Source organism: Physcomitrium patens, chromosome 24, assembly GCF_059467195.1.
Source record: "Physcomitrium patens ecotype Gransden chromosome 24, ASM5946719v1, whole genome shotgun sequence".
NCBI lineage: Eukaryota > Viridiplantae > Streptophyta > Bryopsida > Funariales > Funariaceae > Physcomitrium > Physcomitrium patens.
The window spans coordinates 10630571-10700522 of NC_143433.1; the positions used below are offsets into that span (position 1 = coordinate 10630571).

General features: G+C 35.0%; 6 protein-coding genes, 2 long non-coding RNA genes and 2 other non-coding genes across 38 annotated transcripts; 6 read left to right on the forward strand and 4 right to left on the reverse strand.

Moving 5' to 3' along the window:
* Nucleotides 1-1410: 1410 nt before the first annotated feature.
* On the reverse strand, nt 1411-3754 carry LOC149986430 (uncharacterized). 2 transcript variants are annotated; one of them, XR_016500693.1, is made up of 3 exons: nt 3294-3754; nt 2648-2979; nt 1411-2184 (listed from the first exon to the last, which is right to left on the reverse strand). It is a non-coding gene; the product is annotated as an uncharacterized LOC149986430 (long non-coding RNA). The 2 variants fall into 2 exon arrangements; XR_016500692.1 differs by lacking the exon at nt 3294-3754 and adding an exon at nt 3149-3284.
* Nucleotides 3755-7398: 3644 nt separating this feature from the next.
* Nucleotides 7399-10268, forward strand: LOC112276452 (expansin-A15). 4 transcript variants are annotated; one of them, XR_016500578.1, is made up of 6 exons: nt 7607-7789; nt 8046-8182; nt 8319-8637; nt 8735-9361; nt 9660-9713; nt 9831-10268. XR_016500578.1 is itself a non-coding variant. In XM_024507787.3 (4 exons), exons 2-4 carry the CDS (start codon nt 8050-8052, stop codon nt 9036-9038), a joined length of 756 nt encoding a protein of 251 aa, XP_024363555.1. In that variant the 5' UTR covers nt 7399-7789; nt 8046-8049; the 3' UTR covers nt 9039-9554. The 4 variants fall into 4 exon arrangements, 2 of the variants coding, with proteins under 2 accessions (XP_024363555.1, XP_024363554.1); XR_016500577.1 differs by having other exon boundaries at nt 7749-7883; nt 9660-10268; XM_024507787.3 differs by lacking the exons at nt 9660-9713; nt 9831-10268 and having other exon boundaries at nt 7399-7789; nt 8735-9554.
* A 3972-nt stretch (nt 10269-14240) lies between these two features.
* LOC112276759 (ATP-dependent zinc metalloprotease FTSH 2, chloroplastic) lies at nt 14241-17879 on the forward strand. Of its 6 annotated transcripts, none has more exons than XM_024508418.3 (6): nt 14241-14382; nt 15011-15932; nt 16046-16341; nt 16489-16723; nt 16833-16911; nt 17003-17879. In XM_024508418.3, the coding sequence occupies exons 1-6, from the start codon at nt 14254-14256 to the stop codon at nt 17583-17585; spliced, it is 2244 nt and encodes a 747-aa protein (XP_024364186.1). In that variant the 5' UTR covers nt 14241-14253; the 3' UTR covers nt 17586-17879. The 6 variants fall into 6 exon arrangements, with proteins under 6 accessions (XP_024364186.1, XP_024364190.1, XP_024364191.1 ...); XM_024508422.3 differs by having other exon boundaries at nt 14282-14382; nt 15016-15932; XM_024508423.3 differs by having other exon boundaries at nt 14300-14382; nt 15008-15932.
* A 1328-nt stretch (nt 17880-19207) lies between these two features.
* Nucleotides 19208-21460, forward strand: LOC112276762 (uncharacterized protein At4g18257). The gene is made up of 3 exons (XM_024508424.3): nt 19208-19640; nt 20091-20426; nt 20794-21460. The coding sequence occupies exons 1-3, from the start codon at nt 19369-19371 to the stop codon at nt 21011-21013; spliced, it is 828 nt and encodes a 275-aa protein (XP_024364192.1). The 5' UTR covers nt 19208-19368; the 3' UTR covers nt 21014-21460.
* A 1651-nt stretch (nt 21461-23111) lies between these two features.
* Nucleotides 23112-25359, forward strand: LOC112276480 (uncharacterized). 2 transcript variants are annotated; one of them, XR_016500672.1, is made up of 6 exons: nt 23112-23348; nt 23569-23669; nt 24008-24077; nt 24360-24487; nt 24614-24677; nt 24939-25359. XR_016500672.1 is itself a non-coding variant. In XM_024507843.3 (6 exons), exons 1-6 carry the CDS (start codon nt 23247-23249, stop codon nt 25045-25047), a joined length of 480 nt encoding a protein of 159 aa, XP_024363611.1. In that variant the 5' UTR covers nt 23112-23246; the 3' UTR covers nt 25048-25359. The 2 variants fall into 2 exon arrangements, 1 of the variants encoding a protein (XP_024363611.1); XM_024507843.3 differs by having other exon boundaries at nt 24454-24487.
* A 2176-nt stretch (nt 25360-27535) lies between these two features.
* On the forward strand, nt 27536-29468 carry LOC112276497 (uncharacterized). Of its 7 annotated transcripts, none has more exons than XM_073530924.2 (3): nt 27536-27896; nt 28031-28134; nt 28318-29468. In XM_073530924.2, exons 2-3 carry the CDS (start codon nt 28072-28074, stop codon nt 29023-29025), a joined length of 771 nt encoding a protein of 256 aa, XP_073387025.1. In that variant the 5' UTR covers nt 27536-27896; nt 28031-28071; the 3' UTR covers nt 29026-29468. The 7 variants fall into 7 exon arrangements, with proteins under 7 accessions (XP_073387025.1, XP_073387024.1, XP_073387026.1 ...); XM_073530923.2 differs by having other exon boundaries at nt 28035-28134; XM_073530925.2 differs by having other exon boundaries at nt 28051-28134.
* Nucleotides 29469-52159: 22691 nt separating this feature from the next.
* On the forward strand, nt 52160-58495 carry LOC112276674 (putative E3 ubiquitin-protein ligase ARI8). 13 transcript variants are annotated; one of them, XM_024508205.3, is made up of 14 exons: nt 52160-52565; nt 53410-53671; nt 53981-54105; nt 54393-54501; nt 54646-54736; nt 55106-55278; nt 55611-55718; nt 55833-55921; nt 56173-56280; nt 56449-56539; nt 56901-56990; nt 57144-57263; nt 57376-57602; nt 57739-58495. In XM_024508205.3, the coding sequence occupies exons 2-14, from the start codon at nt 53498-53500 to the stop codon at nt 58016-58018; spliced, it is 1785 nt and encodes a 594-aa protein (XP_024363973.1). In that variant the 5' UTR covers nt 52160-52565; nt 53410-53497; the 3' UTR covers nt 58019-58495. The 13 variants fall into 13 exon arrangements, with proteins under 13 accessions (XP_024363973.1, XP_073387152.1, XP_090103387.1 ...); XM_073531051.2 differs by having other exon boundaries at nt 55614-55718; XM_024508206.3 differs by having other exon boundaries at nt 52162-52565; nt 53419-53671.
* Nucleotides 58496-62265: 3770 nt separating this feature from the next.
* TRNAT-AGU (transfer RNA threonine (anticodon AGU)) lies at nt 62266-62339 on the reverse strand. The gene has a single exon. It is a non-coding gene; the product is annotated as a tRNA-Thr (tRNA).
* A 2-nt stretch (nt 62340-62341) lies between these two features.
* TRNAA-AGC (transfer RNA alanine (anticodon AGC)) lies at nt 62342-62414 on the reverse strand. The gene has a single exon. It is a non-coding gene; the product is annotated as a tRNA-Ala (tRNA).
* A 70-nt stretch (nt 62415-62484) lies between these two features.
* On the reverse strand, nt 62485-63341 carry LOC149986431 (uncharacterized). The gene is made up of 2 exons (XR_016500710.1): nt 62827-63341; nt 62485-62591 (listed from the first exon to the last, which is right to left on the reverse strand). It is a non-coding gene; the product is annotated as an uncharacterized LOC149986431 (long non-coding RNA).
* Nucleotides 63342-69952: the final 6611 nt, after the last annotated feature.

The window sequence follows — 69952 nt, forward strand, 5'->3', positions numbered from 1 at the left end:
GTCCCCTTCTGAAGATCAGGCTCAACTGATCTGTAGGGCCAATCAGACCAACAATGGCAACTTCACAGTAATATTTGCGAAGCATGACAGTGACAATGAAATGAAATCCAGTCAAAACACTTTTTTATCAAGTCTGCGTCTGCTGGTCATGAGCGATGATATTAAACCGGTTGCTGAACCAAAACGTCCAGTTTCTGTTGGTATTCAAGGTGATATTATACAGCTGTAGTGAGTAGTATGTCAAGTCAATAACTTCGAGCACCTTTGTTACCATATACCCTCTATTTTACTGTTTAGAGCTAATGCCTCACATAAGTCTATATGCGTTTAGAGGTTGCCAGTTTTGCGTAACTTTACGTTCACAACTCGGGAAAATCTATTCAGCAGTTTTACAACATGTAGTCCTCTACTTGTCATTCGAATAGTAGACGCAGCGTGGTAGCCGGATTTCATGTGTGTGAATAAAGTATGTTCAACAATGGTGAACCTACAAATTCCATTTCATTCATTTTGAAGCCAAGCCTTCTTTTTGCCAAGTCATCGCTGTGTTAACCCAGATGCTCATTCTTCAGTGTTTTGTACACCTTGGCGAATTTGAGAAGGACCCAGTTGCAAATGAAATTGACAGACGATGGCCTAGTTTTCAATCGTGAAGTCGGGAGTGTGAGTGGTGATAAATGAGTGACCTCTGTGACTGTTTTGAGCGCCAGTGACTCATGTTGAACTGTTGATAACTCATGAACAACCATTCTATTACCTTTCAAGCGAGACCCATTACCTTGCGCGTGAAGAAACGAGGAGAGCATGATCCAAAAGACGAGGCACATTGTTAACATGACGGCCATCACCACTCAGTTCGGTTGTCTCTGAAGCTCCATTGCGTGTGTACTCTAAAAACAAAATAGCATTGTTGAAGAGTTTCACTCACATTCGACAACTAGACCTGATTGTATTGCCGAAACATTGAGTTGAAGGAGTCCTAGCAACCATCAAATGAAGCACTACATGCCACTGAAACTCTACTACAATATGAACGCTACTATTATTTCAAGATAGGAATTGTAAACACAGGTTCATGCGGCTGTGACCTTGATGACTAATTGCAGCTGATGGAATTGAGCACCTGAATGTTGCACCCACTTGCTCAACTTCGACTTTGCTTTCACAATTGTAATCGAATCTGAGCAAGTGGTGTTGATTATGGTGTTACCTTGCAAATATTTTTAGATGTAATGTATGTATTTGTGTGTGTATGTTTTTACATTTCATTTGGTTTTGAGGGGGGCAATAAGGGAATCATGAGCTCGTCTGTTCTTTTAACATCTACGGGGGCGAGAACTAATACTCAGCCAGACATTGACATGACACAACAGCGAGATTGCCATGTAATTGAGAGTTATGAGCATCTGAGACCAAATCAAAATACATCAATGTAAATACTATCAGGGGATGTCTGCATTCATTCGAGGATTTTGATGTGTGACGTAGCATCATTTGATGAAAGCTATCTCCCATGGTATCCCTAGTACAAGTAAACTTTTCACTAGCTTCAACCAGATCATTTTCTACGTTCATACACTAGGGGTACACATTCTTCACATGTTTACGACACATCTTGCTGCGGTACAACTGCAACACTTGATCTCTTGTGATATGATTCTTTGCAGACGGCGACTGCGACTGTGGTTTCATGCATTATTTGTGGAAGTGAAATGGTGGAAGGTATTACGCTATTGAAAAAGCTGGATGAAAGGCTAGTACCGATGGTGGAGACTGACGGACAACGCTTCAGTACAAAATAAGTCGTGATAGCTCGAGCACGTAATTTTCCAGTCCTGGTTTTCTTGCGTTTTTGGGTACAGAATTCTCGACAAACTTCTGAAAACAGCCTCTCCAGTTGAAAATCACAAGTTGGAAATTGAACTCTGTCTTGTGAAGAAATTGAATGGGGAAAGCCACATTCTTTGGTACTCCTGTTCTGGCATCGCCCTTTGTATCCAGTAATCTCTATCCTTGAGCATACCAAAGTGACGTATGAGAGATAAGACCCAGATTCATCATACACAGCCATCAACACATGAACCTTACCAGTCTGTCGATCCAACCTCGCCGGGCAGATGGCTGTGTATGATAGTTACATGTAAGCTTCATGTCAGAGTATTGACAGAAACGCACGTCAAGGACCTGCAACATTCCAATGCTTCTATCAGATACCTGGTCTAGCTAGGGTAGGATTGGAAAGACTCAATTCTAGGATCTTCGTTTCTTATGGACATTAAACTTGTGGTGGCTGTGAGATCTACTGCAATTGGGTGGAGAAGGTGGTTCCGTTTCCACGATTACAATACACTCAAATTGCTAAGCACCGACATCACAAATGTCATTCTATGATTGTTTTGGATTCACATGCTGAACGGTAGAGGACGCTGTGGAATCTCAACCACATTAGATTGTGTTAAACTACGGCTTAAGATCGTTAAGCGCGAACTTGTTAAGAGAAATAAACAAACAAACAATTTGAAACAGGTTTTTAGGCAGGTCTAAATTTCAAATCATAAACTCTATCCGAAAAAAAGGCCAATTGAGCCGGGAGCATTTCCAAAAACAGGGACTGATTGCCGAGGAGCGTGAAAGGGCCCCTGCTTACCGGTCCCGTATGTATTGAACTTGACTGTGTCGAACTTCCTGCAAATAATACTTCAAATGTAACATCCTCTAATGTCCATATAAAGCCGGCCCTCCTCGCACTCCAAGACACATTGTTGGAATGAAATCGTATCCCGATAACGAACTGTCAAAACAATAAATCTTGAAAACTCCGCCTTCGATTACTGGAAACTTTTCAATTCCAATTACGCTCCATGTCTCCAATTTCAAGCCAACGAAGGATGGTTGTCTATGAAGCGTGGCCTTCGTTACGTCGACATGACAACAAACAAATTCATTCGCCCCACTCAACTCCATCGCCCACGTAAATACCTAAACCCACGTAAAATCAAATCAACATTCGATCAGCGCATTCACATCCCTCACATCAACATAAATGAAGCAGTAGTTTAGGGTTAGGGTTAGCTGCTCTCGAAGCATGCACAAAGAATTCGCAGAAGTATGAGCAGACCCAGTCCGCATATGGACACAAGAGCATAACCTGCGAGCCTTTCATGCTTTACCAGCTCTGCCAGTGCCGAGGACTATAATGAAGCTGCAATTGCGAGACTAGCAGCAACTCATGAGCTTAACTACAGCAAATGCGATGCACTGCAAAACTAGATTGTGAAGCTAGTTTTTGTTACCTGCTTGGTTTTTCTCCATCTATGGTGACCAGGAATGGTATGGAAACAACCAGTGATTGATTCACAGTGAAATGACCTGGGCCAAGTTTAGGGTTTCACGAACTAGAGGTTAGGTGAATTGTGTTAATGGGTTACAGTTGGGCCTACAAAGTGCACATGACAATTGAATGAGGGAATCATTCTCTCCCTTCATTTCATAAACCTCATGTGTGCATTTTATATGTTAATAGTTCCATGCTCAGTTTGCAAGCATTGTCTCTTGTTATTGTGAGTAATGGTGTTGCAGATTTTGATGCATTCTCTTGGAGTCACAACTTTGTTTGTTGGATTTTGTTTCAAAACTTGATTGTTTACTGTTGATGTTTGATTGGAAAATAGGAAACTGTTTTTGGGGAAACATAATTCCATAATATCTTCAATAAAAATGAACAGTTATGTTTGTCTTAAATGTATGTTCGTAACAGCATGTAATTTCAAGTGCACAATTTTTATTCTTGAGTTGTTCTAGTGTGTAAAAGTGTGGTTAACTCCCTTGGATATAGTTGATAATGCTTTTTAGTTCTTTATTGATAAAATTAAAATGATTATCACTAGTTGATTTTAAGTTAAAATCATTTGGGTTGATTGCCTTCCCGCTTATAAAGGTTTCGATTTTTTAACTTGTAAAGTATTTAAATAGTTAACAGTTCATTGATTATTGTGTGTGTATATATATATATATATATATATATATATTGTGATCAATATAAAGTTGACCTATTTTACTGAGATTTCTTCGGAATTTAGGATGTATGGAGTATAAAAATTAATTTTTTTAATACCAATTCCTAAAAAAATAAATTAAATGTCCTCTTTTGTAATATTAAATTAAAAAATTAGCTAATGAATTTTTTTTAATGGTTTGCAGAAAGTATTACATGATTATTAAACTTAAAATATGAATTAAACAACCAATTTTATTTTATTTATATGTGTGTATATATATATATATATATATATATATATAAAGAGTGTTTTTAATGCCACCACAATTTTTGCAACTCCTAATACAACCTCCATCTGCTACATGTCATTTTTGTGCAATATTTTTCAAATCAATCAATTTTTTTTGAGAGTGTGACTTGGCAAGAATAACAACACACTCTCAAGTCAACTAATGGGAAAAACTAAATGGATGGAAAAACCACTAAACCAAATTAAATCACATACATCCAAAGGAATTTGGCACCTGATGCCACATCACGTGACAATAAGATGGAAGTTGTTGTAACAACGCATAATCTTTTTCTTTTCTTTTTTTTTTTAGAAAAAAATTACTTCAATACTTTTTAATATTTAATATTTTATTTAAAATTCTACACATCTGATAAGAATATTGAAATGGTTTGAAGCATTACAACTTTCTGATTACTTTTTATTAATGAATTTTTGCCATTAAGAGCTTAATTTCTATTTTAATTTGGATAGGCTTCAATTATTTTAGTTTAAATTCAAAATTAATAAATATACATTGCACATTATATATTGATATGTTATTATTACTTATAAGCATAAAATAATACATAAATTAAACATGATTTTCCAGTAGCTGTGAAGAAATCTTTCAATAGCAGTATTATCAAGAAATAAACTAATGTGGAAGGATTTCCTCAAACAATCTGAAATGATCCTATTTTACTACATAACAATTGTTTCGACATAAATGAGATAGAGTGTACCTGCTCGTGTTTCTGTTTCACATCAATTAAAAAACACTGTGCAAGTGACTTCTAATTACATACACATGTTCACCTTCAACAATCAACATTACTAATATTTTGCATAAATTTATATTAAAAAAAACAAACAAACAAACAAACAAACAAACAAAAATAGTGAATGAAAAAAATCTTTATAATTGTTTCCTTTTAATTACATTAATATAAAATTTGAATTCGATATTACAACTATAATAATTCATATTTTTTAAAAGACTCAACAATTAAATCTACACTCAATATCTTTAACTTGAATTTAGAAATTTATTAAGCTGTATACGTACATAAACTAAAAATATTTCAAAATTGGATCCTATTATTTTAAAATTTTCAAAATAATCATCACTTGAGATTTTGGGCAATGCATCATTTTTCTTTAATCAAATTGAACATTTTGAGGGGAATTACCAAACTAATCAATTAATGAATCAAATTGAGAAAGTGGATTGGAAATACTTCATAATTATTGAAACACATGCGAAAATCACATAATCTTTTTCTATCATCATCATTTTTTTCAAATTCACTATTATACGACAAAAGTCAATTGGCATATTTTAAAACAAATTACAATTTTAAAAACATTAGTGATTGCCTGTGTATGATACATTTAGCCTATCAGGCTACACATATCATTAATGTTATAAGATTTACAATATGTTTGGATATATATATATATATATATATATATACACACATAATATTTCTCTCAATAAATTGCGGTTACAATGTGATGTGCTCCTATTCAAATTCTAATGATTTATAAATAAATATCCACAAAACTTACTTCTAAAAACTTAAATATAAGAATTGTATTTATTTGTCTTTATGACATAAGCTATATATATATATATATATATATATATGAAAATCTTCTTCAAGGACAATTTAATTGATACTCATTAATTATTTTCTCAATAAAAAGAAAAAAGGAAAAACATAAAGTACGATATTTGTGTAAATCCCTTTGCCATTGATTATGAAATTGATAAACATTAATTCTAGTCCAAATCATTTCACAGCGAGTAAACTATTATGTACTATCACTCAATCTCAAAAACATCTTTTCAACATCATTTTTACACCTCCATTCATCGTCATGATAATCTCTACTAGTGTTATCAGTATTTAAACTTTAAGTTTAAAATTTGTTTTACTATAATCATTGTATGTATTGTACTAATAATGTGTGCATAAATGTACTTTTAATTAAAAGGTTCAAATTTTCCTTTAAATCTTTATTTCCAAAGGTGAAGGTTTCAAAGATGGAAATGTTTTGTTGTGAGTACTAAAACAAATGTTCCTTTAAATAGAGATTTCACGGGTTCTTGTAAAAATTGCTAAATTTTTAAGATATGTGGCTCTTGTTTTGTTTATTTTGCAAATCCAAATTTAACGTTTTGGTTTACTATAAAAAAAATTAACTGATTCTACCCTAAATCATATCAGCATTGTAACATACTATGTGCTCTTGTATTAAAGTAATGATTTCAAATCTGGTTTTTGACAACACTGTTACTAAAACTTACAAATTTTTCTTAGCTCACAAGCCAATTAAACTATGTATATATATATATATCATTACATTTCAAAATTGATGAGTATAATACCAACAACAATTAATTGATGTCCACAAGCTACTGTTTGCCACCTTTGTAAGGACAAGTAAGTGAACTTTATTATATTATATAATGGAATTTTAAGAGCCAAAAAACATGCAATAAATCAGAATATAATAAATAAAAATATTACACGTGTCACCACAAAAGATTAAATAAAACTTAAAAAACAAACTCAATAATATCTTATTGTTTCCCTAAAAATAAACTAAGAATATGGATCATTTCTTGAATTATTACAATTAAAATGACGATAATAAATATTAAAAGCTCTGACCAGTTCATCAATCACCGTTTAAAGTCAGAACGTCCCTTTTATTTTATATTTATATTTTATATTCTATATATAAAACTTTACCAATAGCTCCAAAACACAACCTACAGCAACACTTACACAACGACAGACAACTTTCCTTTCTTCCTTCCTTTCCTTCGTGAGAGAGAGAGAGCGAGGGAGAGAGCATTTTGCAACACACCATGATTTAAAACTCACGATCTCCCCTCTCAATACAATACATTAATCAATTCAATGTACAAATGTTCATCATCCGCAGCAAAATTCAGCAACCCACAGTGGTACCATACTTACATACCTACAGACATACATACGTTCACAATTAGCATGATCTTTTTTCTTCTCATACATAGCATAATAATAATAATAATAAATACCCATAAACACACACTCAAATAGAAGAAGAAGACATGACGTTAGTTGTGTTGTGTTGTGTTTGTTAGTTAGTTTGTTTGTTGTGGTGGGGATGTGGAATCCGGGCAAAAGAGGGGAAATCAATATGGGCCAGGCTGCCCGTCCGTCCTCGCTGATCTAGGCTTGCTTCTCTGTGCAAAGATGGTGCCCTGCCTGAGTGCCTGCAGCTTGCCATGGATTCTCTCTCATTTTTATAATAAAACCAGAGTTGGACTCAGCCCCATTCCTTTGCTTGCTCTGGCTTCATTCAATCCCCATCCCTGCCTCTGATTTCACTCTCTCTCACAAAACTGCCACTTTTGTTGCTTCAGCCGCGTGTGTGAGGACAGACTGTGTGTGTTTGTTGTGTGGAGGAGGAGAGAGAGAGCTACAGCACCCACATTGTCAACACCGGTGTGAAGGGAGAATTTTGTAAGGGAGAAATTTGTTGTTCTTGCATATGGGGGATGTGTGAATGGGAGTATGGGAGAATGGGAAGGAGAAGGAGAAGGAGGCTTGATGTGAGGTTGGTTTCTGTGTTTTTGTAGTTAGTGAGGTGTTGGAGCTAGGGAAGGTGTCGTGGATATGTGTTGTCGTGTGTTGGATTTTGTGTGTGTGTGTGTGTGTGTTTTTTAGGTGGGTTAGGTTTGGTCTGAGGTATGGAGTTGAATTGCGTTCTTGTGTGCAGACAGATGACGAGGTACGTAGCTCACATTGCGGTGATGGTTATGGCGTTCTTGATGGTTCGGGATGCTTGTTCTCTGAGCGAGTGGAACGAGGCTCGTGCTACGTTCTATGGCGGCAGCGACGCCGGTGGAACGACAGGTACTTGGAAGGGTTGACGGTGCCACACCTCATTCAGCTCGAATGCATAATGACCGAGAGTTGCTTTTGTTTCTGTAAAAATTAGATCACGACCAGGTTATTCAATGCTCATCGATCTTGCCAATTTGGCTTGTAGGAGGTGCATGTGGCTACGGAGATCTGTACAGCACTGGCTATGGCACCAACACGGTTGCCACAAGCTCCGCTATCTTCGACCGAGGCCTTGCTTGCGGCGCTTGTTACCAGGTTAAGTGCGCTGGTAGCGCATCCGAGTGCCAACCTGGCACCCCCGCAATTCAAGTTACCGTGACCAACTTCTGTCCTCCTAATCCTTCCCTGCCTGAAGGCAACGGCGGCTGGTGTAACCTCCCGCTGCACCATTTCGACATGGCCATGCCGGCATTTCAACAAATTGCTTCTTACAGAGTTGGCATTGTGCCTATCTTATACCGAAGGTATGTGATCACTACCACCTCCATTCGCTCATCGACTGTTGCGAGTTTCTTATGCGTGCTACTTTGTTCTGAAATCATTACGAATTTTGTTTCCCAGAGCTTCGTGCGTGAGGACAGGCGGCATCCGCTTCACTATGAGCGGACACAAATTTATGAACCTCGTGCTCGTCACCAACGTGGGTGGTATGGGGGACGTCCAAACTGTGTTCATTCAGGGGTCTAAGACGAAGTTGGTGGCCATGATCCGGAACTTTGGCCAGATATGGCAGAGCTCCGTGAACGTGAGCGGTCAGAGACTCTCCTTCATGGTCATGACCAGCGATGGCGAGAGTGTAGTCTCCAGAAATGTGGCGCCTTCGGATTGGGCATATGGTCAGACATATGAAGGTTCACAGTTCTAGCAAATGCTAATCCGCCGAGGGTATTCTTCTCGCCCATCTCCTGACACGCATTCGCCTCATCAATCTCTCTAACTACACACGATGATGCACCGAAGCTGTCGGCAGATTCTCTGTTGTAGTTCGTGGATTAAGCTGTACAAGTAAGCAAACGATCCAGAAGCTTTACATTTTATGGTGACGACGACGACTACGACGACGACAACGACATGAAGGATACTGTTCTAGGGGCCTCTTTGGCTTATGGGGTGTTGAATTCGAAGCTACCTCTGATCCACGAGGAGGGTGCCGAGGAGGGCAACAACCCCAGGCGGTCGTGTGAATAGGTGTAATTCTATCAGAGCCAGCTCCTGTAGGAAGGATACAAGTTTAGTTTTCAATCAGAGTATCTGGTGCAGAAATTTCGAGTAGGCGTGCCAGTTTTGTACAATACCAGTGTGTATGTGCTTCTCTAGATCTGTGTTCGCTTCCTATTTGCTCATCCAATGAAACAGTTGATTGCGGACCCAACTCTTCAAACTTTTCGTGTACTCTTCAACATCACACGTCTTGAGGTGGGGTCAATTAGTTTGAAGGGCATAGCTCCGTGTACAATGCAATAACCGTTTAAATCCGTGTGTGCAGCAAGCAGTATATGAGACTCCAGGAGTTCACACTGTGACTGCACCCCCCAACCCTGTGAGAATGTTTGATCTATTCAAAGCATTTCTCAATCTGCTGTCAATTGTGCATTGTCCTCATTCTGACATCTCTTACAAGTCCTTTCCCAAGAGATCTTAATCCATGCCACCGCAGAGACTGCATTCGCGGAGGAGGCGTCTATGAAATATCCATCCGAATCTGGATCTCGGCGAGCTGGGAGCACCGGCTTGACTGTCGATGGCTCCATCAATCAAAGACCGGCGTTGCATTAGGACATAGTAGCACTGTAGCACTAGTACCACTAGGATTGAAACCCCGCTGCAGCTTTCTTCAACGCGGTCACCTGGCCGACAAAGGCTATCGTCGGCACCGCAATCAAAGGCCCCACCTACTCCTCGTACATCACACCCACCCACCCACATCTATCTGGTGGCAAAACCCTTTCATTCATTCCTTATATTTTATAAGAAAAACTTCATATTCTGGCAGAGCGAGAGAGAGTGTGATCTTTGGGAAGAATATTGTGTTCAGATATGTTGCTATTATTTTATGGAAGATCCAAACAACCTCCTATATGCTAATTTTTGCACAGTGATAGAAAAGCGAAGTTTTTCCCTACTTTTTTTGTTTGTTTGTTTGTTGAGAGGGATTTTGGAGTTCTTTTAATGTTTTTTTTGGTATGACAAGCATCTTTTGAGAGAAACAGAAAGACTCTTGGAAAGTGTGATGATTCTGAGTGAAATTTCCAAGTTTAGGTGGTTAATGATTTGGCTGTGGTTTCAAAAATCTGTTGCATATTTGAAGACGAGTTGGGTACGCGAGTGAGGCCTTCATTCATGTTGTTGTAAATAATGAATAATAGAACGGAGATTAAAGTATGATTTTAAAAAAAAATACATGAATATGTTAGTTAGGTACCTTACATTAGAATCTACACTAGATGTTGATTGAACCACGTGAATTAAAGATATCAATTGTCTTCCATTATAAATTCTAATAAAAGGATGATGGAGATCATTTAATGTGCCTATGCCATGAATTTCATGGCCACTGTACAAAGCAATAGTCAAAAAAATTGCACGAAAAAAATACCCCAAAATATATTCAAATTTTTCTATAAACCAGGCACTATATACATAATATGCATGTCCTTATGCAAATGCCTATAAATATCACATGTGTTTTTATTTTATTTTTACATTGTAAACTGTTGTACTCTAATTTCCGAGTGATCCTTTTTTATACCCTTTTCACTGTGAGATATGATGATTTTTTTTATTATTATTATTTTATGAATAACATTTTAACATTTGAACACAAGCCATAAAAAGTCTTAACACAAAAGTTTTTGCTTTCAAGTTTTCTAAAATTCAAAATTCCATTGTTCTTGGTGTGAATATATATATATATATATATATATATATGCACCTATATATATTTTAGTAAAAAAATATTTACTAAAAATTACAATTGAGAGCTTCCGAGCTCCACACTTGTGACTAGCAATCTACAGCAACAATAAGTAGATTTTGATCTCTCATTGATCAAAAGTTGAGTTGTTGCTTCATTTTTGCTTCACTTTTAACAAAAACAATAAAACATGCAACCAATCAAAGGTGTTTATTGTTTCTTCTTGTTTATTTTGTTGGTTTATCTCTCTAAACTATTATATATATATATATATATATATATATATATGAGTTGTTCATACGTAAATGTACTCATATGCACACACAAGCCTTTTTATTAATATTTATTTTCTTGCAACAATGAGGGGGATTGTAATAAGGTTATGGGCCCTAATTTCATTTCACTTGAATATAGTGGTATTGAAGCCTAGAAGAGTTTTTCACCAGATTTTCAGTCGTTTATGTATGAATGATAATCTCAAGCTTCTTCATTGTAACCGTATGTTAAGACAAAAAAAAAAAAAAAAAAAAAAAAAAAAACTCATCTATCCTCTTTGTTGGTCTGGCTTGTTGTTGGATTTCCTAGTCAACAACTGAAATCCAGACCAACAAAGAGGATATATGAGTTATTTATTTTTTTGTTTACAAAGTGTTAATTTTTTAATTTTTTAAAATTTAAAATAGATAATTTGATAATCTAATATCATAAAAATAATTTAGAAGATGCTGTAATTTAGAAAGTTAAATATAAGATTAAAATGATGTATTTAAATAATGTTGTAATTATACAGAAAGGCTTGTGTATCACATGAGTAAAAATAATCTATTATATCAAACTTAATATTGAACTTCTTTTCTTTTCAATTTTATTATTATTATTTATTTATTATAAAATTAAAGACTAAATATTCATTGTATGCTCTTAGGTAGTTTTGATGTCCAAATTTTTAGAAAATAAATAAAATCATCATAAACTAACTATAAAACTAAATAAAGAATAAAACTCAAAATTGTGGAGTAAAATCAATTGTATAAATAAAAACAAGAAAATATCATGCCTAAATAAAATTAATTAAAAAATATCTATAGTATAAATTATTTTTTATGGTAATAACTTTTCTAAGAATTAATTTAAATTTAATTAAATAATTTCTCTTTAAACACGTTTAATAAATATTATGGTAAATGTATAATATTTAATTTAAAATAATTTAGGTTTTATTTACAGGTCCTTTGAACTGATAATAATTTCTGAAACAAAAACTTTGATAGCATGTTAATTTTAAATGTATAATATGAATGAATCTAAATCGTGTAATATTTTAAATAGTATTATACATATTTTTAAAAACTAATTTTTATTAAAAATTAGTAATTCTTAGTGGAATTATAAACATTAGAATTATTTTAAATAATATTAGTAATTTATGAATTCCTAAGAATTAGACTAATTGAAATGTGAAGTTAAATATTTATAAAAATATTTTTCCTATGTCATGTTCAAAATATTAAATTAAAATCATATAAAATTTTCTGTTGTGCTATATATATATATATATATATATATATATATATATATATATAATATCAAATTAAATCTCAAAGAAATAAAATTTTAGTATCTTAAAATATTACAAATATTTCTTTAAAAAATATATGAGATGTTAATATGTTTTAATATTGTGGACCATTGAAATGGACAAAAAACTAGAACCAATATAAACTTAATATGACTTGTTCTTTTGATTTAAAATATACATATATATATATATATATATATATATATATATATTGAAATTCACAGAAGATTTCACAATTATATCATAATGTAGAATTCCAACTAATTAAAACTTAAACATATGTGTGAATTTATTAATCACTCAAATAGGTAATTACATATATTTATTAAACAAGGTTTCTTTCATTAATATTCTAGCTAATACATGGTTAAAAATAAAAAAAATAATTAGAGAATTTTGGCACCAAATTTTTTTGAAGAAATAAAAGAAGGAACTGGAATGATTTCGAGGTAAAAGTAACTGCTTAAGGGTCTTCTTCTGTTATATTATGCAAATGTTACTTGTATTATTTGATTACATAAGTCTTTAAATATACTTGCAACATCGACAGAAAGAACTTTAACAAAGAGTTTTAGGTACGAATGTGTTGCAAATTGGTGTGAAGATTGGGATAATTTTATACATAAATTGTTTCAAAGTACATCCAAGTTTTGTCTAGAAGGTCATATCTACTCAATTTTGAGTATGAGAATGATAGAAGATCTGAGGGTTTGCACTCAAGACCCATTGAAATTTGAAAGGAGATGATAGACAGAATTAGAAAGCATTTACAAAAGTGAGAAAAAGAAATAAATAAATAAAATAAAAAGAAAAAAGAAATTCAGAATTGTACATTTTGTTAAGTTGATGGCACAGCTTAAAAAGGCATCCCTGACACATGATTCTTTTAAGGAATTTTAGAGTTAATTAGTGCAAACAATGAAATGTAAGATGACATTTTTGGAGATATAATTATGTAACAGAATGTGTTGTCCATGTATTTCAGAGCTTATAAATTTTACAATGGATGTCTGATATTGAATCATTTTCAGCATGTCCAGTATGTTGTTAGACAAACACAATTCATTTAACAAAAGATTTTTTCTTTTTCTGGGCTATTTTAAGCAATTGTTACATCTACTGAAAGGGGAAGAGTGGACAAAAGAAAAACCCACAATTAAGCCTACTCCCTAGACTTACAGAAAATTGTGTAAGTTATTGATTCCACACTATTTTGCAAACTTTATCCACGTGTGGGCCACGTAGATGAGGCCAATAATAGAAAGACTACTAATAAAACCGAAGATTCCAAGAGTGTAAACCAATTTTTTTTGCAAAGGGGGAATATCATTCATTTAGTGTGGGTAACCTTGGCACGTCTTCAAACCCCCCCCACCCCCCGCCCCCCTTCACAATATCATACCAGTCAGTCCAAAGAACTTTGGAATTCCTTCTAAGTCACTTCAGCTGCACGGGCTGCCCCCTGATTGGTCGAGACCCTCCGTGCCAACTAGGAAATTTGCCAGGGTGGGGAATACTCCTCCATGTCAGCACTTTCCCCTCTTACCAACCAAGTCACGCCAACTGGGCTCGCGTTCGTTTCCCTCCATGCCTCGCTTTTTCAAACGGACGGCCCCGAAAGTTTGCGCAGCCAGTTCGACGTCGCAGCTCGCCGGATTTCCTCCGCGACCGATTTGCAGCCCTTTGCGTGTTGCCAAAACTGTGAACACGACTGCGGTGAGTATATCATGAGATGCTGTTTCTCTTCACCCTTTTGTCTGGAACTCTGGGTTTCCGTGTGTGGAGCTGGCTCTGTTGTTGAACTGGTGAGTCTGTCTCTCTGTGTTGTGTGAATTCTCTCGCAAGTGCGCTGGAATTTTGGTGAATTTATCAGGGGGTGTGATTGGATCAGGAGGATTACTCTCCTTGCACACAGATGTATCGTGCGTGGTTTGAGTGCTGTTTTTAAACAAGTGATTGTGATCCTCCACCGGGAGTGGAACTGAATTGTGCGGAGACCAGGGTTTGCGTATCATCAAACTTAGAAGCAGTCGTAAGTGGTGCTTGGTAGTGGATTGGTGGGATGTTTTGAGGGGATCTACGAGATGCATGTTTCACAGCAGTACGTCGTAATTGTACGATGGGAAATTTTCCCCTGTCCACTCCCAACAATGGTTTGCATGTTTTGGTGATGGGATTTGTTTTAAGTAATCTGCGGCAGCATTTTAATCGCAAGCGTCATCCTTTCCAGTTTGATGTTGCCTGTATTTTGATACGAAGTCGTTTTGTTCTCAAATTGTTGTAATTTGATTATGAGATGATTTGACATCGTTTTTTCAAACTCGGAATTGGCTTACATTAGTAGTGCAGGAGATCCAAGGGAGCAGCTATGGCGATCGCAACTGGGATGTCGAAGCTGCTACCCGCTTCTAGTATTGCCTTCACTAAAGAATTGGCCGGGCTAAGAGTGATCCCCTTCCTCCCTCCTCCTCGTAAAGTTTCCGCAACGACTGTCATAAGAGCGTCCTTGCACGCGGAGGAATCTGAGAACTTGGGCGAGCATGTTGCCCAGAACAGAAGAGCACTGATGATGAAGGGAGCTCTCGGAGCGATAGGAATTCTCTTTCCTATCTGTGGGGCTCAATCCGCAAAAGCAGCGGAGGAGGAGGCTGGAGATACATCCCCCCGTTTGTCTTACTCACGGTTTCTGGAGTATGTTGATCAAGGACTTGTGAAGAAAGTAGATCTCTACGAGAATGGCACCATCGCTCTTGTTGAAGCCGCCTCTCCGGAGCGTAGGAATCGCATTCAGCGAGTTAGAGTTCAGCTCCCGGGAACAAGCCAAGAGCTTCTAGCGAAATTCCGAGCTAAGAACATCGACTTCGCCGCACACAACGCCCAGGAAGATCCAGAAAACTCGGTTTTAAACATCTTGAGCAACTTGGCGTTTCCTCTCATCGTGTTGGGTGCCTTGTTTTTCCTCAACCGTAGGCAAGAAGGAATCGGAGGAAGTGGATCTGGCGGCCACCTCGCATTTGGAAAATCGAAGGACAAGTTTCAAATGGAGCCAAACACAGGTATCACCTTCGCTGATGTAGCTGGTGTGGATGAGGCCAAGCAGGATTTCATGGAAGTTGTGGAGTTTCTCAAGAGGCCGGAGCGGTTCACCTCAGTTGGTGCCAAAATCCCCAAGGGCGTGTTGCTTGTTGGCCCTCCCGGAACTGGAAAGACTCTCTTGGCCAAAGCAATCGCTGGAGAGGCCGGAGTTCCGTTCTTCGCAGTCTCTGGTGAGGGTTGCTAAGTTTTGTCCGACTTTGAGGATACTTTACTCTCTAAATATGTCAATGAGAAATGCATGATTCGTCCGGATAAGTGTCTAATTGATGGATGGCGGTTCCAGGTTCTGAATTCGTCGAAATGTTCGTGGGAGTGGGCGCTTCCCGAGTGCGAGACCTCTTTAAGAAAGCCAAAGCAAACGCCCCTTGCATTGTGTTTGTTGACGAAATAGATGCCGTTGGTCGGCAAAGGGGCACTGGCATTGGTGGCGGTAGTGATGAGCGAGAGCAGACCTTGAACCAGCTTCTCACAGAAATGGATGGATTTGAGGGTAACACAGGTGTTATTGTTGTTGCTGCCACCAACAGAGCTGATATTCTTGATTCAGCTTTGCTGCGACCAGGTCGATTCGATCGCCAGGTCAAGAACATTCTGACTTTTTACATAAACCTCTTGTAGCTTTGCCCTCTGTTACAGATTGATGCTTTCGAATTTTTTCGTGATGCCACTAGAATCGGGAATTGGATCTCCTAATTTGTTGGTAACATTTACGAGTATTCTGTTCAGGTTACAGTGGATGTGCCTGACGTGAAGGGTAGGACTGAGATTCTAAGAGTACACGCAAGTAATAAGAAATTCGAGGAGGACGTCTCTATTGAGCTCGTTGCCATGCGCACTCCAGGCTTCAGTGGTGCTGACCTAGCCAATCTTCTAAATGAAGCAGCAATATTGACGGGAAGAAGGGGAAAGACAGCCATCTCTGCCAGGGAAATCGATGATTCCATAGACAGAATTGTGGCAGGTACATAGAACTCTCCTGCTAGATCGATTTCACCTCGAATCTGCTGTACATCTTGAAGCGGTTCTTTTCTGCTAAAATTCTTTTCTTAAAGTAAGTTCGTCTTCGGCAGGCATGGAGGGAACCGTCATGACCGACAGCAAGTCGAAGAGCCTCGTAGCCTACCATGAGGTTGGCCATGCTGTCTGCGGGTAATTTCTTCACAATACATGCATCTATTGTCCAAATTGATATCCCTGGTTCGGCAGGGTTGCAAACTAATCAGTTATATTTGCGACGCAGAACTTTAACCCCAGGCCACGATGCAGTGCAAAAGGTGACTCTCATCCCGAGGGGTCAAGCTCGCGGTCTCACCTGGTTCATCCCTGGGGAAGATCCTACTCTCGTCTCCAAACAACAAATCTTCGCTCGCATTGTTGGTGCTCTAGGTGGACGCGCTGCCGAGGAAGTCATTTTCGGCGACGCCGAAGTGACAACTGGGGCTTCCAGCGACTTGCAACAAGTGTCCTCCATGGCTAAGCAAATGGTGACCGTCTTTGGCATGTCCAACCTCGGTCCCTGGGCGCTGATGGATCCCTCGGCTCAAGGAGGCGACATGATAATGCGCATTTTGGCGCGCAACCAGATGTCTGAGAAGCTGGCGGAGGATATTGATCGTGCTGTGAAGCAAATTTCTGACGAAGCTTACCAAATTGCGGTAGACCACATTAAGAACAACCGTGCAGCCATAGATAAGATTGTAGAAGTTCTTCTGGAGAAGGAGACACTCGCAGGAAATGAGTTCCGAGCCATCCTGTCCGAGTATACAGAAATCCCGTCCAGCAATTCCAGCGAGAAGAAGCAACCCAAACCTGCAGCTGTGTAACGCATTGGAGGTGTAGATCGACTCAATGGATTATTTTATTGATTCTTATTGAGATTTTGGATTGTTAAGCAGTTCACCTTCTCATTGTTAATATCGTCATCTGGAAAGGACAGTCTTTCTTTAACATTTCAGTATCTCCACTGCTACCAGGGGGCACAGAAGTGCTCTATTTTATATCAGATTCTATGTACATGCTAGAGAAATTTGCACTTTCGTGATGATGTAACCACGAAGAGGGGCTATTGATGACGACTCATCGGACCAAATGGAATTATTGAGTACTTTTAGATTTTACACCATCTGCTCACAGAGTATGATAAACCTGCGTCGTTTTTCCGAGATGTGTGCATATGCAACCGCTTTCCTCGACGTCACTTAATGAGGGCATTATTTCTTTTAATTCTCCTTCCGTCCCAAGTCAATTATGACATTAATGTACAATGCAACCAATATCATCATAGTCTGGTTTCTAACTTCTCACGGATGAGACTTCAATGATCTTTCGTTAGGTTTAAGGAATAAAATGACGTTAGCAGAGACGTTTTTGCAGATGAAAGGGAGTATTCACAGGTCTCATAGCGAATAGTGTACCTCTCCAAGCCTGTACTAACAACTTGCAGGCAATATTCATGGACAACATGTTACAAAGTACCTACAAAAGCAAATATCAACTCATTTTCGAGAATTCTCCTGACTTCATTCATCGTGCGATAGCAATTAGCTAGGACACGTATCTAGCTCTAACCACGTACGCCTCATGAGGCGACGGTAGAGACGGACCGAGCAGAGGGCCCTTATGCTCTAGGTAGTGTAACCGCAATCTCAGGATATGACTACAACTTGTGTAAGTTCATTGCGTACAGCAAATCAGACTGTTTGCAAAAGATATCGTCATAGACGCGGTTAAAGAATACACAGGGCCCAAGCTCGGAAACCTGACACTGGAAGCATCTTAGAGACACAGGGAATATTTCATTACACTACCAACACAGACAAGACTTTCCCATTCTTCTAGTCGTCTACATCATAATTCGAAAAACTGAGACCCTATGCGTGAAACAGACAGTCGCCTCGAGGGTCATGCTATTACCTATATATCATTGCTTCATCTACATTCTCTTCTCCTTTAGCTGATGCACACACAGCGTAACCAAAGGTAAGTCGCAGGAGAAAATTGGAAGACGCTTTAGGTCGTGTGCATATAAGGTATTTTCACCAAGTTTGCCACAATCTGGCACGTTGAGGTGCATCAGCTAGGTCCTCCTGTCGAACTCGCGAAACCAAACAGAAGATTATCAATCGTACTGAAATCAATCGACAAGGTCTATTCATACGGGCACATTACAAACAGGAAATTAACAACTCAGAGTTTGAAGAGAGAACGCTACAAATCGAGTGACAGAATCAGGAACCGACGCTCGTCCGTGACGCTCTGATCCAGCTAGCGAAATATATACTGCGGAAGAGTTAACCTCAAAATTAGGGCTAGGATTTTACTGTTGCGATTTGAAATTGATTCCGATGCTGCCACGTTCTCATGATGAAAAATGAAGATCAACGAATGATAACACTACGAGTATAACATTCATTCATTTCTAAATTAGGGTTTAGTTTCTGGCTTGCGAATACCAGCGTCGAATTGTTGTCGTCAATGTTTTTCGGGAGCCTTGAATTTGGAGCAGAGGTTGTGTGAATCAAGTGAATTGTCTTGTGGAAAGAAGGATTCTGTGTTTTGGCTGAATGTGTCTTGGCTGAAGTTTTTTAGTTTTTAGAGATTTTAATTATGGAAGATGGCAAGGAGAAGAGGGAGCGGGACACGAGTCGAGTGGACTCTCTGGGATGGCTCACAGAGTCCGCTGTTATGCCCAAAAAGCAGCGGGTGATAGAAGGAGTGGGACCTTCGTCGATTGTAGAGCTGCGGGCGCAACTATATCGGACGCAGGAAGATGTGAAGCGAGCCAAGGTGCTTGGAGTTGACCCGGATGTGTTCCGACCTAAAAAGAAGGTTGATGTGTTGTCGAAGAAGAACTCTGGAGTTGAGGATCGGGCTTCCAGGTTTGCTTGTCCTTTCACCCTGTATTCCTGTTTTTTTTTTGCTTGTTTGTTTGATTTCTTCTGTTTTTTGTGTCTTTTTCCTTCTTCTTTTTTTTTCTTTTTTTTTTCTTTTCTTTTCTTTGTGAATTTGTCCGTATCAAAGATAATTGAGTTCCTGTCTGGAGGAATTCTCTACTACGGTTAAGGTTATAAAGAATAGTAGATGCTTTGACACATGTGCAGTACAGACTTTGCTTTCTTTGTATAGAGGTAGAATTCACTATTCTTAGCATTCCGCATTATGCTTTAGCTTGGTAACGAGTATCGAACAATGTATTTATTTTTTCTACTGTTGTGTGCTAGGATTTGTGATTGAGGTGGGGGTCGCATGAACTGGTATCTGAGGGAAGTAGCTGATGCTCGTCTACGATACGTGGATCTCATTATGTTTTGGCATGGCTTACGATGCAGAGATAAGCTTCAGTTGAAAGCGTCTAAAGATGGGGTTGATAGCTACGCTGCTCTAGAGAAAAAAGCTGAGCTTTATGACAAGCTTACAAGGGGCGAACTACCCGATGAGGAAGAGAAGGAGAAGTACAGTGTCGATTTCCTTCGCAAAGGGTCTCTGAGTGATGAAGCTCTGGAAATAGAGAGGGAGCGGCTAGGGGATTCTAAACATGACTCAAGAGAAAGCTTTGAAACTTCAGGAGTTGATGCGGGCACGTCAGAAGCGAAACCGATGTCGGGTGTGGGTTGGGGATTGGGAAAATCAACAGGTTTAAGCCATGAGCAGAAGCAACTCATTAGGTATGAATTGCTTTATCCTTCTTCTTCTGAGGTATCTGTCAATGATTCTGCTTCATATCCCTCGCATGCTTTCGGAGCATCGTGGTAGAGTAAACTTCAGTCTTTATATTGTATGTTTGTACAGGCCATTTATTAGGAACGGCTTAGGATTTTCTATTTTGCTCTGTAAAACCAATCGACTTTTGATTATTTATACCGACGTATACATTCATACGTACATGAAGAATGTGATTACTTGTGAGTTTACTTTCTCAAGTTTCTAAGTGGAAACGGTGCTACAACTATGTTGTTTCAGTCGTTTTCAATCCTAAGCTTTAGGTGTTGGCTTTAACGTTGATTTTTATTGCAAACGTTTATTTACGTGCAGGGAGGTGAACATAGAAACGAAAGAAGCTCGTGAAAAAGCTAATGATTTGAAGCTAAGGCGGCAAAAGGAAGCCGAGAAGAAAAGGGAAAAGTTGCGACTTGCTTTCCTTAAGAAGCAGGTTGAGAAACTCAAATCTTCCGGAGGAGCACAGAAAGGAACTATTGCCTCTGAACCTAGCAAGGAAAATGCAACCAAGCAAGACGGTACATTGTCCCATTGAAAATCTTATTTACTGCCCTCACCTCCTTTGAGTTCTGTGATATTCAATCTGTTCCAGAAGGTCTGAAGAATGATCCGGAATATCTGTAAACTATACCTGCAAAGAAGCGTGGACTGGAGATGGGGCTTATCAACTGCGTTGGACCGATGCAGTGCATGTCTTCTTTGTACGGATGATTCCGAAAACCATCTCAAAGATACTCGCCTACGAGTGGTAATCTTTGTCCTGAATGTGAACTGAAAGATATAGGGATTGCATTGAATGCAGAATATCACGGAAGAGTATTATACTCTAGCTCGCAATAGCTTATAAGATCCATTCAAAGCAGCAGAGGAAATAGAAGATGCCTTCACTTGTGCAGGTTCCTCAAAACTATGTACACTTGTGTAGAATTACGAAACAATTCTTCGTAGGATGAATTCATCCTCCTTTTCAAAAGTAAGAGAATGTGTCACTTCCACGTGCCAACCAGTATTGATTTTTCTCACATAAGCTTTTTTCACACATCTTTTAGGGCTAAAACCAGGTTGGAAAGACTTGCAAAACATACTAGAGTACAGCCCTGTGTCCTCCCCCTGCATGTATGTTGGCAACTTTCACAAAAGTCATCAATCATATCAGAAGACTATCAATTGAATAATGTCTCTTCTCAAAAATGACACCAAATTGAAAAAGATGTTTGAAGACATTGTTACCCAAAGCATGCATTAGCTTCTGGTATTTCAAAATACAAGGAATACATCTCTAAAATTATTACGTAACACTAAAAAAATAAAAATTACATGACAAATACTTAATTGAACCATGTTGAAAGAGTCAAAATGCATGAACATTGTTGATGTCTCTTTGTCTATTTACTTTCTTAATCAAATATCCCTAAACAAACAAATAAAATATTATTTTATACTTTGCATACAAATCACAATCTTGAATTTATGTTATTTGCCATTTTCTTGCTAATTTTTCTCTAAAACAACTAAACCTCACAAGTGTAATTGTTTAAAACCATTTCACTCTACTAATAAAGCATAATTAAATTTCAAGCTAATACAAAGTTTGATGTTAAAAATCTTCTTCAATATGATTTCAACATTTAAAAACCAACTTCAAAATATATCATGAGTCAAACTTTATCCTATCTTTGGAGAAAGGACAATTATATTACTATGCCAATGCTTAATGCTTGGAGACTTGATCATGATGTAAAGGGTCTTTATGCTTAGAAAAGAAGATAGTAATCACAACTTCCAAGTCTTATGATAGGCTTAAATTGAGAAGCTTCTCTTAATTGGCTATATACTAAGTAAAATCAGCTAGAAAGTTGTGGGAGGAAAAGATGACATGGAATATATTTTTTTTCCTATGAGACATGAGAAGTATTGTTTTTTCATAAATTTTACAAACTATGTCAAAAATCACTACAAACATCCATAACACAATTAAAAAAGAAAGAAAGATATAGGTACCTTATTTAAATTTAGAATAAAGAGAAATAATAATAATAGTAATAATAATAAAAGGGGAATGATAAAGCAACCCACTCTATCTTAACCATCATTATACCATTGCAGCTTCCATTCTTGTTCCAAGCCATTTCTCATTCTCAATCATTGTTAAGGATGGAGGCAGGAGGTTTGAAATGTCTGGAATTGGAGCAACAATTGGAAACAGGAGAATGGCTAGGAATGGGGATGGGGTTCAAAGGATATAATGATGGTTTAAATATGTGGGTTGATTTAGTAAAAATTTGGGTGACTTTATCATTTCCCTAATAAAATAATTAGTTAATGTATGATTGGTTAACTAAGATTTTTTTTTTGATTATTACAAATCTCTATCTCATTAATCTGTCGATAGTTCAATTATATTGTTAGTGATATATATATATACACACACAGAGATATATGTGTATATATATATATATATATATATGAAAATTACGGACATATTTAGCTCATCGTATTTCGTAGTTGCCTGGCACTACGAATACTAAAAGATGTTATATAATTAATCGTATACATATCTACGTAAGTTCCTTGATTATATGCAATACATTTGTTCGAGGCTTTTCCACGTTCCCGCCCGTAAGCCCTAATCTCGCACATGCGTCAAGTCATCGCCTGCCCCCGTTCCCATTTCCGACCGAAATTTGTCCGAGATTTGCAGGAATTTCGGGATTTGTGGCCTCCGACTCGGAAGACCCGAAAGTGCCCTTTCTACTGAGTTCAGCATAATGTCAGGGCAGCGCGTGACGAGCAAACCGCACCAAACCCTAAATCTCCTCAATGTTCGACAGGATCAGCTCCTGGAAGAGCTTCGCACAGTTGAAAAGCAGGTAAAAGGAGTTTGTCACGTCGGGCCAAGTTTGTCAAAGGCTGTGTTTGTCCACTGATCACGTAGTGCATCTCTGTTTAATCGTTTTATGACATAGCAATTGAGGATGTTTAAATGTGTTCATGTTCCTTGACGCTAGTTGCGTTACTTTCATTGTGCCTGCTGATGGCCTGGACTTGTGATCGATAATGAGACGACGAAATTCGCCTTGCGATGTGTAGTTGTACGATTTGGAGACCACATATCTGCACGACTCAAGCCAGTGTGGTAACGTGCTGAAAGGTTTCGAGGGTTTTCTTTCGTCGATCAAAGGTTCTGGCAAGTAAGTGAAGTTCTCCAGATTTTGTGCATTGCAGTGTACGGAGTAATGTTACATTACAGTTTGAGAGCTTGGTTGAATCACTGACCGGCAACTTGTCGAGGGTTCAGGGAAGTTGGGAGAGGGTTGCGAGATATGGAATTTTCATTTCGACGTACTCTCTGGTTTTCATTTTGATTGGTTGCGTGTAGTATGAACTCATCACCGTTTCCATCCGTTTTGTAATCGTGAATTGACGTGTTGGTCTCTCATATTCTTTATACTTTTCAAAAGAAGTAGATCAAATGCTGATGGGTCGTATTAGACGTTAAACCGTGGAATTTGAATGTTCTGTTTGTAAGCTTGAAGCGGCCGCGAAAATTTCAACCTGAAGATCGTCTCTTCTCTTTATCATCAGTGACTTCGCCCGTGGTAATTTACTCAAACTCTTCTGTTATTCGATCAGTTGCGTTTTGAAATACAAGCAGAACCGTCGATTACTACGGAAATCATTCATGTGCTAATGAGGTGATGCATAAAACTGTCAGCCTACTTACGGAATTTCCAATTCTGCTAATCCACTTATTTTCCTCCATTTTTGTCAAGGTAATGGTTTGCATCTCACTTTGAGCTTGAAAATAATCTGGCTGCTTTTAACCATGTGGTGCTTTAAGATTTGGACTAGAATTGATGTAGAAGCTTATTTTCCTGCAGCTAGATCCGAGTCATTACACCTCTACGGCACAATGCCAGGGACCTGGTGACGCGTTTTGGCGATTAACCTATTTGTGGATTCCCTCTGGTCCAGGTGGAGGAGCTATCTGGAGGGGGCCGTGATGCAGGTATGCTAAAACAGTGCAATAGAGGCTTTTGTTATGTACTGATTGGTCTCCCAATTATGAAAGATGACCTTGAAAGGTTTATTCGCTATTCGTCGCTTTTGTACTCAATGTCACTTGTGTTTGTAGATGGAAAGATAGACGGCAGTTTGCATGGGCGCACTAAGACAAATGGATTGTTCGTAAACGGACCGTAAGCACTGCCTCTTGAGACTTTGAAATGCTCTCTTGAAAGCACTTCCTGGTTCAAGTTTTGCTTTCTTTTCATGCGACAGGAATTTAGATTGTTCACAGTGAATCATTTAATCTCTTGTGGAACCATTCCTTTCAGTTCTGTGTCTTGTCATTCTTTTGCAGAGAATACTGTGATTCTAATGTAGTTCACGCCATAGCTCACTTGGAACTATCGTCTTGAGTTTCACGGCTTAACAATGATTATGCCATTATTCTGCAGTGGAAAGCAGAAGCGTGGTCGAACTGGACCAAGAGAAGGCAAGAGGATCAAGCAAGTTACTGATCATGGACAAGACGAAGAGGATGACATTGACGGCTTCCTTAAATAGGAGAGCTTAAAATATTCGGTGACGGGTAAAGAAAGTGGGTTCATTTTTCTACCACCAGCTTACTTCATACTACTCTAGAAACCATATTCAACAATCAAAACATTTTCTTTGAGAGGGGGGATTCTCTCGGATTCGGGTTTGGGAGGGGACTGTATATCCTAACTAGCTGAAGATAGTGGATACAGTTGTTTTAGACCAAAGCTTCTGATCATCCATTACAACATTCGCACATAATTTTTCTTGTTCACTCAAGTGAGCAAATGTCTGCTGTACATAACTCCTTCAAATGGTGAAATCTGCATTTAGCGTGAACTGCACTTAGTTTTTCCTGGTTTGTTACAGCACTTTTCATTGTCTTTAGAATAAAAAGATGACAAATCCTTTTTTCTTTTTTTTTCTTTTTTTTTTCCTCAACGACCGTTCAAAGTCTGGTTCCAATTTGGGCTGTAGCAATTTTCTAGAATGTGATCTGATTCAAGGATTCCCGTAACATAGGGTTCTCAGAATCTCCAGTCTACGAGAGTAGCCTCTAATCACCACAAGCTTGGGCAAACACGACCAAAAGCAATCTAAAGTGACTAGACAGGCGTTGTTATAGAAAGTCTGACGTGGAACTTCACCTAGAATGAGATCTTCATCCAACGAGAACGAATTTAGTTGCAGAAGTGATCTGAGGAAATATGGGGATTGATTGTGCATGGCATGGTTGACCAAATCTTTTCATAATTCGTAACTGCCCCAATCTACAAACTTGTATGCACCTAGACTATGATATTAGTCAACTTTGTAGCATTTGCCCTGTGACCTTTCAATGAGTCTTAGTCAATCCAAGTGCTTTGCTCATGCTTTACACGTTGAAGTAGTAGTTCTTGTTTGTATGTCATGACAAATATCAATAAACAAATAAATATCCAGATTTACAAGGTTCCAATTGTCATCCACTTTGAAGATTCTTTTTGAGGGTTCTTATATAACTTTTTAGTATAACAAAATGTAATACTGTTATCTAGTCAATGGGTGTTTTGCTCAATTACTATTTGATCTTTCAGCCATATGGATAGGACAAGTTGCAATTATAGAAGAATATTAAAAAAAATGATGAGATTCAAAAGTATCACTATAACAGGACTATTTTGTGAATTTTTCGTCTCATTATTTAATAATGTTTTGTCATCTTGTGTCTTTTGATTGGTATAAATCTAGGTAATTGGGTTGAAATCGAAATATGTAATGAATTATATTTATTTAAAATATTTAAAAGTAAATGATAAAATAAATAGGTCTTATATATATATATATATATATATATATGTATTTCTATGCTTTGAATAAAAATATTCATAATAACCAGATATTAATATTGAACAAAGATGAATGAATATTGACAATTAATAAATTATAATATATATATATATATATATATATATATAGTATTGCTAATGCCATCATAGTTCTTGCTACTACCACCACAATCTTCTATCCACTTAACATATTTGTTTAGTTTTGTTATTCCAATTAAAATTGTTGTTAATATATATATTGGGTTAAGTTGAAACATACATTTAATTTTAATAAGAATATCTTTAAAAATTAGTTGTAGTGGCAATGACAATAACTATGGTGATATGTGGTGGATGACAAACTATGGTGGCAATAGCAAAAAAAAGTGGTGGCATTAGAAACACCGTATTTATATATATATATATATATATATATATATATGGTTATCAAAAATATACTTTAAAAAGTGAAGTTTAGGAGGAATAAAAATTGTAAAATCATGTATATTAGGGTCCTAAATAAATTTTTAAATAAAATAAAATTTCCTGCCTTATTTAGTAACCCAAAAAATATTTAAAATATTTGGCTACTTAAATAGTCTAAATTCCAGGAATAATAATTGCCATACAAATGATATACTTTCTTAAAACACTTAGCCAAATTGAATTAAAAAATAAAAAATAAAAATAAAGTTGTGAAAGTAAGTCATCAACAGGTTCAAATCAAGGTTCACATGAGAAACATGAAATGGGGCCTCAACTACTTCCACAATTTGCAACTAATGACTTGTTCTCCAATCTCTACAAGGAGAAGCACGTTTTGCCTCCACATCCCACCCATCACACCTATTTCATATTTCTTAGGCAGCAAGTGGACACAGGGCGGCGCCCCCACTGTAGATAAAAACCCACTCAGCGGTTTTCATCAGTGAATCCAATTTGGGGGTATGTAGTGATATCCACCAAAATGGTCATGATTTTTCATAACTGTTTGAGAATAAATGAAACGGTTAACTGGTTGATAAGAAAAACAGGGAACTGGCCACAGTTTGTCTGCTCATCAGCTGTGTGGCCAGAAAAAAGAACGGCAAAGTTGCAAAGCGGTGTGTTTGAGCCGTTGTACCTGCCGAAGTGAAGGGGTTTGGATTGTTAGAACGGTTCAATAGCACCTGTCCACACTACACAACGCCTCTTCACCACCCATCTAAACATGTTCATCACTTTACGTAAAACATTCATGCGGTTCTATGAGATTCAACTCCATAGAACCCACAGAAAGTCTATCACTCTCTCTTGCAAAACTCCACAAAGAGAGTTTCTCCCGGACAATCTGGTAACAAAAATTTGCTCTGTAGTTGAATCTCCATGGAAACATCGTGGTCGAAACTCACGAATGTTATGGCCACACACAGCACTTGCAGGTTTCACATAGACGAACGAGCTAGATTAGGAGTGTGTGAGGCTGATTTTTGAAGAGGAAACTTGCAGGCAAGAGCATATTGTGCAATATGAATACTCCTCCTGATCATGTTTCAGCTGACCGAAATTAAATTTAATGTCAAGTCGATGGTAAAACAATCTCAAATCTTAGCTATGGTGTTTTCAGTCTAGACTTATACACGATGCTGTGTTGCTTAGTTGTTGGATGAAGACCATTGACATCTAACTTTGTGTCAATTTCTGCACGTTATATTTACAACAAGCAAGTGAGGAATTGATACAGTAGTGCCCACATCAGAAGCAAATGGTGCACGTATCAGGAGGCCCAGAGCGGCCAGTCAGTCCGGCTTGCAACTCCAAATCGGGTGTAAGTCGTAATTTAGCCAGAATTTAATCTGTTTGGAAGTTTCGCAAAATAAGCTTTAACACGGACATTCTTGCATGGATGTGGAGTAATGACTTCATGATGATCCCATGACCGCTAGAGACGCTGCTCGCAAAGAATTCTGCGACGGGCTTACAATATTGTCCATTTGGTTAGATTCTACAGGAGGGAAGAAAGTGCATCTGTAAGGTATGCACCTGCGGCTTCCACAAATGCCCCCAGAAGCACACATCCGTCTTCACCAAATTCGGCGACAAGACAATTTCAGAATATTGCGCCAAGTACCCACAATGGCCAGTCCCGCAGAAATTCATCCGCAAGGTGCCCCCATCCGAGCACGCCAACCTCAGAATGGCCTCGGAGACGACCTACAGCGACGACTTCGTCAAGCACCCATTCGGCCCCGCGGCCTCACGCCGCCCTACCCAACTAACCACCCAAACTGGTGTACTGCAAAAGGAAACGACCTACAATACCTCCTACTGGGATAAATCGAAGCAAATGCAACCCAGAGTGAAAATGCAACCGGAGAAGCACGGATCCGGGGCCAAATTCTCCGGCCAGTCGCTCTACTCAGTAGAATTCACCAACCCCGGCCGACAACCCCCTAGTAAAGTGGTCCGTCACGGCGACAGCCTTGGCTCACACGGTGCCAAATTCGACTCCGACTCCACATATCACGATGATTACAGGCAATGGAAAATCCCAGCCAAGCACCTTCATAGGAGGCCGGACAACCCACAGCCTACAGGTAAGATCGAAGGCCCGACAACGTATCAAGCCGACTACCAGAACCGCAAAATCCCCAACCAATGCCCTGTTTCTGTCGGCAGCAAGCCCTCGATCGTTTGCGGCGATCACATGTGCTACTGAGTCCACTCCATCGCTGTGCGTGGATCACTAACCCAGACTCTATTCCGCGAATTCCCCGCCTGTGATCGATCGATCGATCAATGGAATAAGGCCAAAGTGCTGCAGAACACATGACTTGCCTTAAAACAGACAACTTTAGAATATCTACCAACTTTCATAATCTTCAGATTACGTTGATTTATTTACGTAGATTCCTCGTTTTTATTGAAGATACGCTGACCGGGCGTGATGTATTGATATTCGATAGGTAGTCAAATAAATATGCTAAAACCAAAGAATTTTGATAAAGCCATAATATTAACAAGATTTTAAAAATATATAGATTAATGAGACGAAAGACAATTTCATATTTACTAGTACCTATATCAATTATAGGCTTAGGAGTCTTTTGTTAATTATTTTTAAAAGAGTATTTTTAAGAAAAATATATTTTTTTTACATAAGTTTTTTTAATGTATTAATTTTATTTTTTTAAAATAAAAAATACATTCTTTATTTATAGATTTATATAAAATATTAAATTAATGCTATCTATTTCATACCTAGCTAGGATTAGTGGGAATGGGGGAACTAGGAAATGGAAACAGGAGGTGGATGTACAATGATGGTTGAGACATGTAGATCAATTTAACAAAATTTTGAGTCATTTTAACATTATCACATATATATATATATATATATATATATATATGTATAGTTAAAAAACTACAACTTGAAGCTAGTATATATTTTTTTAGGAATTATTTTTAAATCAGTTGTAATAAATTGGTTTACAATTTATAAGAATCAAGATAAATTGTAGTTTTTTACAATTTCCACATGTGGGTCTAAACAATGGCTTTGACACAATTGAAAGTGATATATTATAGTATTTAGAGGGCATTCCATTACTTATATCATTGTCCATTTATTAAAATCTTCAAATCAAGTAGTATTTATTATATTACTATCTTTAAGTAAAATTACAAGGAAAAATTAGGATTTTATTGAAAGATTAGGTGTTGATTGTATGACAATTATTTCCTAAAAAATCAATTGGACAAATTAAAAGTATCCACAAGGTCTAGCTCTATCACATCTTAGATTTTACGGATCTAATTTACACAATCCAACAAATAAAGAGTTTTACTATAATTTTTAAATAAATGAGTATTGTGGCATGGATCTATAGAAGCTAGGACTACAATGTTGCTAGGGCATTGAAGAACTATGCCCCACAATGTGATAAGCCTTAATAAAAAAAAGAATCTAAATCTAAACATAGTAACTTCAACTTCCATGAGGTTGTTTGCAATTTGAATGACCATAGGATGTGACCATCAAAAGCACCACATGATTGCGTTTGTGGACTCTATAGCATCATTGTGATTTATTGATTAAAAGATAATGAAAGAATTGGATTTTCTAGTGGTAGGAAAGTTAACTCTAGTAAATATGGATATTTTGTTGCGGACATAGATATTTATTTTAATAATTATCAAAATAATATGAATAAGTGGAAGTATATAAAAATAGATAAGCTTGATAATATCTTGTAGAGAAGTTTTTTAGAAGCTTTATATATACAACTTTGACTTTATATATGTTTGTAATTGATTAATAGATTAGAAACTTGGCCAACAAATTAGCCACTTGTCACATATGTTGGTAATTTATTATACAAACTAACCATTTGGCACACATGTAAGAAACTTACCTTGCAAGTTAAGACATGTGTCTTGCAAAATAGACATGTATTAGAAGTTATATGGAACGTTGCTATATAGCTTTTAGTTAGATAATATATATATATATATATATATATGGAAGTAAAAATGAAGAATTTTTTTATTCTTGTCAATTCTTTTCTTACTTCTAGTCTAGTTTAAAGAAACTTTAATTTTCTTGTCTTTTTAGCAATATCCATTCCAATTTCTTTTGAATATACATATTTACTTATTTCTATTTTATCATCTTTCTTTGAAAAAAGTCTTACTTATTTATTTATCTTTCATCAAGTTCTTATCCTTGACAAATTAACAAGAATACACATATTATATGAAAGATATATATATTTTGATTAAGAATAGATTATCTCTTTTCTAATAAAAAATAAATAATATTAAAAATTATAGATTATTCACTTCTAAATTCATATCATTTTTAGTATTTTTTTAATTTTTTAGTCCTCTCTTCTATTTGTCTTAAGAGATATTAGACATCTTCTTGTCTATTATGTTATTATGACTAAGCTTATTGAAATATGAATACAATAGTACAAATATAAGAATAATTAAAAAAATTAATACTTATAATGCATCAACTCAATTTACTGCCATAAAGAACAATAAGATTGGAGGAAAGTGAAGATATAAAGATAGTTGGAGTTGCTTCAATATCAACACTAAATCATCTAAGTTTTCCTATGGAAAAAAATCATTTAAGTATTAGAAAACTAAGAATTATCATATTTGAGAAATTCCATGGTCCAAGAACAAAATTTTAAGGATTCATCAATCAAATACAATTGGTGATTGAACTTCAATCTCAAAGCTATCCAAATTTAAAAACAAAAGTTAAGTTTATTACAACACCACTTTTAAATTTTGCTCTAACTTGATTTTTATCTTTTTTTAAATAATGTGATCTAATATAGGATAAGTTGGAGGTTTTTTTGGTTGAATTTTGATACATATATGAAAAACATGATGCAATTTGTATTGCAACCAATAAGATTTGTATCTTGCGATAAAACAATCAATTAATAATATTATATACTTTACAATTTTGAAAACTTGTAATTGATATCAAGTAAAATGATGTTGTATTTATTAGCTAATTTTTCTATAAATTATAATAAAAAATAAAATAATTAATTCTCAACTTACTTGATCCTTAAACATCAAATCAAGCAATTGACTTTGTTCAAAAGTATAACAATTGATTATTTGAATTTCAATTTGAGAGGCGCATAAGCCAGTCTTAATATTTTTATAATTCAATGGTAATATCAACATCTTTTTAATATATATGTATATGTATATATATATATATTTGAAAGTAGAAGATATGCAAATTGACATGATATATTTCAAACTTCTTACTGAATAAAAAAAGACTTATCATTGAAAAAAATGATAATATTTATATTGTGGAGAATCTAAATACACTACTCAACATTGTCCAGAAAAACAACACAACTATAAAATGAAAAGTATGGCTATTAAAGAAGATAATTTATCAAAAAATAATTTTTTTTACCTATAATAGGAATTATGTAGCTAGAATTTTATATAACACCTAATAAAAGTTATTTTTTTCTTTCAAAAGTATCTTTTTGTTTTACAATTGATATTAATTTAAGTCTTAAATATCACAAAACCTCTACCTTATTAGATTCAAGAGCCTCAATTTATTTCTCAGATGAAGAATTTGTAAAAAGATATAGCATTCCTTCAAACAACTAATAAAGAAAATTAAACATGTTCATGTAGGAGTAATAGGTGGTCGTCTATTGTCTTCTAGAGATATTATCTATAAAATCTTTTCTATAGAAGTAGCAACTAGTAGTTATAATAATTTTGTGATATTCAATATTATTGAATTTCTCTATAATGTAATCATTTTAGGTTTATTATAGCTAAAAAGTATAATCTTAGAATAGATTGGACTTTTTATAGTCTTAACTTTTTCTATAATATAATTAAGAATGATGTTAATCGAATAGAAAGTCAAATGTCTAGTACAACCAAACAAAAACTTTGAAAATACAAGAACTTTCTTACATGCTATAAAAAAATAAAAAAAATCTTATTATTTTATTTATGCTACATCCATTTTTAATAGTAATAAGACTTCAAGTAACATTGTAAGCCAATATTAAAATCATTAAGATTTCTTAGAGAAGAAAAATATAAATATTCTTTTAAAGCATTGTTCCTATGATTGCTCAATTGATCTTTAAGAAAAAATTCAATTACCATTTGAATCAATCTACAATTTATTATAAAATGAGTTGGTTGAACTCATAGAATATATTGATAAGAATCTGGCAAACACTTTCATACATCATCCAAAATCTCCAAGAAGAGCTTCTATCTTGTTTGTGAAGAAAAAAGATGGATCATTTCAGATATGTTTAGATTATTGAGGATTTAAAAAGATCACTATCAAGAATAGGTATTTAATATCTTTGATTTTTAGACTTTTTTATCAATTTAATTAAAATAAATCTATATTAAAATAGTTCTACAAAGAATATGAAATTTGATACATATCAAAGAAGGAGGTGGATAGAAGATTACATTTTGAACTTTGTATAGATATTTTAAATACAATGTCATGCCATTTGGATTCACAAATGCACATTTTTTTTTTAATATCTAATAGATGGCGTTTTTTAAGAGTTTTTAGATGATTTTATTATTTATTATTTGGAAATCTTAATTTATTCTAAAAACATAAAAAAACATAAATTTCATGTTCATCTTGTATTACAAAAATTAAAAGATGCAAGACTCTATGCAACAATAAAAAGTATATATTTTATACTATTGAAGTCAAATTTTTATAATGTATCATTTCAAATGATGGACTTATGATGAATCTTAAGAAAGTTCAAATTATTATCAATTGAAAGATCCTAAAAACGATAAGAAATATCTAATATTTTTTAAAATTTATCAATTATTATTTGATCTTTATTAAGAATTTTTTTCAAGTTGTAACTTCACTTATACATTTGATTTGTAAAGACAAACTTAAGTGGAATTAAAAAATAGAAGCAAAATTTGAAGCTTTAAAGATAACTTTTATTTTTGCACCAATCTTGTATTGCATTTACTTTTCTAAGCTATTTTTTATGGAAATAAATGCATCATAATTTGCTTTGAATGCCATATTATCACAAATGGAAGTAGATGATAAACTTCATCTAATAGCTTTTCATTCAAGAAAATTTTCATCAACCTAGATCAACTACAAGATCCATAATAAAAAGCTTGATATTGTAGATTCATTTAAAAAATGGCACTATTATCTAAAGATTTTTCAAATCCAATCATTGTGTATACAAATCTTAAGAACCTCAAATATTTTACATCATGACATGTTTTAAATTATTGTCAAGTCTGTTGGAACATGTTTTTATCAAGATTCAAATTCAAAATCATTTATTAACCAAAAAATGATAAGGTTTATTAGATGATCTTTTTAGACAATCTTATCTTATATCAAAAGAAGAAGATGTAGCTTTTAATCAACAACAAATTTTTTTTTTTGAAATAAAGCAATTTTATTTTTGAGCAATGAAATCAATACTACTTATTGATTCAATTTTTTTTAGGAAGTTCTATCAAGTATGTCTTTTGATTCTCTTGTTCATAATATTAAAAATATTTATTTAAAATCTTAAGATACTTCAAATTTTCAATTCAAAAATACTCTATTTTATTTTTAAGGATACTTAAATATTTCAATATGACAAAAATACTATACAAGAGATTAAAAAAAAAAATTAAATGAAAGAGTTTCATCTAGAAAGTTAACTAGAACTTGATTAAATTTGATGAATACAAGATCAATACCAAGAGAGGTGAATTACAACTATAAGAGATGTGTTGTCAAGACTAATAATCTCTTTAATTTCAAGTTCAATATATATTAGGTATTAAGAAGCTTCTCAAGAAATTTCCATGTTGCTTGAAGATAAATCAATCCTAAAAAGCTTCTAGGACAACTTTGTTAATCTTCCTAAAACTTTTTAAAAGGTACTAAAATATTTTAAAAACTTTTAAAAAATATTTAAAAAACATTTTAGAATCTTTTAAAATCTAATAAAATATTTTTAAAATATTTTAAAAATCTTCTTGTTAAACGTCCGTAACATCACTTTTTCTTCTAGTTTTAGATTTCACAAGGAGTATTAGTTTTACATCTACTTTTTTTGTTAAATATAACATCTTTGTAATAACTTCATAAAGAAGTCATCTTAAAATAGGTTTATATTTTTGAGGATAGTATTGATAAAATTCTTGTACTTTTTGTAGTGCATTAATTATATTTTTTGCTAGTTCGCACATATGTTCATTGATATTGTAGTCGCTCCAATGAATAAAATACTCCAATCTACCTCTTCTTTGTCAAAAATCAAAGATATTTTCTACCTCATATTCCACATGATTATCTATTTTGATGCAAGGCAATGATGGTTGTATTCTTCTTGAAATAATTGATTCTAATTAAGCTTCTAAGAGAGAAACATGAAAGACTAGATGTACCTTTATAGATATAAGTAGTCTCAACTAATAAGCCATTGGATGGATTTGCTTTTGAATACAAAATAGCTCAAGTCTTTCATAGTCCAACTTATTGTAAGGTGGATTAATCTTAATATTTTTTTGAAGAAGCCATATTTTATCTCCAATTTGAAAAATAAAGGATTCATTTCTAAATTTTTTCAAAGATGCTTAATAAGAATCTTGAATTACTTGTAAATAGATAAGAAGTTATATGTCAATGGCTCTTTAATATGCAACAATATTTCGAACTATTTGGGGCAAATACCATTGAAGGAATTATGTATGCAGCCAATTATTTGAAGGATGCAGCAACTATTTGGGGCAAATTCCATTGAAGGAATTATGTATGCAGCCAACTATTTGAAGGATGCAGCAACCATTTGGTGGCAACATGAAGTTCAAAGCTATGGAGCTCTAAGTGGATTTTGTGATTTGAAGGAGTTTGACATTAAGTTTAAGAATCAATTTTAGCCCATTAATACAAAGAAGATAGTATGTGTTCACTTAGCAAATCTTACACAATCTAGGTCGATGCAAGATTATGTCTTCCAATTCAAGTCTCTATGTTTCTAAATTAACAATGTTTTAGAGGCGGAGATGATGGATTGATTCCTATGACATTTGAAACTTGAGGTTCAGTAAGAAGTGGAATTAAGGGATCCACAAACATTCAAAGAGGCAATTTGGATCACAGAGAGGGTCACTGTTATAGATTTTAGGAAATGTGGAGCACAATTTATAGCACAAAGTCGTATATTCTTATCTAATATTATGGCACAATAATCAAAATCAATGGAGATTGATATCCTACAAAGATCATTGATACTACAAAGACGACAAATATTAGTACAAAAAGATTTGTATTTCTATTATTGAGAGTCAGGCCATCAAATCGAAGGTTGTCTAAAATGTCAAAATTCAAGCATCAGCAAAATAAAGGAGGTTTATAGTCTCAAAACTCATCAAGTTGATAATGAAACAAAGTAGAAAAATGAAGCTCCCTAATAAAAGTACTGAAGACTAATATTAGAAATAGCTACTATTTCTTAGAGACAAATGGCATGGCCTTGGATAATAATAAAAAAAGTTGGCTAGTGCATCTTATGGGACTACTAAAAAGACAATCATATCAAGTGCTTATAGATTGTAGTTCTATAAAAAAATTTATCTCAATTGAAATTACTGACTGACTTGGAATTAAAATTGAGGTAATCAAGGGAGGAAGTATATACCTTGTAGATGACCAGAGAATGATTAGTGAGACATGTGAAGAAAAAACCTTGAGGTTAACTAAGCCCTACATCTTAAGAGAGAGATTCAAGGTGATAAAGTTAAGATATGATGTTATCCTTAGTATGCCATGGAAAATAAGCAAGTTAATTAGATAGTAAGGACAATCTTCTTAAAGATGGTAGATGCAAGGTGATTCTTTGTACCTCTATATGAAGTAAAGATGAAAGATAATCTGCAATGAAAGATCTTATTTATAGGAACGACTTTTATGAAGAGACAAATACAACATAAGCAATCGGTATATATGGTGGTTCGAAATCTTGCATCAATAGTAGTAAAGACAGCCAAAAGAATAGAACAAGAAAATCATTTCATATGAAATTATTGAAATATCTTTTCAACTGACCTATCTATAACGTTCTTCTTGATGAAGGTGTTTCTTTTCAAATAGAACTATTGCTTGGATCCAAACCAACAAGTTGACTAATTTATCACTTAACACTAAAAGAATTTGAAGAGCTATGAAAGATATTGGATGAACTCTTGAAATAAGGTCTCATTTCAAAAAACACATCACTATAGGAAGCACCTATATTCTTTGCATCGAAGAAGGATGGTGGACTTTTCCTTTGCATCGAGTATCAATGCCTCAAAAAGCAGATTGTTAAGAATGCATATCCACTTCCATATGCAGATGACCTTCTTGACCAACTTTGAGGTGCAACCATCTTTAGTAAATTGGATCTTTGGAGCAGCTATTGGCAGATATCTATTACAAGAGAGGATGTAAAAAATACAGCAATTTGTATACGCTATAGATATTTTGAATGACTAGTTTTACTTTTGGCCTTAGTAATGCTCCAACCTCTTGTATGGATCACATGTATAAATTGTTTTAAGACCTTTTAGATAAGTATGTAGTTGTCTTCATTGATGATATCTTCATATATAATAAATTTCTTGAAGAGCCTAAGTAACACCTACGAGAAGTGTTGCATCGACTATAAGATAATTACTTCTATTGCAAGCAATCAAAATGTGAACTTTGGAAGTCAAAAGTCATGTTTTTAGGGCATATGGTGTCTTCTAAAAGCATGCGTATGGACCAAGATAAGAAGAAAGCAGTAGAGGATAGGCCAATCTCCAAGGATGCTTTTGAAGTCTGCTTATTTTTAGGCCTTGCTAAATATTATTGCCATTTTGTTTGACAATTTGCAAACATTACTGTCTCATTGATAAACTTATTGGAGAAGGGTGCCACATTTAAATGAAAATTGGAGCAGCAAAGCGCCTTTGATAGATTGAAAGAGACACTCATTACTACTCTAATATTATAATTGTATGATCCCAATCTTCTTTATACACTTGACATTGATGCTTTTGACTTTGTTATTAGAATAGTCCTTCAACAAGATTTTGATAAGGACCTTCAACTTGTAGCGTATGAATCACGCAAGCTCAGAAGGATAAAGCATAATTATTTTATACATGATTGAGAACAATTAGCAATTGTGCATGCCACAAAGGTGTAACAACATTATTTGTTGGAGAAACCAATGGTTGTTTAGACTGACCATCGATCCTTACTAAACGATTTATATTTAGAAATATAAAATCATAATATTATTATTAGTAAGAATAGTTACATTTTTTTGATATCTTGCTCAAGTATAAGCAAAGGAGACAACACATTACATCAAATAACTTATTGCAAAGACCAAACTTGATAGATAAATCAAGAGATAAGATTTGTCACCATAGATTACTTCGTGTCATTGTTTCAAATCGGAATCCATGCTTCACGAGAAGTTTTTGGCAAGTCTTATTCAAGATACTAGGTACACAACTTGCTATACCTAGAGCCTTCTATTTCCAAATAGATGGACAAACAGACCATGTAAATTGGATCTTGGAAGATATATTATGAGCATTTGTGACAGTTTATTATAATAATTGGAATGAATACTTGATGTCCTTGGAATTTGATTAAAATCATAATAATCAAGCAAATATTGGTTATTTATCATTTTTCCTTAATATTGATCAACATCCAATTACACTAGCAAATTTCCATCATTCTATTTATATCAACAACCTGACAATAGAAAAATTTATACAATGACTTACAACGGCCTAACAAAATACATAATACCACTTTCTTATTGTACAAAATCAACAAAAGTAATATGTACATAACCATCGGCAACACAAGACCTTCTAGGAGGATGATCAAGTGTTATTCTCCAATGCCAACTTACCACATGCTACATCAAACCAAATCCGTAAACTAACACCTTGGTGGCTTGGACATTTCTTCATTTCTGCTATGATTTTTGATGTCGCATACCACCTTGAGCTTTTGCCACATATTAGAGTCTATCTAGTCTTAAATGTTTTGCAACTGAAGGAATTTCATATCAAGCTAAAGCACTTTTTGGATTGATGTCAATCACCACCACTACTAGTTGTAGTTGATGATTAATTAGAATATGAAGTAGACAACATTCTGGAGTATTATTACCTTCGCCACGGCACTGGATATTCACAACTTCAATACAAAGTTCTTTAGAAAGGTTATCACATCTATGATGCAATGTGAAAACCTACACAAAATCTTATCTATTACTAAGAGACAATTTGGAGATACCATTAGGAATAAAATAAGGACGTTCCACATTAGTAGAGGGGGATTAATTGTAACAGGATATAGATAAGATATTTGTATTATTGACATATAAAAATAGATAGTTAGAACCATTTTTGAGAAGTTATGGAAGTTTTTATAATTGGAGTTAGATTAGTATACCTGATAGGATCCATGGTAGAATATTCTAGAAAGAATTTAGGACAGTTATCTAGGTGGAATCTACCATAGAATCTTCTACAAAAGACTTAGGATGGTTATCTAAGTAGGGCCTATCATAGAACCTTCTAGAAGGAATTTAGGGCGGTTATCTAAGTAGAGTCCATTATCTAGGAACAATCTAGAAAGTCCCAAGTGCTAGAACAAAGTATAAATAAGACTGGCCATGGCCTTTTGGGAAATTTGGTCAAATATGGCTTTGGATCCTTTCTCTTAATACAATTGGATTTTATAACTTTATATTTTGTTTTATTCTAATTCTAGTTACTCAATTTTTTCTTTTGTATTCCATTCTATTTAGTTCTATTCAATTTTGTTCTGGTCTGTTTTCTTTTGGTCTAGCTTGTCTTATCTTGTGATGAAGTTTTATGTTACTGTGGATTAGAAGGATATTAGATACTTGAGATATATTGGTCTTATTTCAATCTAATTTGGATTTGAGAGATTCAACTATATTAACATCTTCTCTTCCAGCTATCTTCAAAGAAAAAAGAAGAATTTTTAAATAATATTAGCTTAGAAGAGGATACTCCACAATCTCTAAAGTACTTAGATGTCTTCAAAAAGAGAAGTAATCAATTCTCTATTTAGAAAGACCAAGTTCTAATATTCATAAATATTAGAAGGTGGTCTCAAAAAATTATCACAAATACATTATATAAGAAATCAAATAAGAAATTGAATAGAAGACTTTCAATAAAAAACTAATTGAAACTTGATTAAATTTGATGAATAAAAGAACTTTACCAAAAAATGAGAGTTAGAATTCTAAGAGATGTGTTGTCAAGATTGAGGATCTTCTTAGTTTTGATTCCTATATATATATTAAGTATTAGGAAGCTTTTCAAAAAGTTTCTATATTATTTGAAGATGAAACAACTTTAGAAAGTTTCTTAAGAAGTTACTATATTGTTTAAAGATGAAGCAATCCTAGAAACCTTCTTAAACAACTTTCTTAATTCTCTTAAATATTTTTTAGAACTTGCTAAAATATTTTAAGAATCTTTTAAAATATTTAAGAGTATTCTAAAATCTAATAGAATATTTTAAAAATATTTTTAAAATCTTCTTAATAGATGTCTATAACATTCAAATAATCAAGCATGATAATGAACTCTTCAAGCTCGTCATGTCATGAATATACGCATGTAAGCCAATAATTGCATGTATTAATAAGTAGAAGTAAGTAAAAGTAGGTAAAAATAAATTAATTCTATAATATTTGCTATAAAAACTTTTTAGAAGCTTCATAGATGGTGCTTTGACTTTATAGGTGTCTTTAATTGACTTTTTGGATTAGAAACGTGGTCAACAAATTGACCATGTACTACACATGTTGTTAGATTGAAGACAAAGCTAACTATATGGCCCACACATAGAAAAACTTGCCTTATAAGTCAACGCATGTGTCCTACAAAGTCAACACATATTGGAGGTACTATAGAACATCACCACATAGCCCCTAGTTAGATAGTATATATAGAGATAAGAGTGAAGCCTTCTTCACTCTTATCAACTCCTTTCTTGCTTCTACTCTAGTTTCAAGAGTCTCTAGTTTTTTTGACTTTTGGAAATAGCCATTTCAGTTTCTTTCTTAATATACATATTGAGTTATTTCTATTTTGTCATCTTTCTTTGAGAGAAGTCTTACTTGTTTATTTATCTTTATCAAGTTCTTGTCCTTGATAAATTGACAAGAGTACACTTACAATATCAGAGCTTTGTATAATCTTGATTAAAAGTGGATTACCCCTTTCTCTTGATAAGACATAAGTGTATTAGAAGTTACGGATTACTCTCCTCTAAACTGATATTGTCTTTAGTATTTTCTTTGTTCTCAAGTCTTCTCTTCTATTTTTTTTGAGCGATATCAGACATTTTTTTTTTTTTTTTAAGTGTTATCATGGTAGAACTTGCTGAAATGAAGAATGAAATGGCACAAATGCAAGAGCAATTGAGGAAGTTAATGCTTATGATGCAACAACTCAATTTACCACCACAAGGAGCAACAAGATTGGCAGGAAGTGAAGATATAGAAATGATTGGAGCTGCTTCAATATTTACACCAAATCATGTCCCTTCTCCTATAGTGGAACGTCCTTCCAATGTTAGAGAACCTACATTTGCCCTACTTGAGAAGTTTGATGGCACCAGATCAAAGTTTAGAAGATTTATCAATTAAGTACAACTTGTGATTGAACTTCAATCCCAAAGCTATCCAACTCCAGGATCGCAAGTTAGATTCATTGGTACACTTCTTTCAGGTTCAGTATTATTATGGTTTTCATCTTTTTTGAATGATGAGATCCAATATTGGATAATCTAGAGGCTTTTTTGGCAGAGTTTTGATCCATGTATGGAGAACATGATGCAATTTGTATTGCAACCAATAAGATCCATACTTTGTAACAAGACAATTGATTAGTAACGTTGTATGCTTGATAATTTTGATAACTTGCAACAGATATTAAGTGGGATGATGCTACACTTATTAGCCAATTTTTCTACGGATTACAATATGAGGTAAAAAAATTAATACTCAACTTACCTGATACTCAAACATTGAGTCAAGCAATTGACTTTGTTGTGAAGTGTGACAATTATCTTTTTGAATTTCGATCTGAGAACCGTATAAGTGAACCTCAACGTTACTATAATTCAATGGCAACACCAACATCTCTTCAACACATACATTCAAAAGTAGAAGATATACAAATTGATGCAGTATGCTTCAAAGCTCTTACTCAGCAAGAAAAGACTCATCATCATCAATAAAGATTATGCTTATATTATGGAGAACCTAAGCACACTACTGAACATTGTCCAAAGAAGCGACGCAACCATAAAATAAGGAGTACGACGATCAAAGAAGATAGCATGTCGAAAAAAAAATTGTCCAGCTATAATAGGGATCGTGCGGCTGGAACCTTGTATAATACCTAATGAAGGTCCTATTCTCTCCTCAAAATCCTCTTCATGTTTTATGATAAATATTATTCTAAGACCTAAACATCACAAAGCCTCTGCCTTACTAGATTTAAGAGCCTCAGCATATTTCTTAGATGAAAAATTTGCTAAAAGACATAGCATACTTTTAGTGAAGAAAACTAAACCTGTTCATGTAGAAGTCATAGATGGTCATCCGTTGTCTTCAGGAGATGTTATTCATCAAATCTTTCTTATAGAAATAGTAACTAATGGTCATAGTAGCTTTCTAATATTTAATATCATTAGATCTCCTTCTAATCCAATCATTTTAGGTTTATCATGGCTAAAAAAATATAATCCTAAAATAGATTGGACTTCTCGTAGTCTTGACTTTTGTGAAAGTATAACTAAGAACATAGTTAATCAAGTAAAAAGTCATAAGTCTAATATAATGAAACTTATATTTGTAGGTACAAGAGCTTTCTTGCATGCTGTAAAAGAAGGATCACCTTGTGTCATTTATGCTACACCTATTTCTATTGGTAGAAAGACTTCAAGTAGCATTCCAAGCCAATATCAAAATTTTTAAGATGTAATTAAAAAGAAAAATATGAATACTCTTCCGAAACATCGTTCCTATGATTGCTCAATTGACCTTCAAGAAGGAGCACAACTACCATTTGGACCAATCTAAAATTTATCACAAAATGAGTTGGCTCAACTCAAGGAGTATATTGAAGAGAATCATGCCAAGAACTTCATACGTTATTCCAAATCTCCAGCAGAAGCTCTAATTTTATTTGTAAAGAAAAAAGATAAATCATTGCAGATGTGTATCAATTATTGAGGATTCAACAAAATCATCATCAAGAACAAGTACCTGCTACCTTTGATATCTGGACTTCTTGATCAGTTGAATTAAGCTAAGATCTATATAAAAATAGATCTACAAAGAGCATACAATCTAGTATGCATCAAAGAAGGAGATGAATCGAAGACTACATTTCGAACAAGGTATGGACTTTTTGAATACGTCATGTCTTTTGGACTTATAAATGCACCAGCAGCATTCCAATATCTAATGAATGATATCTTTCGAGAGTTTTTAGATGATTTTGTTGTCTGTTATCTAGATGATATCTTAATCTATTTTAAGAACTTAGAAGAACATGAACTTCATGTTTGTCGTGTGTTACAAAAATTAAGAGATGCATGACTCTATGCCAAGATAAAAAAAAAGTGTGTATTTTACACTATTCAAGTCGACTTCTTAGGATACATTATTCCAAATGATGGACTTATGATGGATCCTAAAAAAGTTCAAACTATTATGGATTGGAAGATCCCAAAAATAATAAAAGATGTGCAATGCTTTTTGGAATTTGCCAATTACTATCGGATCTTCATCAAAGACTTCTCTCAAGTTGCAGCTCCACTTACACGTTTGACTACTAAAGACAAATTTCAATGGAATCAAGAAGTAGAAGTAGCATTTGAAGCTTTGAAGATAGCCTTTGTTTCTGCACCAATCTTGTATCACGTTGATTTTTCTAAGCCATTTTTTATGGAAATAGATGCATCAAACTTTGCTTTAAGTGGCGTATTGTCACAAATGGGAACAGATGATAAACTTCATCCTATAGCTTTTTATTCCAAAAAAATTTCAGTAGCTAAGATCAACTAGAAGATCCACAACAAAGAACTTCTTCCAATTGTGGATTGTTTCAAGAATAGCGCCATTATCTAGAAGGTATTTCTAGTCTAGTCATAGTATATACAGATCACAAGAACCTTGAATATTTTATATTAGCATGTGTTTTGAATCGTCACTAAGCCTATTGAAGTATGTCTTTGTGAAGATTTGAATTTAAGATCACTTATTGATCAAAAAAATAACAAGATTTGTTAGATGCACTTTATAGATGATCTTACCTTACACTAAAAGAAAGAGATGTTGCTTTCGATTAACAATGAATAATTCTCTTGAAGCTAGAGCATCTTCATCTTTGAACAATGAAATCAATACTAACTGTTGATTCAACTTTTATTAAGCATGTTCAGTTAAGTATGTCTTCATGATCGTGATATTAAGAGAAATTCTTCAAAGTCTCATGATACTTCTAAGTTTGAATTCAAGAAAAATCTACTATATTTTGAGGGATGCCTATATGTTTCAGAAGGTGAAGCTTGATTACGTATTCTTCAAGCTCGTCATGACTTTTCAGCATCAAGACATTTTGGGTACAATAAAACTTCAAAACTAATATCCAAGGACTTTTGGTGGTCACAAATGTGGAAAGCACTCAAAGATTTTGTATAAACTTGTGATGTTTGCTTAAGATCAAAAACTCCTCGTCATTGATCTTATGGACTTCTTCAATCATTATCCATTCCAAAACAACCATGGTCTTTTGTTTCTATAGATTTCATCACGGATCTTTCGATCTCAAGTTCTTATCACTCTATATTCATGATAGTAGATCATTTTACCAAGATGGCACATTTTGTACTATATACAAAATCCATCACAGGTGAAGAAACAACTAAGTTCTTTCTTGACAATGTCTATGGCTATCATGGATTACCTAAGGATATTATATCAGATAGAAAAACTGAATTTGTATCAAGATTTTGGCAAATTCTTTTCAAGATTCTAAAAGTGAATATAAAACTATCTTTGGCATTCCATTCTCAAATTGATGGACAAATCGAGCATGTTAATCAAGTTTTGGAACAATATTTAAGATGTACCATCAACTACCAATAAGATAATTGAACAACTCTTTTGCCATTGACAGAGTTTGCTTATAATAACATGGCATATTCTTCTACAAAATAAACATCTTTCTTTGCCAATTATGGTTATCATCTATGACTTGATACTTTTGACTTTTCAAAAGTTGATAATCTTGCAGCAAAAGATTTGGCAATTCATTTGTCAAAGCTACATGCAACGATGAAGGTGCAGTTAAAAGAAGCTTAAGAATAACAAAAGGTCAATGCGGATGTCTATCGAAAGGAACAACTACCATTCCACATAGGTGACAAGGTATGGTTACTTTGTCGCAATATCAAGACCACTTATCTTTGTGACAAGTTAGACTATTGAAGGCTTGGACCATTTTCTATTTCTAAACAAATCAATCTAGTTGCATATTATTTACACCTATCGGACTCAATGAAAATCCATCTAGTATTCTGCGTATTTCTTCTTGAACTATACAAGATAGTGGACGTACCAAAAAGAAAACAAGCTTCACCTCCTCCTATAGAAGTGGATAATAATGAAGAGTTTGAAGTGGACAGTAATAAAGAGTTTCAAGTGGAAGAAGTCTTAGATTCAAGGCAACGCTGAAATAAATTGAGATATCTTGTCTATTGGCACGGATATGATATTAGTGAATGCACATGGGAGCCAGTAAAGAATCTTACAAATGTAATAAAGGCGGTGGAAGATTTTCATCAACAATATCCATCAAAATCAAGATGAAAACCTTTTTTATAAAAGAAACAAGATCTACACAAGATAACATTTTACTTTCAATTCTTGTTTATAGCTTCTTTGTAGTTGTGATGCTGAGGAGATAGAAAATCAACAACCAGTGGATTCGACTCAAAAGCCTTCGTTTGTTGACCTGCCGGACGAGAGATTACGATTGTCTCAACCTTCAAGATGACGCAATCGAGATGAAGATCTTCAAGAATGACATGTTCTTCCTCAAATAGATGGCAAGATATAACACATTTAGTATCATGACCTTGGAAAGGACTTCCAATGTTTGGTGATTTATCTAGAGATTGGAACAACTCCTAATAATGTTTCAAATATTTTATTCAAAAGAAGTTATGAAGGCGTCAACAACGATTAAATAACTGGGTGGTCTTCTTGCCTTGGTATGAGACAGTATTGATGGTTGAGAAGCCCTATCAATCATCTTTAAAGAGAACAAAGATCAGAGTATGTGGCAAATATAATTCGTTACATCACAGATTTCCTTAACATATGATGATTGCTCCTCGTAGAACTCGTCCCTAGAAAGGGGGGTAATGTCATGGACATACACATATAAGCCAATAATTACATGTATAAATAGATAGAAGTAAGTAAAAGTAGGTATAAATAAATTAATTCTATAATATTTACTATGGAAATTTTCTAAAAGCTTCATAGATGGTGCTTTGACTTTATAGGTATCTTTAATTGACTTTTTGGATTAGAAACGTGGTCAACAAATTGGCCATATACCACACATGTTGTTAGCTTGAAGACCAAGTTAACTATATGGCCCACACATAGAAAAACTTGCCTTATAAGTCAACGCATGTGTCCTACAAAGTCAACACATATTGGAGGTCCTACAAAATATCACCATATAGCCCCTAGTTAGATAGTATATATAGAGACAAGAGTGAAGCCCTCTCCTCTCTTGTCAACTTCTTTCTTGCTTCTAGTCTAGTTTCAAGGGTCTCTAAATTTCTTGTCTTTTGGCAATAGCCATTTCAGTTTCTTTCTTAATATATATATTGAGTTATGTCTATTTTTTCATCTTTCTTTAAGAGAAGTCTCACTTGTTTATTTTTTTTTATCAAGTGCTTATCCTTGATACGTCATGATTTTCCAATAGCATGATATTTTGGATATAACAAGACTTTAAAATTAATTTGAAGAGATTTTTGGTAGCTTCAAATGTGGAAGGCAATCAAAGGCTTTGTGTAATCATATAATATTTGTTTAACATCAAAAACTCTTTGTTATTGACTTTATAGACTTTTACAACCACTACCTACATGTAAATAATCATTGTCTTTTGTTCCTATAGATTTTATCATAGATCTTCTAATTTCAAGTTCATATAATTTTATATTTGTGATAGTAGATCATTTTATTAAGGTAATATATTTTGTACTATGCATAAAATCTATCAATAGTGATGATACAACTGAATTATTTTTTGACAATACCTATTATTATCATGAATTACTAAGAAATATTACATCCAATAGAAGAACCTAATTTGTATCAAGATTGTACTTCTCTAATGAAACCTTTGCTCTTGACATCTTTTAAAGAACTAATTATTGCATATAATGTCTTGAGTAATAAATTACTACAATAAATTTGCTCTCAACTTTGTCAATAATAAATCTTTGACATTGTCTTTCAATTCATATAAAATTAATTGATAAGGGCTTTGTCATTCTAATCCACATTGCAAGTAAGGATTTGGAATTTTACAACATATATAGTAGCTAAAAGTGATCCTTATCATAAAGACAGGAGTTTGATTTCTATTACCTTTTTCAATCACTTTTTCCAAATGTGGTAGTAAAAACTTTTAAAAATGAATTTAGATTATAAAATATTTGTGAATTCTTTTCTATCAAAAAGATAAACTAAAAGAGAGCACTTCCAAATAAAAGTGTACATATGAATCCAACTTGATTGAATCTATTAGGATATTAAAAAAGATGTAATCTTAGAAAGAGCTTCACTTGTTGTAAAAATCCTCAAAATTTTGTTCTTAATTTTTTAAACTTTTTTGGTATAATTATTCTTATTTCTTTCATATTTATAAAAAAAAATCTTTTTGTCTTCAATTATGAACTTGATCTACTTGCTTTACTCAATTGTACAACTTCTTAGTATAAAATCTTAACCTTATTATTGACTTCTTCTATAGATATAAAAATACGTGAGATTTCAATCTTAAGAGTATTAATAAGCTTATAAAGAACTACAATAGTTGTAAATTTATTTTCACTTTTGACATGAATAACATCCATAATTTTTTTTTCTATAGATGATTCAAATAAACTCATAAATCAAATTAGAGGAGGATAATATATAACCTCTAATATCAAATAAAAAATTCTATAAAGAAGGGTAGTTCATTCTTTTTAATGAAAACAATCAATGTATAGAAAAGTAGAAGTTAGTTTAAAAGTGGATAGTCTATAACTTTTAAAATAAAATAGTAGAAGCAGGATAATTCACTCACTTTTAAACTAAAATTAAATAAACAATTTACCACTCTTGTCAAACTATCAAGGACATAAATTTCAAAGAACTAAAATTCTTGAGTCATTCAAATAAACTAAAAAATTACTCAAAGCTGGTATTGTATTAAACTAGAATGGTTAATTCTAAAGATACAAAGAGTAAAAAGTTTTGAAATAAGACAAAGGACTAGAAAAGCATTGACAATAATAAAGAAGGTTTTATTCTTCCCTCCATATATACTATCTAACTAAAAGCTACATAGTGATGTTCTATAAGACCTCTAATATGTGTCTAATTTGCAAGATACATGATTTAACTTACAAGATAAGTTTTTTATATGTGTGCTATATCATTAGCTTGTACCATAAGCTATTACACACATACTACATATGGCTAACTTATTTGCCAAGTTTCTAACATGTCAATTAATTATAAACATGTATAAAGTCAAATATGCATCTATAAAACTTCTAAAAACTTTTATTATAAGATAATATTAAATCTATATACATTTATCTTCTACCTATTATTTCTTATTTAAGTAAATATGTACGTCTATGATAGTAGCTAAAGAAATACAACTCTCAAATCGATTGGAAGCAATGCCTCATACATTAGGCATAGGATCATAACAGAGGTATTTGCAGTGTAAGTCTTATTTCTTGTCTTCATCCTCCAATATATTGATCAATTACCTCGGTGACTCATGACATCATCAAAATGTGATAGATTTTGAAATTATTTTGTATTTTATTTTTTACCATTATTAGAAGTCAATCTCAAGTAATTTTGGCAATACATTCATGAATTCTATTGGGTGATATTGTAGAAGCAAGGATGGAGGTTGAAAAAAGGGCGAGGATTGAAACAAGGAACAATAGCTAAGAATAGGAGGAATTGGAAAACGAGGAGAATACAAGAATGCAGAGGAGGATGGAATTGTAATAATAGTTGAGAAATGTGATTTGATTTAATAAAAGCTTAAATTATATATATATATATATATATATATATATATATAAAATAAAAGGCTTAGTATAGTTTTTAAAGTGTTAATATTATCTAGAATTTATATATGTTTTTACTATATATTCATTTTTTTCATCTTAATATGATTCATAAGTTTTTAAAAATAATCTAAAATAAAAATTTATACAATTCTTACAATGTCATTACTGATGACTCACTTTAATTTATTAATTTTATATGTTTCACATCAAAATAGTCTAATTTTTGTAATTATATTAATATTAAGCATCAAATAGGTAATTATGTTAACATTAAATTACAATCTTTTTTTATTTTTTATTTTTTTTGAAACAAGACTTGCTCCTGAAGCTTCTCATGGGAAGGTTCTAGAAAGTAATAAAAATGTTCTACAAGAACCTAGGAGGTGGAAAGTTCGGGAGTTGTCTCATTGATAAAGAACTAAGAACCTTATGTTTTATGTCATGTGCAATATATATATATATATATATATATATATAGAAGAAGTAAAATATGTATATATATATATATATATATTACATGATAGGCAATGGAAACAAGTGTTATAGTTTTTCTTACTGTTTGATTCAAAAACCCAATTTCTTATCCAAATCTCGATTTCCATACCCAGCAACTCCATCGAAAAATTCACGGAAGTATAGTTCTCTCTGGGAAAGGAACCTATTCTCATCCATCTACCATCCACCACATACATAACACACATTCATCCACCCGTCCACTCATTCATCGATCAATATTATTCATCCACATATCCATACATCCAATCTTGAGGGAAGGTACGTGGAGGAAGTAAACCGCGGAGAGGAACGAAAACAGGGTTGACGGAGGTTCTACACCAACGAAGCGGCGAGATCAGAACCAGGTAGTGACGTGGCTCTGCTGGTTGGTAGGAAGCTCCTTAGTGAGGTCGCAAATTTGGGGGAGGGGTACCAGGGACGGCAGCGGTGGAGGGTGGAGGACTGTCTGTACAAAGCGTGTGTGTGCCTGCCTTTCCTTTTACTTTTTCCTTTCATTGCTTTCCTTTTCTTTTCCTTTTTCCTTTCATTGCTTTCCTTTCCTTTCTCTTTCCCCTTCTCTTCCCTTTCCTTTGCTTGCTTGCTTCCCATCTCTGGCCCTTCTTTCCTTCCTTCCTTTCCTTCCTTCCTTCCTGCCTTCCCTCCTTTCCTGCCTTCCTTTCCTTCCTTCCTTCCTGCCTTCCCTCCTTTCCTTCCTTCCTTTCCTTCCTTCCTTCCTGCCTTCCCTCCTTTCCTGCCTTCCTTTCCTTCCTTCCTTCCTGCCTTCCCTCCTTTCCTTCCTTCCTTTCCTTCCTTCCTTTCCTTCCTTCCCTTCCTTCCTTCCTTCCCTTCCTTCCTTTCCTTCCTTCCTTTCCTTCCTTCCTTCCCTTCCTTCCTTCCCTTCCTTCCTTTCCTTCCTTCCTTCCTGCCTTCCTTCCTTCCCTTCCTTCCTTTCCTTCCTTCCTTTCCTTCCTTCCTTCCCTTCCTTCCTTCCCTTCCTTCCTTTCCTTCCTTCCTTTCCTTCCTTCCTTTCCTTCCCTTCCTTCCTTTCCTTCCTTCCTTTCCTTCCTTCCCTTCCTTCCTTCCTTCCCTTCCTTCCTTCCTTCCTTCCTTCCTTCCTTCCCTTCCTTTCCTTCCTTCCTTCCCTTCCTTCCTTCCCTTCCCTCCTTTCCTTCCTTCCTTTCCTTCCTTCCTTCCCTTCCCTCCTTTCCTTCCTTCCTTTCCTTCCTTCCTTCCCTTCCTTCCTTCCTTTCCTTCCTTCCTTTCCTTCCTTCCCTTCCTTCCTTCCTTCCCTTCCTTCCTTTCCTTCCTTCCTTTCCTTCCCTCCTTTCCTTCCTTCCTTTCCTTCCTTCCTTCCTTTCCTTCCTTCCCTTCCTTCCTTCCTTCCCTTCCTTCCTTTCCTTCCTTCCTTTCCTTCCTTCCTTCCCTTCCTTCCTTCCCTTCCTTCCTTCCCTTCCTTCCTTTCCTTCCTTCCCTTCCTTCCTTCCTTCCCTTCCTTCCTTTCCTTCCTTCCTTTCCTTCCTTCCTTCCCTTCCTTCCTTCCCTTCCTTCCTTTCCTTCCTTCCTTTCCTTCCCTTCCTTCCTTCCCTTCCTTCCTTTCCTTCCTTCCTTTCCTTCCTTCCTTTCCTTCCCTTCCTTCCTTCCCTTCCTTCCTTTCCTTCCTTCCTTTCCTTCCTTCCTTCCCTTCCTTCCTTCCTTCCCTTCCTTCCTTTCCTTCCTTCCTTTCCTTCCTTCCTTCCCTTCCTTCCTTCCTTCCCTTCCTTCCTTTCCTTCCTTCCTTTCCTTCCTTCCCTTCCTTCCTTCCTTCCCTTCCTTCCTTTCCTTCCCTTCCTTCCTTCCCTTCCTTCCTTTCCTTCCTTCCTTTCCTTCCTTCCTTTCCTTCCTTCCTTTCCTTCCCTTCCTTCCTTCCCTTCCTTCCTTTCCTTCCTTCCTGCCTTCCCTCCTTTCCTTCCTTCCTTTCCTTCCTTCCTTCCCTTCCTTCCTTCCTTCCCTTCCTTCCTTTCCTTCCTTCCTTTCCTTCCTTCCCTTCCTTCCTTCCTTCCTTTCCTTCCTTCCTTTCCTTCCTTCCTTCCTTCCCTTCCTTCCTTCCCTTCCTTCCTTTCCTTCCTTCCTTTCCTTCCTTCCTTTCCTTCCCTTCCTTCCTTCCCTTCCTTCCTTTCCTTTCTTCCTTTCCTTCCTTCCTTCCCTTCCTTTCCTTCCATCCTTCCTTTCCTTCCTTCCTTCCTTTCCTTCCATCCTTCCTTTCCTTCCATCGCTGCCCCACTTGCAACACGCTCCATTCTCTCATGCTTTTCCTCTCTCGCGCTCTCTCTCTTTTCCCCTTCTTCATATGCTGCTGCTGCTCCTGAGTTGTGTTAAGCACAAGCTTCCTTCCTTCATTCTTCATTCTTCATCACCGCCCCTGGCTGGCCACACGCAGCAGGGCTTGGTCAACACCCCAATTACTCACTCTTCCTCGGGGCTATTTTCACAAAGCTTGTGCAGGCAGTACTGCTGCTGACTTAGACAGGTAGAGAGAAGAAGATTGATGGATGGGTTTCTCGTGTGGGGTTTGGCTGGGTATGATGTGCTGATCAGTCTCTGAAGGGTTCGCGAGACAGTCAGGAGAAGCGGAGATTGTGGGTTCGGTTTGTGGGTTCGGTTTGAGGGTAGAGTTGGGCGTGTCGTGGAGGAGGAGGAGGTCTGTGATGCAATCTGGTGATGGTTGCGTGAAGGTGGAAGAGTAGGAGGAGGAGGTACGGGATGATGATGGGATTCTGATGATTGTGTTGGCTTCGTTACCAAGGTTTGGCACATGGTGGAGATTTAGTGGTTATTTTTCAAAAATTAAGAGAATTAGTCTAACTCTAAAGACAAATTGTTTTGTGTGATTCCGATTAGTTAGAAACAAAATTCGTAGATGTAGATGTTCTTGCTTGCTGCCTTGTCAGTGGTGTAATTAGTGGGGTTGAGGTTCGTGAGGTTCGTGAGATATGTTGAGTTCAGAGATTGGGTTAATTCACATGTGAGCTTGTGGGGAATTCAACATCGATGAGCGAAGGGCAGTGCTTTCTTTGTGCAATCTTGTATTGCAGCTTAGGGCATGCTAATCGAAGCATGTTTCGGTCCTTAGGGTTTTTGTAAAAATCGGAGAGTGGCATAGTTCTAGCGAATCTTTTGATCAATTGGTAGCTTTCTGCTCAGTTGTGCATGAGAAATCCGTTAGGATTATTGTCGGTGGTATGTCAATTTTTCAGTATGGAGCCAGTTTTGAAGTGGCAATTGAGGGTCTGAAGGCGTAGTTCTCCAATCCACTATGTTTTGGATGTTCTGCTCCTTGCTGTAGCATTTATCTGCCGGCTGGAGTATAAACAGGCTAATCATCTAAATCTCTTAATTATTGTTGTTGTTGCTGCTGTTATTTTTTTTTTTCCCTCCCTCTCTCTCTCTCTCTCTCTCTCTCTCCCGTATTGGTCTTAGACGAAGGCTGTCGTTTTTTAAATTTTCGTTTTATCTCCTCTTGTGCCCCTGGGTAGTTGGATTAAACTTTTTTTCATAGGGTCCAAATTTGAGTTTAGTTCTTGTGCTGTACTCACTTAGGTGCTCCAGGCAACAATCTTGATCTGTCTCTCTTCCATTCTCGTACTGTGGGAGATACTTTATCTGTCGAGTCATTGAGTGGAGAAACATGGAGTCTGAGGACGAAATGCAAGATGCCTGGGCTGGAACATCCGATGACGAATTTCAAAATGAAGAAGAAGAAGACGAGGATTCAGACGCTTTAGCTAGTGACGATGAAGATGACGAATCAGATTACGGCTTTGGCTTTAATGATTTCCAGCTTAGTACCCGGCGACCCCAGGTATTCTTCAAATTCCAATGGCAGATCTTGTAATGAAGGCTTTGCAGTGCTGATAGCGTTGTTTCTGGTTGTAAAAAAATGGAAGATGAAAAGTTGGAGTGATTCTTTCTGCTTTTGCGGTCTTCCTGAACATTGGCGGATGCTTGTGTTAATTGTGTTCTGGAGTCGATTTCTTATAGGCGCTTAATTGGGGTTCTTTCTTGTTCTAAGCTTCTTTGAAAGTAGTCAGGTCTTATCTAATGCATGCCAGTATAAATCCCGACACGTTGAAATGGACCTAAAGTTGTCGGTTCTGACGTCGTGTTGCAGACTATTTTCACCGTTCTTAGTGAACAAGATATACGACAGCGACAAGATGAAGCTGTAGCAACTATCACTAACTTCTTGTCTATATCACCTGCGGATGCCGGGGTGCTGCTTCGGCATTTTAAGTGGTAACACTCTCTCTTTTCTTGTTTTTGTTGTGTGGCTGGTTGGAACAACCATGACATGGATATGTGAGCGACCTAATTTTACTGTCTTCATAATCAGCACTCACCTTGGGTTACTCCTCCGTGATCTGCTCTTGTGCAGCATCGGCAATGAGCACATGCATGTCAGATGAAAGTTCGAACATAATGTATGTTTGCATTGTAGTTGTAGTAAAACGGTACCTCTCTTTGCTTCGTAATTGTCAGAGAGTAACAAGTCTTGTTGCTATATTATACTTGTTAATGAATAGGAGTGTGAGCAAAGTTAACGATGAGTGGTTCGCCGATGAGGAGCGAGTTCGTGCTAACGTTGGTTTGCTGGAGAAGCCGGCGACTAGCAAAAGGAAGAATGTAAAGGAGGTATTGCTGGATACTGGCTGTATTATTCCTTTGCGGCGTTTGGCTGTATTATTGGCTGTATTATTCCTTTGTATTATTTTCCTATCTCCCAGTTATTGCTTAATGTTTTCGAAAGGTTTGGTTTTAATGTGATGTTTTTGGCAGATGACGTGCCAGATATGTTTTGAAGTTCATCCCTTTGAGAAGATGAAGGAGCCTAGATGTGGTCATTATTTTTGTGAGATCTGTTGGACAGGTCAGGTATTGGTGCACCATTATGTAATAGTATGCACTCTTAGAATATTTGTGCCAAATGCTGGAGGGTTTCGTAAATTTTTGCATGATTGTTTTTCGTTTGTATTGTTTGTGTCTCTAGCTTTAATTACCTTGAATTTTGTAGCGAGAAATAGCGGCATACAGTTTAATAACTCATATTAGTGTCATCGTATTTTTTCTTTAGTTGGAGAGCTTTATATCTAGTAATGGCTTAAACAACTTGCAGTGTTAAATGCTAAGTAATATCGAACTGTTAATGGATAGAATCCTAGGAGCTTGATGGTTTCGGCTGCTTTAAGCACTTTTATCTGACATAGGATAGTGTTCTTCTCATCTGGATTGGGTTCAGGTTACATTCACACTGCCATTAATGACGGTCCCGGGTGTTTAACTTTGCGATGTGCGGATCCATCGTGTGGGGCAGCCATTGGTGAAGACATGGTGTTGGGCTTAGTTTCTAAAGAGGATCAACAAAAGTACATGCGATATCTTTTGAGATCTTATGTTGAGGACAATCGAAAGGTTAATATTTTAGTCCATCTTTTGTCTCGTTTGCTGCGTGCAGGTCTGTGATACGATTCAGTGGTAGTATATGTATTATGGCATAGAGGTTATACGGTTGTGATTTTTGCGAAGTAGTTGATACACAGATTACATTTACCTGGGACAAGCTTTTGACACATGAACTATTCCTTGATTTAATGACATCATCGCTTTTGCGCTGCGTCATTTTAATCTTGCGTCTTGCATGAAGGGCATTTTTATCTTCACTATATATTGTGCTGTATATTTTTGTTCATCTCTTATTAAATTGATTTCTGATTAGAGATCTGACATCGAGGTGTGTGAATTAGCAGGTGAAGTGGTGCCCTGCACCTGGCTGTGAATATGCAGTGGAATACCAAGCTGGCGTTGGTTCTTACGACCTCGTCTGCAAGTGTGGGTTTAGTTTCTGCTGGAACGTACGTATTTTTGACAATTTCTTTTGTTCTTTTTAAAGTCTTCTTTGAACCGTCGAAATATAACCTACATTTTACAGGAAAATACGTGACTCATCCTCGTTTTTTTTTTTTCAGTGTCGGGAAGAGGCACATCGGCCTGTGGATTGTGAGACAGTCAACAAGTGGATACTGAAGAATTGCGCCGAGTCGGAGAATATGAATTGGTACGTATTGGAAATATCCAGCTTTATGCACTTTGTTCTTTGTAATGTTTTCCGAAACAAGTTAAACTGCATAGAAATTGACAACTAGTGATAATGAACATGGAAACTTCAGTTTTGAGGTCGTCGAGGAATTTCTGAGCTGTTCGGATGGAACAACTTTTCAGTAGTTGACTAAGGAAGGCAGTCCGATGAAGTTCTCATTTTATCATTTGTTTCAATCATCTGAAGTCATTTTCATTTTCATTGTGCAGGATTCTGGCAAACAGCAAACCCTGCCCTAAATGTAAGAGACCGATTGAAAAAAACCAAGGCTGCATGCATATTACTTGCACACCACCTTGCAAATTTGAGTTTTGCTGGTAAGTTGTAAATATTATTCTTACTTTAGTTAAATTAAAGTTACTTAATTGGATTTAGTACTATTAATATGTGAAAGTCACCATGCTTATAAGGTCATCAACTCAGCTGCTGCAATTCATGTTGCCTCATTCTCAAGTGTAGCTTTTGAACCTTGACTTCTTTGGCAGGCTGTGTCTTGGAGCATGGACTGATCACGGTGAACGAACTGGAGGTTTCTATGCATGTAACCGTTATGAAACTGCCAAGCAAGAAGGCGTGGTAAGTGGACACTTCCTTATAATATACCTGAACTTCATCTCTTCAGGTTCATATGGGCTTTTGTTGTAGAGCTTCGATGAGTTGGTTTTATGTAATACTGGAGTATAGAGATATTAATAGTCACGTAAGCTAGGCGATAAATCGCAGAATTATTTATTAACCTGAGAGTGACAACAATTTAGATTTTCTCGTTACATTAAGACACATAGGGCAATTGCAACTTAAATTGGAGCGAACTTATCAGGAATTAACACTTCAAGTTCAAGCAAAGAGATTGTTGCTTTTGGCTCTATCGTCCCCGTTATATATCAGAGGTTGACGCTTATATAAATAAGTTGATAGTTTTAGTTTGTTTCTGCAGTACGATGAAGCAGAGCGGAGGAGGGAAATGGCTAAGAACTCTCTTGAACGCTACACACATTACTATGAACGTTGGGCTACAAATGAGTCTGTAAGTGCTGGATTGCGTTTGTGCATTTTTTCTTTTGTCATTCGGTAATGAATCTGCATGAACTGTTTAGGATTTTGACATCATCCTAACTTGAGGAGATGTGGTCTGCATTTGTTTATTCTTGACTATCGAGAGTTTGGTGGTGTTGTGCAGTCTAGGTCAAAGGCTCTTGCAGATCTTCAACTAATGCAGTCTGTGAAGGTTGACAAGTTGAGTGACATACAATGTCAACCTGTCTCGCAACTGAAATTTGTGACAGATGCATGGCTGCAGGTATGATAGTTTGTCTTGTTTTGACGTGATTGACAAAGCTTTTGGGAACTATCGAATTGTGTCACTGCTTCATATAAGTAGTCAATCTAAATGTTCATGCTTTCTTGTGCAGATTGTTGAGTGCCGACGTGTATTGAAATGGACATATGCTTATGGGTATTACTTGCCCGAGAACGAGCAAACAAAAAGGCAATTCTTTGAGTATTCACAAGGTGAGGCAGAAGCTGGCTTGGAGCGCCTCCATCAATGTGCAGAGAAGGAGTTGCAGACCTTCCTTGAGGGAGACAGTCCCAATAGCTCATTCAATGATTTCCGCACCAAACTTGCCGGCTTGACCAGGTGCTTATTACTAATATTGATTAGTCTTCTTCAACGACAAGAAGAATAGTGTACTTACGCTATTGTATATTGCTCTTGTTTATGGAAGACGTATTCATTGCTGGCTTATCATTGGTTTTTGTTTATCTTGGTTCAGTGTAACGAGGACTTACTTCGAGAACCTGGTTCGTGCGCTGGAGAGTAATCTTTCGGATGTTGACATTTCGAAAGGAGCCGTCAAGTCCAGCAACAGCTCAAAGGCTTCCGGCAGCTCCAAAGCGAGAGGTGGAAGACCCAAATCTGGAAGTACTAGAAGCGGGGGATCCAGTCGAAGTGGAGAGGAGATGGCTCACTGGTCTTGTGAGCATTGCACATATGTTAATACCACAGCCACTTCGTCCAATGTGTGCATCATTTGCGGCTATCCTCGTTCTTAATATGATGAACCTCCTTAGAGCTTCAACATCTCTTCATTTGATTTCCATCTTGACTCGCCTTTTGAGCTCTGTCACCTTTTATCATCTTCTGGGGTGATTCCACTTTGCTGTAATTGGAGTGCACAGCCGGACAGTCGGACCTTGTGGCTAGTCATATAATTTGATCAATAGGGATATTGGTGCAGCTAGTTTAATCCCTGCATTAGACTTCTGAGTGTGTCGAACACCGGAGTCTACTGCTCGGATTTTTTGTTATATAATACATTTAGCCAACAAGGTGATAGGGAAGGGTGTTGCTAATGTCTAGGCCTGTGTCTTAGCGGTGCACAATGTGCCAAATCCCTTCCTGCTGTATACGATATATGCAAAGACGGACACGTATCGTCTTGCATCTGTTTGCATCGTCATTGTGGTAAAGAAATGAGCTGGCCAATTGTTTCCTCATGGAGACAACGGTCCAAGAGTTTTACATCACTATATGTATTGTACCTGAGAATTGGATGTGTTTATTAGAGCTGTTGGTAGATTATTGAAGATCTGCAGCTTTATTTGCGCTATTTCTTGAAGCTGGTCATACTACGGATCCACCGAAGTTTCCTCCTCTTGACCAAAATATTTGAATGGATTTGTATAGTGTTTGCTTACAATTGATTGAATTGGACTATGTCAATGGTAGTGGTTGTACTTAACTATTGCTGGCGTCTTGCAGTTTGATACTAACTCTTAGTGAAGTGAAGGTGGCCCACAACAACCACGTTGAGGGTGGTTGCAATAGAAATGAGAAGCGGATATAAAAAGCCTACAAATGTTCATAAAAAGCCACAATTTACCCTCAACTTTTAGTATATTGTTTAGTAAAATCACAAAAATTTATGATATCTTTAAAATTGGAATGTTTTTCTGTTTTATTTCTTAGGACTCCTGAGGCTTTTCTTGGCAAATCACGCTGTTTAGGTATTTAATTAGTGATAGAGAATTGATTCTCTTTGGTGCTTTTTATTATTCATTACTAATTGTTTTTCAATGCATTTTAATGTTCATGTTATTTATCTATTTATTTCTTCAATATTAATTTCAAATATGAACCTTCTTTTGATGAAAATAAAGTTTCTTATAATTCTTATTAATAATGTTAAAATCTATAGCTATTACAACGTCATGCATGTCTCCCAATTTTGTGTTTAGCATATATGATAAGTTTACAAGCTATGACATCATATCATGAAACTTATTCTAATAATAATTTTGAAGCTTATTTAAGAATAATAACTAATTCTTGGTTACATTTAAAATTTATTTCATAACATTTTAACTTCATAGAATCTATTTAGTTTGAACGAAACTTATATCGAATACTTGTGTCCATTATAAAAATTATAAACAATATCAAAATAAGTATTTTGCAACAAAACAATATGCAAGGTTGGACGTACACATAAAATATGACCCCCAAACAATCAGTTAGAGAGTCACATGTAGGCACAAACAAAATCCTTGATGTACATAATTTAATTTTTTAGAAAAGAAAGCATGTTAGAGATTATGGTGCATATGATACATGATTATGTTAAGACATGTGAAATAAGGTCTAATTATTTGCCTTTCGTTTGTTTTGCTGATGTAAACTTAAGATATTTCATTATTATTATGTGACAAAATGCCTTCACCAAATCTTACTATTATCAACTTACAAGACGAGTGGACAAACCAAAACAAATTTAGACACACCCAAATCCTTGAATTACACAAAGGTTCATCCACAAGGCGGCCTAAATGGTGACAAGGTTGAGAGATATTTGTTCTTACTATTTATCTGGAAACTTTTTATCAGATATATATCTGATAAGGAAAAGGATGACGTTTTCAATTCCACGTGGACGCCAGGTCGACCTCTGAGCTTAGCTGACGTGTTCATTCGTTTTTGTGTTTTAATTTTAGACGGACAGCTTTGTCTGCCCGTGGGTCATGCTGGGTGAGAGGTCATCGCTCTCCGTTTGCCATCGCGCTTCTACTTCTCCGAGGCTGCACAGTTTCGACGAGCTCTGTTGTCCTGCAATCCTTAATGGTCGCTTCGGCTAATTGACTCTCGGGAGAGAGATCCACTTACTTGCCCATCATCCTTGCTCTTCACAAAAGTAGCTGACTCCTTCAACTTTTGAGAAGGCTAACTTGAGACACCCACCTGAAACCGCACCTGTGAAGTTGAGAAGCAGACATCTCAGCAGGGCGGGGGAAGAAAAGGGTTTGATTCGGTGATGAGCCTCAGCCGTTCATGCTTGACTGATACTGACTATCTAAGTTACAATTGGGTCATGAGAATTCAACGTAAAATTCAGAACAATCGAACTTGGGTGCCTCCTATGACAGTCGTGACGTAAAGAATGTCCAGAGGATGACCGTTGTGGCGTTCCGGAGTCCCACAACCAACTCAGAATCACGTACCTGCGCAAAGTGCGACACCCCAGCCGCAATTGTAGTTCCACAAAGTGCAAAAAGGTGGGAAGTGGCGACATTCAAAAGTGTGTGATGGGAAAGAGTGGTTCACGAATGGATTACATCGGCATGGAATTCGTGATATTCTTCCATCATGGTGGCAAGTGGTAGTTCCTCTTTAGTTGAAACCTGGGCCGCAAGGATACTCCTAATGCATGAAAGAGAGAGTTTAACTTGAGCTGGCCACCAAGGCATGGTAGTCAATGTTTTTGGAGTCACGTTTCCAAGCAACATTGTCAAGATGATTTTGAAGGAACCTCAGACTCAGAAAAGGAGCCTCGGACATGCAAGAAGTGATGCATTTTACTGCGTGCAACACATCATGAGCTACCCTGATGATGAACTCCAAGAGCGGCATGAGCAGGCAGTTAGCGTAGAGATTGCAGGGGCTTCAAATCCCTTCAATGCTGAGGACCCTGAACATTACACAAGAACATTTGGAAACTACCTCATCGCTATATCCTCAAAAACACCTTGCCATGCATTATTCAGCAGCAATCAATCGTCGCCTGCTCAAGAGAAGCAGCGAGGTCAACACTGTTCTCGTGAGACACAATCCTCCAATATCACAGATGACTTGCTTTGCACATGCTGGTGACAAGCCACGGAATCTCACACGCAGCAAGAGAAGATCCTGGTGACAGCGAGCAAGTCGAGCATCAGCGAATACATTACTTGCGAAGGCAGAGGCCCAAGCCACATTTGGACCCTACATCAAACTGCTCGAAGTGGCAGTTGGCATAAGAATCTGAATTTTTAACATGGTTCCACAACCCCACGATTTACTCTCTTTCCACGAAGGAAGGTGTTAGCAATTATGATGAGCCTTTTTTGAAGGGGTTTAGAAGTGGTGAACGTACTAATGGGATCAGAGGGAGTGTGGAAGCTGTCTGACTTTGGAAGCACTTCAACTCACCTGAAGAAATGGGCATTGAAGAAGATTGCATTAGAAAGTTCACAACACCCTCGTCTCGGGCACCTGAGGTGAGCATGAAAATGGCACCTCTTCGCTTGTGATAAGCTTCAAACAGTAAGTTGACAAAGATAAATTACTCACTTTAGGCTCTCACTAGGTATGTGCTGTTAGATGTGGGACCTTTATCAGGAAGAATTGATCATCGAGAAGGTTGAAATTTCGGTGAATGTTTCAATCCTGTAAATTGGGCTTTAGTGACCGTATATCGGCTGCATCATTTACTCGGATCATTTACTTCATTGACTACTTAGCCAGACATTCTTCGTTTCTATCTGTGTCTAGTTTTTTTCCTTTTTTTACTTTCAAGGGAATTTCAACCTCATTGCCTATGAATGGTCCACAATTTGGAAGAGAAATTTGAAACCAACTATCAAATCTATCATTCCTAATTGTCCGTCAACATTTATAGGTAAATTTAAGAGATATATCGACCTCGTTAGTCTGTGTCGCATTTGCCTTCATATTGATATAGTGAGACCAGAGTATATAACTTTGTAAGTATTGAAGAGTTGAGTTTTAAAGATTTCCTCTCCGTTGGGAGAACTTGTGTAGGCGGTTCCATGGAGGCATCAAAGATCCCCAACTCGATTCCATCGATGGTCTCCCATACAACAGTCAAAGAAGTTGATAAGCGCCCAACGGAAGCTGTGGGCATGAAGGTGATGGAGTGTGGGTGAGAGCGGGAAAGAGAAAGAGGGGGAGAAAGGCAGCGGCAAAAACAGAAGAGAAAGAGGGAAAGGTAAAGTTACCACATTACTGAGTAAATAAAATGTGCCATTGCTTCCACTGAGAGTTGAACTCAGGACCTCCCGCTTACTAAACGGGTGCTCTAGCCAACTGAGCTATAGAAGCTATGGAGAAGTGGGGTATCGATCCCCATACCTCTCGCATGCTAAGCGAGCGCTCTACCATCTGAGCTACATCCCCATACACCCTCATCGGATGCTCAGCGGTACACGAATGCCCCCCATATCGCTGTTCACAGCGCACCTAACACCCCCCCACGACACCTCCGCCACTCACCCCCCTCAATCCTCCCTCCCCCCCTCTCGTCTCAACCTAACTCACCACCTCCTCCAAACGCCTTCTTAATTCCACCAATCCCTTCACCCTCCATGCCACAATAGCTGTTAGCTACGGATAATATTCAACTTGAATTGGACATAGCTCAAACACCACTATAACAGGGAAAGAGAACACACACAGAACAAACAAACAAACAAACAAAAAACAGCTTTAGGTTACTGGAATATTTGGAAACGAGCCATACATCTCCTGCATTCTTCTAAAAAGCCCTAAAAAATAAACACCAAAACCAAAACTGGCGTAGGTATTTTACCGACAAAGAGTAAAGAAAATTGCAGGGAATCCGTCTTCCAAGCATGAATTGCTGTCACCACAACGGAGAACATCGCCGAAAGCAGCAGCCATGGCAGTATCAAAGGCAGATACTGGTAGTACATCTTCCATACCGGCACTCTTGTCTCCTCAAATCGGAGCGGAATCCGAGGCGCAGATGGATTTGTGTAGACCATCACTGCTGAGTGCGTTCCGCTTCTAAGAAACACGTAACTGAAACATCAAAAAGTAGCACCCGAAAGGAGCCTTGTAACACCCTAAACCCTAGCCCTAAAACCTGGTAGACACTCATGCCTTCCAATTTAACCCGTCAAATTGGTCTCTGAAAAACTTCGCACAGTCCACAACAACCGTCCTCCGACTAAAAACTATCGAAGGGGCCCACACTCGTCTGCAACAGACAAAGCCAATTGAGTCACGAGGAATTGCAACAATTGGCGCAGGCCATTCCCGAATAGAACCATCGGCCTTCCTGGCCATTCAAAACAACGTCCACCTTCGAACTTGAAACTAGCTTTCTCGAAATGCCCGGTACCTGGCCAGGCGCCCGGCTATAATACCCGGAATCGATGGTCGAGGAATACGGGTATGCTTACGGGTATAAATCCCATGGGGAACGTGCACGGGAGAGCATGAGAACCAGCGGGAACAGAACACTGTGTCGGAATTCGTCCATTCTAGGGGTTCTGATAGGCAATCTATTATGTAGTAGAATATGGTGTGTAATGCGGTCATCCTTTAATATTTATATTTATATTTTTATCTTTTTTAAAATTTGGGGCAATGTGGGTCGGTGGTTAGAACCTTTAGGATCCTAGAAAAACTTTGAAGCATAGATATTATTATATTTTTGTAATTACAATAGTTGCCTCTAATATGTCTTGGATGAGATCATGGACTGGATTTTTGAACCAAATGCAAACTCATTGAATCTTTGTAGCATTATATACATTTTTTGGCGTAGATTATTGTTGACAGTTCAATTCATTTTCCATGCCTAGATTTGAAGTTTGTGTGACTATCTGCTGCATTGATCTCTGACAATGTCATAAACTTTTCAAACGTTTCCTTTTCATTTTACAAACGGATTGGTACCTTCAATTCTTCTTCTTCTTTTTCCCTAATTGAAGAATAGATTTATTTTTGACATTAGATCATCCATAAGTCGTGTGAGCATGGTGTGATCCATGCTAAAAATATTCGTTTTGAAAGATTTCAAAGAAGAAAGCTAAAAAAAGAAAACAATAAACTAAAATTTTAAATAATAAGCAATACTAAAGCCTATTATTGGTGCTAAAAAAACAGTCTACTATCTTGGATTTGATACCATATATATATATATATATATATATGTGTGTGTGTAATTTTATTATCAAAGAATAGAATTCATAAATCAAAGTAAATAACAATAAAAAGAATGCTTTAAAAATAAAAATAAGGAAGTATGTCTATATCTATATATATATATATATATATATCTAGGTTTAAAAAAATTCTCACAAAATTGTTAAAAGCTTCATTTGTTGTTCATATCAAATTTTGAAGTTTATGCAACTATTAGAAAAATTAATCTCCAGTATTGTCACAATTCTTTATAAAAATACATTATCATAAGTTTAAGAAATTATACGAGTAATAGGATAACCAAATAATAGAAATATAGTAATGTGACTACACAAATATAAGTCTATTATTTTTTTCTTTTTAATCATATTATATATGTGTTGCAAGTTTTAGTTAAATAGGTATACTTTTAGTATATTTTCATCTATTGTGTGTAAAGATTCAAATGCTTACAAGTGAGGAGAAAGTTATTTTTTAAGTCTTTGGAGGTATTAATATTTTTTTTAATAAATGATTAGAATTTATACAAAAACATATACATTAATAATCACTTCATTCTGAATAATAATGGTATAACAACTTGGTCTCAATTATCTACTTTTTTGATGGAAAATCCAAAACTACTTTGATTGCCCACTTCTTGTTCTAAGACATCCATGTAGCCATAATGGATGAATATTCTAAGTAAAAAAATAAAGATTTTATTTTTTCTTATTTTAATTAAAAATTATATTTATGGTCAAATTTCAATTCTAAAAATTCGAAAAATTACAAAAAAATTCTTTTGCTTAGATTTTAGAAACAAGTCTAATAGAAAATCCAATCTATTTTATGATAGACTACACTATCATGTACATATGTTTATTATAACTAAAATTTTAAGGAATTAAAAAAAATCATAATATAATGTCTCTACAATGCATCTTTAAAGATAAAAATTTATAAATAATTAATAAAAAATAAAATATTTTATTGGAGATTTAATTTTAAAAAAGTAGTTAGTAGTTTACTTCAAAATTTCTAAGATTTTTATAATATTTACTAAATTTTGCAACCATACATTATAATAAAACTTTATTGGTTTTTGAAGAATTTATTATATTAGTATTCAAAGTAAAAACCATGATTAAAATAATAATAATAAATAAATAAAATTACTTTATATCATAAACTATATCATTTTAGAAAATTAAAATCTATTTTGTATTAATAGATAAAAGATCAAATTTTTATTATATATCTAATGACTATCGATCAGATAAAAAAATATTTATTAAATATTTTAGCTCACTTTTTTTCGAAAAATATGTTTTAAAATGGATAATTCTATTTTATATTTTAACATTATTTTTTCAATTATTAATTAATATTTTGAAATTTATACAATAAGAATTGATATATTGATAGATAATTTTATATGTAATGAAGTGCTCCAATATTAACTGTAACTAATTTTTAATTAATTATTTTGTCATAAGTTGATAGAAAATCTATAATTTTGTGTCAATTTTTTTATTTAGATACAAAAATTTATAATATCTACTTATTTAAAAAATAACAGTAAATTTTTTAATTTTTAATTTTTTTAAATACTTAAAGAACTTTTATTTATCTTATTAAAGTTTAATTCTTCAATTAATTTTTAGAATAGAACATTTCTATATAATAATTTATATAGAATAGAATATCTTTTTATTTTATCAAGCAATAAGCATATGTCTAATTGTAATTATGTTTTTTTATTAAAAATTTAAAAAGTGATAAAAATAAGATCATATAAAAATAAAATATAATTTTAAATAATTTTTAAAATTACAAACTCCATTTGCTCAATTCATTACTATTTCCAACTCATTGCCATACCAAACATCCTTTATTCATACTTAACATTTCAATCTTATATCCATCTTCACGTTTGATTACCTTGTAGCAAACATAAGAATATTTTTCTTTTCTTTTCTTTTCTTTTTTATTTGTTGTATTTTCTCACACCATCTACAACTAAATGTATTCCAACCGAATCAATCAATCATTGTATACAACAAATGCAACATAATGTCATTGAAGCTCATACACACAAGGACGGTGTTAGGTTCCATTGTAACCTTGCTACTTTGAGTTATGTGGATTGGCTTTATTTGTTGTATGATTAAGTTTGGAGTTGAATATTGGTGATTGTTGCAATAGCCATATAAGTTTTGTAGTAGTTTGGTTGTTCTTATGTTTGCAATTATGTTTGAGTCATGACAAGAAAATCTAAAACTAATATTTAAGTGTGTATATATATATATATATATATATATATCTTTTTTTTTATAGGTTTCAACTTATGCAAAATTAAGTGTTTGGAATATGATATTTTTGTGTTAATTTTCATATTATTTGAGTAGAGTTTCACACAAGATTGTTAATGTTTATTATTCCTCCACGTATTCATTTTTGTAAATGTCAAAATTTGAGATTGGATGTCTGACTTTGCAATGGCTTTGATAAATGAATCTTCACTGCAATTGCAGTACAAATACCTTCTATGAAAGTTAAATGAACCATTGTGTATCCCTCAATTTCATTGATTGATGGTATTTGTCTTGTACAGTTTCAATGTCTTGCTGTAGAATGGAGGTAGCTATTTATGCATTATGTTTGCATCTACTACACAAAGCTATTGTTAGTAGAGTGATGTAGTTTCAAGGATGATTGTTTTTCTCTTTTCATTTCTTTGTTTTTGTTTTTGTTTTTGTTTTTTTTTTTTTTTTTTTTTTTCAATTAAGGGTTGTTGTTGTGAATATCAAACAAAAGGATATGCTGATTGCATATGGTATGTTTATTGTATATTTTGCAATTTTTAAGCATTTTTTGGTGATTTTTCAGTACTTGGTCAAAGTCTTGCTTTGTGTGTGTCAACCACCCTTGTTTTCTGAGGCAGATTGTATTTTAGGATACCTTGTAGAGGCCTTAATAAATATTACTTCCTTAACATTCTTGTTGTGTGCTTCCTTTTTCTTTCTTTTTTTTTAAAAATTTGTGTGTATATTTTATATCTACCTTATTTTGTTCTTTTCATTGATAGGAAAGAGTGTAAGTGAGCATCCCAAAATTTGGTGGATGTGTGTGTTGAGATCACAATATTATATTGTAGATAAATGATACTTTATGTCAGTAGTCAATTATATTTCGGATTCTTAAGCATATTAATTCTGTTTGTATTTTTTGAATTTGTTTTTTTACTTCTTTTTCATTCAATTGCATATCAGTTTTTTCAAAATAAAAGTCATCCTTTCGTTTCTTTGCTTATTGATTTGTTTTAGCAACATTTTGGTGGAAGACAGATTGCAATCATACTGAATATCTATAAATAAATAAATTATGAAAGATCTACATTCAAATATTTGTGGATTTCAAACACACATTACCAAAGTTATTTAAGCTAGTTATTTTGAAACATGCCTATATTTATATATAGGATCAAGTTAAAAAAAGCAAGAAAACAAACTTTTTATATCCTCGTTCTAAAATTACATTCTTAGATTAGTTGTTTTTTTAGATTTTTTTTGTAGTCTTCATATTTATTTCTGTAAATGTTGAGTTGATTACATGATGGTTTTATTGTTGGAATTTTATTGCATGGAATTTCTGTGGAGTCCTCCACCTTATAACTCAAATGGATCCTCCACTATGTATTCAATAAATATTTTGAGTGTATTCCATTTTTAAGCTTTTGATAGATGGTTGAATTTGTATAAGTTCCAGAAATCTTTAGTTTTGATATCATGTTGGAATAAAATCATTCAGTCTTGTTACTGTATATCATGAAAGTTTATGTAATTGACTTTGTTGATGTTATCTTTTCTTTCTCTCAATATGTATTTATACAGTAAAATATCTCATATGTAACTTGAACTACAAAGATTGAGAAAAAAAATTTAACTGCAAAAATTAAACTGAGCTAGAATAAAATAACGATTGTAAAGTAAAATGAAATCTAACTGGGTTCGTTCAAAAGGTAGAAAGCCTCATGGAACCTGGTTCACATGCATCCTTGTGGATTTTGAAGACACTTTTATAACAAAGCATGCCTGTGGATCGTTTGTGAAAGGACTTGAATGAACATATTTCTTGCAAATCATAAGGCTTGCAGAGCAAATCATGTGTAAAATTTTGCATTCCCATCAAATTAACTTGAATCATGTCCAATTAGGAGGCTGTTTGCTACCAAAAGTTGTGCATGAAAATGATGCTCTCACGCTCTCAAAGAGTATTACTGTGCAACCACCAGATTTTAATAGTGATAGAATTTTGGATTTTATTGTGGATACTAAAGGAACAAAAGTAAAGATAGGCAAGGAGACAACACTGCACATCTGATACACATCTGATACACCCGAGACTTAGTGGGGTACTTCAAATTTTCAAACTTTTGTAAACAAGACACCTGATTTTGGAGATACAGATTCACATTTACAGTGCTGGTCACATGTTCCATCAGTACCCATCAACAAGTGCCTGAGATGGAATTTCATGCCAAACAAGAATTAAAACACAAGGTTGAACTTAGAAGTTTTTAAAAAAAGAAATACATATAAAAAGATGGTTCTATACTTAGAATGAACAAGTCAAAACAAAGTAAATTAAAATTGTCAATGAAGCACAAGTCTGAGTCCCAGTTTTGGAGGATAAAATCCCTTGTACTCAGTCCAGAATGGTCCTTTCCCAATCCTTTGTAAGGAGGGAATGAAACTCATGCTACAGGCATGATTTTTTCAAACTGCTTGACACACCAACAAGTGGACCGGACAGGTGGTACCTGTTCCATGCTCAAATGACTCCCATGAACATTTGTTTTGGACTTCAAAATGTAACCAAACCAAGTAAATGGCCTTTGAAGATGAAAATAATACATACAGTAATTATAATATATTACTATCTTTGAATCAATATCTAATCTTTTTGAGTACCACAAGGATGTATTGAGTTTTTTATAATTTGAGATTTATTTCCTTAACAATTTGACAAGAGTGTTAATTCATTGTTCTTGTTTTGTTTTAGGAGTGAATGAATTACCTTACTTCTTTGTTGTGTTTTAAAGGTTTCAAATCACTTACTTTTAAAACTAACACTTTTTCTTTTAACATTGATTCTTTTCTTAAAGAGAGTGGATTATTCTTCTTTGTGAAAATTATCATTTGATATTAGAGGTTGCAAATTACCATCTTTTAATTTAACTTATAAATTTGTTATAATTTTTTAATATAGATATAGAAGATAAAATTATTGATGCTATACTTGATAGGAATAATAATAGATTTATAGCTATTATAGATCTTAATAAGTTTGTCAATAATTTTGAAGTATAAATCTCATATATTATCAATATCAACTATGGAGATATTATTCCTAAAATTATAAAAGAAATTAATAATTAAGTTCAAAGTCTATGCCAAGAAGTTATGCAATTGAAAGAAACAAGTAGATCTCTCTCATAATTAAATTCAAAAATTCTTGCCACTCCAAGTATGAATAAGGCAAGGATAAGTATACAAAGAAGTTTAATAGAATAAGATTTATTTTTAGATGGATATAATCAATAAGCAATTAGATTGATTTATTCAAAAATAAGAAATGTTCTAAGTCTATGATAAGCCAACTTATCATAAGAATGACTAGTCTTGATGTTATAATTAAATAACTATACTTTATTGTATACATAAAATTTAAGTTTTTCCTTGCAATAGGAAATTATGTTTATTTTTTGTTGTTCTTGA

Bases quoted from the DNA above. Each gene is read 5' to 3' on its own strand.
- LOC112276452 (XM_024507786.3), top strand. From the start codon at position 7,825: ATGTGTGAATGGGAGTATGGGAGAATGGGAAGGAGAAGGAGAAGGAGG. The intron at 8,183-8,318 runs GTACTTGGAAGG...TTTGGCTTGTAG, and splicing joins CGACGCCGGTGGAACGACAG to GAGGTGCATGTGGCTACGGA. The intron at 8,638-8,734 runs GTATGTGATCAC...TTTGTTTCCCAG, and splicing joins GTGCCTATCTTATACCGAAG to AGCTTCGTGCGTGAGGACAG.
- LOC112276759 (XM_024508418.3), top strand. From the start codon at position 14,254: ATGCCTCGCTTTTTCAAACGGACGGCCCCGAAAGTTTGCGCAGCCAGT. The intron at 14,383-15,010 runs GTGAGTATATCA...TTACATTAGTAG, and splicing joins AAACTGTGAACACGACTGCG to TGCAGGAGATCCAAGGGAGC. The intron at 16,912-17,002 runs GTAATTTCTTCA...TTTGCGACGCAG, and splicing joins GTTGGCCATGCTGTCTGCGG to AACTTTAACCCCAGGCCACG.
- LOC112276762 (XM_024508424.3), top strand. From the start codon at position 19,369: ATGGAAGATGGCAAGGAGAAGAGGGAGCGGGACACGAGTCGAGTGGAC. The intron at 19,641-20,090 runs GTTTGCTTGTCC...CTTACGATGCAG, and splicing joins GTTGAGGATCGGGCTTCCAG to AGATAAGCTTCAGTTGAAAG. The intron at 20,427-20,793 runs GTATGAATTGCT...ATTTACGTGCAG, and splicing joins GAGCAGAAGCAACTCATTAG to GGAGGTGAACATAGAAACGA.
- LOC112276480 (XM_024507843.3), top strand. From the start codon at position 23,247: ATGTCAGGGCAGCGCGTGACGAGCAAACCGCACCAAACCCTAAATCTC. The intron at 23,670-24,007 runs GTAAGTGAAGTT...TCTGTTTGTAAG, and splicing joins TCGATCAAAGGTTCTGGCAA to CTTGAAGCGGCCGCGAAAAT. The intron at 24,078-24,453 runs GTAATTTACTCA...CCTCTGGTCCAG, and splicing joins CATCAGTGACTTCGCCCGTG to GTGGAGGAGCTATCTGGAGG.
- LOC112276497 (XM_073530924.2), top strand. From the start codon at position 28,072: ATGGTGCACGTATCAGGAGGCCCAGAGCGGCCAGTCAGTCCGGCTTGC. The intron at 28,135-28,317 runs GTAAGTCGTAAT...TAGATTCTACAG, and splicing joins CTTGCAACTCCAAATCGGGT to GAGGGAAGAAAGTGCATCTG.
- LOC112276674 (XM_024508205.3), top strand. From the start codon at position 53,498: ATGGAGTCTGAGGACGAAATGCAAGATGCCTGGGCTGGAACATCCGAT. The intron at 55,922-56,172 runs GTACGTATTGGA...TTCATTGTGCAG, and splicing joins GAGTCGGAGAATATGAATTG to GATTCTGGCAAACAGCAAAC. The intron at 56,281-56,448 runs GTAAGTTGTAAA...CTTCTTTGGCAG, and splicing joins TGCAAATTTGAGTTTTGCTG to GCTGTGTCTTGGAGCATGGA.